Source organism: Netta rufina, assembly GCF_964035555.1.
Source record: "Netta rufina genome assembly, chromosome: 3".
In the NCBI taxonomy this organism is placed as follows: domain Eukaryota; kingdom Metazoa; phylum Chordata; class Aves; order Anseriformes; family Anatidae; genus Netta; species Netta rufina.
The window spans coordinates 13,034,544-13,106,632 of NC_140125.1; the positions used below are offsets into that span (position 1 = coordinate 13,034,544).

The window sequence follows — 72,089 nt, forward strand, 5'->3', positions numbered from 1 at the left end:
CTTTCCAAAAAAGCCAACCTCATCTCCTGCGGCTGTACAGAGAGAAACGGGAATGGCTGGAAACACACCAGGTGCCTCCCCGTATCCCCTGGGTATTTCAGTACAGTGATATCACCAGGACCCAGCCCTGCAGAGGTGGCCCCTGGCTGTTTCTGAGGTGAGCTTTTCACGTGGGCCTTCTCCTCCTGCTGCTGCAGGAAGGCACTTTTTATTATTATTATTATTATTATTATTATCATCATCATCATCATCATCATCATCATTATTATTATTAAGAATATAAGAATTACAGAATTAATAATAATAATAATAATAATAATAATAATAATAATAATAATAATAATAATAATAATAATAATAATAATAATAATAGTTTTTTCCTTAAAAGCCTGAAAAAGTAACATAACCATCTTCACCTGTCTTTAACTTCTCCATATTTCTTTCTCTCTGTATATCTCATATTTCAGTGTTACTTGGTGCACAGCCACCCTATCTCCTCCAAAGTCACAGAATCTCAGAATCACAGAATCACAGAATTTTCTAGGTTGGAAGAGACCTCAAGGTCATCGAGTCCAACCTCTGACCTAACGCTAACAGTCCCCACTAAACCATATCCCTAAGCTCTACATCTAAACGTCTTTTGAAGACTTCCAGGGATGGTGACTCCACAAACTGACAACTCCCTTAATAACATCCTGCAGCTGAGGATTTCAGCTCACTTTGCAAATATCAGCTACCTTTTAGATACCACTCACCCCATGTTATCATCTTGGTTTGGGAAAAGCAGCTGAGGGGCAAAGCCAGGTTATCTGGCTGCTGGTGGAGAGGATGTCTCCTGCAGAGCCAGGAGCAGAACTCACGTCCTGAATTTATAACCTAATCTCAAGTACTATTCACAAAGTGTGTCTGAGGTTTATTCTTCTTGCCCAAGGGAATCTGCACCTCGTGCAGACTTGTCCTTCCTTGGCTGGAGGAAGGTGCCCACCCAGTGTGGACTTGGCACGGGCCTCTGCATGGTGGGAACATGGGGTAACCCACACCTCCCCTCTCCCGCTGAGTGTTTCCTAGCCTCCCTTCCCCCCAGGCTTGTAATTACAGAAGTGGAGGAAGATTTGCCTTTTTATTTTTCTCTTGGTCAAGTGTTTGAATTCTTCAGGCTCATAGATTGAGGGGGAAAAGTCCTCCCAGTGTAACTCCCTCTCTGCTAGCTCCACCTGGAGGCTCCATAAAAATCTTTTTTTTTTTTTTTTTGATTTATTTACCCATTTATTTAGTTTTATGGATTTAAGGCTGCCTTGGTGTTGAAAAACACTACTGCCAAAAAGCTTAATGCCTAACCTTCAGCATACTCAGGTCCTGAGACAAACCAGACAAAAGGAGCAGCCCTGGCCAGAGGGGCTGTGGAACAAGGAGTCGCAACTGACTGACACAACCTCCTGGGATGAGAGTATTTGCTCCAGAAGTCTAGTGTCACTCCAGGGATATGCCATTTGAGCATCCCTGGAAAAGGGGTTGTGTTGGAGGTTTGTTCTCATTACCAAAACAGCGCTGGCGTTTCTGCTCCTTGAATGGTGCAGGCGAGATCTCCTGAATCTTCATGCATAAAAATCATGTTGGTGAGAAGTGTACGTGCATCCAAACAAGCTCCAGAAGCTGTCTCTGCTGCTGTCTGACCCATGAAGCAGAGCCAGAAGCACTATTTCCCATGTAGCTCAAAAATCCATTTCAAAATTGCTGTCCTCGACTCTATCCTGGCATAAATACCAGATTGTTCCATCACAAATTGTTCTTAGAGTAAAATCATATCAGGGATACATACACTGCCCTTTTCCAGAGCAGTCACTGATAATAATGAGTTGAGGAGGGCAGGGACCGTCCATGTCAGACCAGCTGAGAGCAGAAGCAGCCCTTCCACAGTCCTCCTTTCTCCAAGGCTTTCCTGCTTAGAAACCACCTGCACAACCATCCACAGCCTGTGGAGTTGTGCTTCTCACTCTTGCCACCCCAGGAATCTGCAGCTGGTTCCCCACCAGCAGATGTACCAGGAAAAACACTTCAGATGCATTTTGACTGACAGCCAGCGATGATGTGGAGAGAGCACCGGGAAGAGGGGATAAAGAAGGACCTCCTGTCAATAAGGAATGACAATTCTGAATTAGAAAATCACCCCAAAAGCTGGATGCAATGACCCAGCCAGAGCAGCACTGGAGTGATATGTAACAGGCCCAGCGTGCTCCTAAGTCAGCTGCCAAATTTATTTTTTCTCCTCTAGCTGATAACGAATCCATGCTGGAAGCTCGTGCCCAGCCCTGCTGCTCTTGAACTCTGAGTCTGCAAACAGCTGTGCAGTGACAAGTCTGTTAGTTTAGGCTATTTTGGGAAGCAACCTGTGCTTTTTTTAGTCATGAAGCACATGAAAGGCACCACAGCAAAATTTGGATGCAATTTCACATCTTGAAATTGCCTAGACCTGCACTCCTTATCTTTTCCTGTCCTGACGCAATGACACGGTGTAACCAGAAGCAGCACCCCTCTGGAGGCTCCCTGACCCCAAGCTGTCCTCTGCTGACCTCCTGCACATCCCCAGGGGACTCAGGCTGCCAGTGAATGTTCCTGAAGGTTCCTCAAAAAGCTGGGGACCACTCTCCTCATGCTGCAGCTTCCACTTCTTTACAAAGCTGAAGAGCAGCTGTCAGCCCAGAGATGTGCTCCCTTCTCCACAGCCAAAGAGGCGAGGTTTGGCCATCATCATGCGAAGGGAACGCACGATGTGATCGTGGACTAGGTGCTGCACACACCATTTGCCATGCTCCTCTGCAAAGCTGACGCTTCAAAAGGGTCAGAATGTTTTTCAACCAAACTGGGTAGTTAACACAAAATAATTATTTGCATTTTGAGCTGCAAATAGTTATATTTACATAACTTCCACTTTCTTTTCATCTGAGCAGTCATCATACTCCGGGATTTGCTACTTCAAATGTAAAATGCCTTTTTTAAAACAGACAAACCAAATAAAAACATGGGCAGCAAGGGGAAAAAATATTGCTAGCAAACTCTTTTCAGTAGAATTGTCCTAAGTTTTGTTAAATCAGGTACTTTGAGAGCATGCTGCATCTGTTTTACTTGCCAGAGTTCTTTTGCCTTACCTTATGCAATGCGAGATTCAAATCACGTTGATTTACTATGACATGATGCCTTATTTATAAGCCCAAAGTGTGAATCTTTATGGCGAGCATCAGCATAATGTTTAGATTCATTTATATGAAATAGAGTTTCTAGCTTCACCTGCAGTCACTGTGAAAAATAGCAAGAGGAGAAAAAACAACAATGCAAGAAAAACTGAAAATCAATTTTTTTTTGTTCATTGGGGAACAGCTCTATTTCTTCTCTCAAAGAATTCTTGCTGGGAATGGAAAGCTGTCAAGAAAGCACAAGAACATCAGCTTTGCAGAACTGTCTTGATAAGCTTTCAATAGCACAGAGGGAGGATTTGGGATCCGCAGGGTTTTCCAGGTTCTTCTCATGCCAAACATCCAGGGACTCCCCGACAAAGCATGCCAGTCACGCAGAACAGCTTCCTCTCCTCCCTGGGAGCCTTTCTGCTGATGCATGAGCTCAGCCAGCAGCCCTGATGTTCTTAGCTGCTCTATCTAGAAACCTTCCAGGAGTGGGTTTTGCAATTCAAATCTTGATTTCCCCCAGGGTTCGGTTCTCAAGGAAGATTTATGTGTCCTCATCTTGGAGTTGCTGCTTGGAGCCCCAACTTTTGTTCTCTCGGGGAAGTAACCAAGCCAATAAGTGGAACTGAGATTCCTTGTTAGCCAGGAACTCTGTGTTTGCTGAAAGTACCCTCCTTGCTAACTGAAGAATGCCTTTTAACACTCATCCACTTAAAGTTGTTTAGAAGATGGAGGGGGTGTCTAAGGCTCAGTGGCTTTCATAGACTCACTTAGGCCAGAAGCCACCCAGCCCAAACTCCTGCTAAACGCAAGGCCAACCTCTACCTGTCTGCTCAAGGCTACATCCAAGCTTCAACTCCTCTGGTTGCTCCAGTACGTGATCATCCTCAGACTTCATAACTCAGTTTCTGGTGTTCCAACCTGTGTCTGTTGCCTCTTGACCCTCCACTGCATGCTGCTGAGAGATCTGGCTCTGCTTTCTCTGCACCTTCCATTTTAGTAGCTGTTCTCCTGAGCCTTTCCTTCTCCAGGCTGAACGCCCCGTCTCTTCTCATACATCACAACCTCCAGCACATTACTACTCAAAAACATAATAATCCCAGGATAGGAATATCCCAATGAAAAGCAAGATGCAAGTTTCCTTTTGTACTAGAAAGCTGTAACAGCCTCTAAGCTAGAAGGAAAAGGGATGGCTACTACTCCTGGTTTCATGTGCGTATTTCCATATGCCTACCACAACAAGAAGAGCAAAGCTGCCTGCAGAAACACTGCACTGATTGGGGCTTTTGTCACTTTGCACAAGAGGTAGCTAACCATAGAGGGAGGAATCTCCCAGAAATCTAAAACCTAGAGGAAGTAGAACAAATGCAAACAATATCCGCCACTCACTAGTTTGAGAGCTTTGAGGTAGTAGGCTGGTAGTTAAGCATGTGGTCAATAAGAATTAGGAAGACTTCTGGAATTATTTCACAGAAACATGGAAGAAATACAAACAGTGTTCAAAATTTGTAACATGAGATGAATCAATTTAGGTAGCATTAACCTGAGAAGGCATGATCAGATAGTCTGTCAAGTGCTGAGGTCAATTATGCGATTGTTCTGACACGCCAAGTGTTGTAAGCATCACTGGACATGGATATGTTTTCACCTGGAAGGCTGCTTTAAAAAAACCAACCAACCAAAAAAAAAAACCAAAAAAAAAAACCCAACCTGGAAAGCCTTTCTTTTTTTAAAAAAAATGTCTCCCTGCATTGTAATAATTCTATAGGTACGGCACAAAACATACCACAAGATTTATCACCTTATTTATGATTTTCAGGCACGGCTCTGTACTTTTTCCTTTCATTAGCTCATAGCCTTTTCAAGCAGAGTTGTGTGAAGTATAGCTGTCCCTTGTAACATTCGCTGTAAAGCACACTGCTTTAAAACAAGATGCATCACGGTAATTACTGGCATGAACACCTTTGGTCCCTTGGCTCATGTTGAAATTAAATTTCACTGACTCGGTGTGCAGCACCAGAAGGCACTTGTCACATTGGCAGCTTTCCTTACTTCCCTAATTCCTGTAGGAGTTCCCAAATTGTCATGAAAAGAGACATACAAAATTTGCTTCTCAGCTTTGCTCCATTTTCTGAAATGCTTGTTTTTTCCCTTTCAACTGATTATGTTTAGTACTTCTTTGCAACATGTCATCATTTTGTTTAACTACAGTAGCATTACAAGAGCAACTTACTTTAAGGATTAGCTTACCAGTGTTTGCTGATGTATTTTATATTCCAATTAATAAATCCCCAAAGAAACCACTTCTTTTGCTTAGAATACATAAAGGCTTTTAGATCTGGTATTTTTTCCTTCCCTCTCTAAAATGGTTATTTCTTCGATCCTTTGTTTTGGTTTGTTGTCCTTAACTGATGGAAATGAGATGAATCCAGCTGTGGCAGACTCAAGATTTACTTCAGTACAAGACATATATTGGAACAGGGCAGCCAGAAACTTAGCAACAACATTGTTCGAGCAAAAATCCCATTACCATGAGTTTGTACTCTGCAAGCATGGTGGGACGTACCTGGTGCTCAGAAAACAAGTAGAACACAGAGCACGTCTAAGAAATTCCCTGAACAAACCTAGTCCAGATCTTGTAATACATAAGGTGGGCTACTACACTAGATACAGACAAAACAGGAGTCTAGAGGAGTTGCAGAAACATTCACTTGTGTTTGCAAAGGAATAATTACAGTTCAATATGTTTGAAATAGCTTCCTGCAGTGAAGTGGTTGGAGGCTGCAGTAAGAATTCTCAAGCACGTGTATTAACCTTTCTTGCCCTTAACCAAGTGAGGTTCCTGTCTCCTGGGACAAAAGGCTCTGATTGCCTTTGAAGCCACTGAGCTACACTACTAAAACTGCTTTTGAGCTGCAGTGCTGGAGTATAAATCCGCCTTCAGGCTTTCATGTCTAATGTTGATATACAGTAATTTTGCCTGGGAGAGACAAATGGAAGTGTGAATTACCAACAAAGTTCTCAACTTATGCTTGAGAAAAAAATAAAAAAATTAACTTAAAAACTTAAAAAATAAAATTTAATTACTTATGTTCTTAAATAGGTTAAGTTGTACTATTAAATTCTACCTACCTAACTAAAACATGTGTCGTGGTTTAACCCGACCGGCAGCTAAACACCACGCAGCCGTTCGCTCACCCTCCCCCCTCCCTCTCTGGGACGGGGGAGAGAAATGGAAAGTGAAGCCCGTGAGTTGAGATAAAGACAGTTTAATAAGACAGGAAAAGAAAAAAAAATAACAAAAATAATAATAACAATAATAATAATGATGATACAATGGGGATAATACGAAAGTAATAATAGTATGTACAAACAAGTGATGCACAATGCAATTGCTCACCACCCGCTGACCGATGCCCAGCCTAACCCCGAGCAGTCCGGCCCCCTCCCCCCGGCTAGCCACCCCTATATATTGTTTAGCATGACGTCAGATGGTATGGAATACCCCTTTGGCTAGTTTGGGTCACCTGTCCTGGGTCTGTCCCCTCCCAGCTCTTACTGCACCCCCCAGCCTGCCCGTTGGCAGGACAGAGCAAAGGCTGAGATGTCCTTGGCTTGGTATAAGCACTGCTCTGCAACAATTAAAGCATCGGGGTGTTATCAGCACTCTTCTCATTTTAAGCCAAAACACAGCATTCCACCAGCTACTAGGAAGAAAATTAATTCTGTGCTAACTGAAACCAGGACATCTATCCACCCCTTATTCCATACCATTTATGTCATGCTCAGGTTACACTCTTTTCCATACATTCTAATTAGTCACCTATAGTAATCATGGTAGTGATAACATACAGTATAATATACTATTTAACATGGTGCAATTCAGTTCATGGGCTATTCTCACCCAGTATTAAATCTCCTTGAGGTACACACCGGACCTCTCCGTTCTTTTGCATCACCCACCAAGTATATCCAGGTCCCTGAGCGAAAACAATTCCACGAATAGGTTTGCCTTTTCCTGAGGCAGGAGTAGCCCAGACTGTTTTACCCAGCATATTTTTTACATGCACTACAGGAACTTTATCCCCATCTACAGTACGTAACAGGTTTGATTGGGCAGGTCCAGCTCGGTTGGTAGATCCCCTAGTATTGACTAACCAGGTGGCCTTTGCCAAATGCGTATCCCAGTTTTTGAACGTCCCAGCGCCCATTGCTTTCAAGGTAGTCTTTAACAGGCCATTGTATCGTTCAACTTTCCCGGAGGCTGGTGCATGATAGGGGATGTGATACACCCATTCAATACCATGTTCTTTGGCCCAAGTGTCTATAAGGTTGTTTCGGAAGTGAGTCCCATTATCTGATTCTATTCTTTCTGGGGTGCCATGACGCCATAGGACTTGCTTTTCAAGGCCCAGGATGGTGTTCCGGGCGGTAGCATGAGGCACAGGATATGTTTCCAGCCATCCGGTGGTTGCTTCCACCATTGTAAGTACGTGGCGCTTGCCATTGCGAGTTTGAGGGAGTGTGATGTAATCAATCTGCCAGGCCTCTCCATATTTATATTTCAGCCATCGTCCTCCATACCAAAGAGGCTTTGACCGTTTGGCTTGCTTGATTGCAGCACATGTTTCACAGTCATGAATAACCTGTGCTATAGCGTCCATGGTCAAGTCCACCCCTCGATCACGAGCCCATCTGTATGTTGCATCTCTACCTTGATGGCCTGAGGTGTCATGGGCCCATCGGGCTATAAATAATTCACCTTTATGCTGCCAATCCAGGTCCACCTGAGCTACTTCAATCTTAGCAGCCTGATCCACCTGCTGGTTGTTTTGATGTTCTTCAGTAGCCCGATTCTTGGGCACATGAGCATCTACGTGGCGTACTTTCACAGCCAGGTTCTCTACCCGAGCAGCAATATCTTGCCACAATGCAGCAGCCCAGATAGGTTTGCCCCTACGCTGCCAGTTGTTTTGCTTCCATTGCTGTAACCATCCCCACAGGGCATTTGCTACCATCCATGAATCGGTGTAGAGATAGAGAACTGGCCATTTTTCTCGTTCAGCAATGTCTAAAGCCAGCTGAATGGCTTTCACTTCTGCAAACTGACTCGATTCACCTTCTCCCTCAGCAGCTTCTGCAACTCGTCGCGTAGGACTCCATACAGCAGCCTTCCATCTCCGATGCTTCCCCACAATACGACAGGACCCATCAGTGAACAGGGCATATTTCTTTTCATTCTCTGGCAACTGGTTGTACAGTGGGGCTTCTTCAGCACGACCCACCTCCTCCTCTGATGATATCCCAAAGTATTTGCCTTCTGGCCAGTCCATGATCACTTCCAATATTCCTGGGCGACTGGGGTTTCCTATTCGAGCCCGCTGAGTAATCAGTGCAACCCACTTGCTCCATGTAGCATCAGTTGCATGATGCGTAGAGGGGACCCTTCCCTTGAACATCCAGCCTAGTACCGGTAATCGGGGTGCTAGGAGGAGCTGCGCTTCAGTACCGACCACCTCCGAAGCAGATCGAACTCCTTCATATGCTGCCAATATCTCCTTTTCAGCTGGAGTATAGCGGGCCTCAGATCCTCTGTATCCCCGACTCCAAAACCCCAGAGGCCGACCTCGAGTTTCTCCAGGTTCTTTCTGCCAGAGGCTCCAGGTGGGGCCGTTCTCCCCGGCTGCAGTGTAGAGCACATTCTTTACATCTGGTCCTGTTCGAACTGGCCCAAGGGCTACTGCATGGACTATTTCCTGCTTGATTTGTTCAAAGGCTTGTCGTTGTTCAGGGCCCCATTCAAACTCATTCTTCTTGCGAGTTACTTGGTAGAGTGGGTTTACAATCAGACTGTAATTTGGGATGTGCATTCTCCAAAACCCCACAACACCTAGGAAAGTCTGTGTTTCTTTTTTGTTAGTTGGTGGAGACATAGCTGTTATTTTGTTGATCACATCCATTGGGATTTGACGACGTCCATCTTGCCATTTTATTCCTAAAAACTGGATCTCCCGTGCAGGTCCTTTGACTTTATTTTGTTTTATGGCAAAACCGGCTTTCAGAAGGATTTGGACTATTTTCTTCCCTTTCTCGAAAACTTCCTCTGCTGTGTCACCCCACACAATAATGTCATCGATGTACTGCAGGTGTTCAGGAGCTTCCCCCCGCTCTAGTGCAGACTGGATCAGCCCATGGCAAATGGTAGGGCTGTGTTTCCACCCCTGGGGCAGCCTATTCCAAGTATATTGGACTCCCCTCCAAGTGAAGGCAAATTGTGGCCTGCACTCTGCTGCTAGAGGGATGGAGAAAAATGCATTAGCGATATCAATTGTGGCGTACCACTTGGCTGCCTTCGATTCAAGTTCGTACTGAAGTTCCAGCATGTCTGGCACTGCAGCACTCAGTGGTGGCGTGACTTCGTTCAGGCCGCGATAGTCCACTGTTAGTCTCCACTCGCCATTAGACTTTCGCACTGGCCATATGGGACTATTGAAAGGTGAATGAGTCTTGCTGATCACTCCTTGGCTCTCCAATTGACGAATTAGCTTATGGATGGGAATCAGGGAGTCTCGGTTGGTGCGATATTGCCGCCGGTGCACAGTTGTGGTAGCAATTGGCACTTGCTGTTCTTCGACCCTCAGCAACCCCACAACAGAGGGGTCCTCTGAGAGACCAGGCAAGGTAGATAATTGTTTAATGCCCTCTGTCTCTAAGGCAGCAATACCAAAAGCCCACCGGAACCCTTTTGGGTCCTTGCAGTATCCTCTTCTAAGATAGTCTATGCCAAGGATACATGGAGCATCCGGACCAGTCACAATGCGGTGCTTTTCCCACTCATTCCCAGTCAGACTCACTTCAGCCTCCAATACAGTCAACTGCTGAGATCCCCCTGTCACTCCACAAATATAGATGGGCTCTGGTCCTTTATAGCTCGATGGCATTATAGTACATTGTGCACCGGTGTCTACTAAAGCCTTATACTTCTGTGCGCGTGATGTGCCAGGCCATCGAATCCACACAGTCCAATAAACTCGATTGTCCCTTTCCTCCCCCTGGCTGGAGGCAGGGCCCCCCTAATCCTGGTCAGAATCTTCCTCGTTTCTGTGTTTGAAGGACTGTCTGCTGGAAGTTGGAGCAGCAAACTTTTCGGAGAATCCCTTTTTCCTGATTGTTTTCTTTTGCAACTCACGTACCCGTGCCTCTAGGGTCGCGGTAGATTTTCCATCCCACTTTCTCATGTCCTCTCCATGGTCTCGTAAGTAAAACCACAGGGTGGCACGGGGTGAGTACCCACCATATCGTCTTCCTTGTGTGGGTGAACGCCTACCCCTGACAGCTGAGACACTGCTTTGTACAGGTGCGAAGGAGAATAATCTCTCTTCAAGTTGGTGAACCTTTTCAGAAAGTTTCTCCCAAGTGTTCTCCTTTGGTCGGTGGGCACTGGTTGGTTCAGGTGGGGAGGACAATAGATTCTCTTCAAGTTGGTGAACCTTTTCAGAAAGTTTCTCCACAGCTGAGACGCAGGCCTGTAAGGAAGAGGAGAGACTTTCTTCGTACTGTCGGAGTTGTTTAGCCGCTTCACCCACTGTGGGTTCCTCATCCTCTTTCCAGGCCATTATTGCCAATGAGCTGGCATACGATGATGGTGCACTCCGTACAAACTTCCGCCACATGGGTCGTGTACACTTGACTTCATCTGGATCTGTGGATGTTTGTTTGAGGTCTGGATCCTCATAAATCACTTCCCGTACGGCTAATTCCCTCAGGTACTGGATTCCCTTCTCCATAGTGGTCCACTTGCCTGGTAGACATAAAATATCTTCCTTGAAGGGATACCTTTCCCTCACAGCTGAGAGGAGACGCCTCCAGAGGCTGGTGGGTCGTGCTCCATCTGCAATTGCTTTGTCAATGCCGGCGTCTCGAGCAAGGGATCCCAGCCGCTTGGCTTCCCTGCCGTCTAATTCCACACAATTGGCTCCAGAGTCCCAGCACCGGAGCAGCCAGGTGACAAGCTGCTCACCTATACAGCGACCAAAATCTTTTCGCACATCTCGTAGCTCGCGCTCGTTTAGGCTTCGGGTAGTTACTGTTGCTCTTTCGGCATCCTCATCTTCCTCCTCCTGAATCCTTGACGGCCCAGCGTCGTCATCATCTTCGTCATCTCTATACTTAGTTTTGGCAGAAGCCTTACCTGGATTGGCAGAAGACTCTCTGCGTTCTAAACGACTTGAATTTCTGTACCATATTTTCACCTTCTCTACAGGGGCAGCTTGCACTGCTACAGCTCGTTTCTCTGACACGGCCACAGGAGCTGGAGCGGCTACAGGAGCTGGAGCAGTTGCAGGAACCGGAGCTGTAGCGGCTACAGGAGCTGGAGCTGGAGCTGGAGCAGTTGCAGGAGCTGGGACTGGAGCAGCAGTAGGAGCTGGAGCTGGAGCGGCTTCAGGAGCTGGAGCTGGAGCGGCTTCAGAAGCTGGGACTGGAGCAGCTGCAGGAGCTGGGACTGGAGCGGCTGCAGAATCCACCGTAGGGGTCACAGTGGCCGTTGGATCTGTCACAGGGTTTGGAGTGGCCGCAGGGTCTGTCACTAAGTTGACAGCAGTATCAATGGCAGCTCGATAGGCATGAGCCAGGCCCCAGCACGTTACAATGATTTGTGTTACTTTGGAACTGCCAGAATCATTACACCTTTTTTTCAAGCATTCTGCCAGTTTTTGAGGATTTTGCCATTGTTCAGGGGTGAATTTCCAACACACTGGGGGTGCCAACTGCTCTAGATGCCTGCCCATATCCACCCATACTCCCTGCCACCCACAACTATACTGCCTCCGGGCAGATCTCCGGATGAGCTTCATAAGTAGTTGTTTAACTTTAAGCAGAATCTGAAGTGCATTCATGAGGCAGAACAACAAGACTATGGTATTCTGAGTATTCCAGAAATATTCAATATCTCGGAGAGCTATTGTGACAAGCTCAGGGGATAAGAGGGTGGTGAAGGAGAAAGGGAGAGTAAGCAAGTAAGGAAAAATATCCTCCCCTTTCCCCTCCACAGATTGACTCTCTAATGGAGAAAAACAATAGGTATAATTGCTAATAGTTCCCAAGATGCTGTTTCCAAAGTACAGAGTCCACGATGTTACTGAGTATAAATACCAAGTTAGAGTCATGACCAGATATCTTATCGTCTCATAAGCCATTGCTATAACACTTAGTACCATAATGGTCTGAAACCAGGGCCCGGAGAGGAGAAACAACACTACAGAGAGCAAATACGGAAAATAATGTACTATAATACTCAATTTGGAAAACAGGCGCAGCAGAGTTGTGATTAAAGCAATCAGCATCATGACAAGTGACTATTAAGCAGGTCTAATCCTTACACCAATTTTAGTTTAACACACTCTGATCAGATCTGCCGTTATCTCAACCTTTCGGGCCCCACGTTGGGCACCAAAAAGACTGTCGTGGTTTAACCCAACCGGCAGCTAAACACCACGCAGCCGTTCGCTCACCCTCCCCCCTCCCTCTCTGGGACGGGGGAGAGAAATGGAAAGTGAAGCCCGTGAGTTGAGATAAAGACAGTTTAATAAGACAGGAAAAGAAAAAAAAAAATAACAAAAATAATAATAACAATAATAATAATGATGATACAATGGGGATAATACGAAAGTAATAATAGTATGTACAAACAAGTGATGCACAATGCAATTGCTCACCACCCGCTGACCGATGCCCAGCCTAACCCCGAGCAGTCCGGCCCCCTCCCCCCGGCTAGCCACCCCTATATATTGTTTAGCATGACGTCAGATGGTATGGAATACCCCTTTGGCTAGTTTGGGTCACCTGTCCTGGGTCTGTCCCCTCCCAGCTCTTACTGCACCCCCCAGCCTGCCCGTTGGCAGGACAGAGCAAAGGCTGAGATGTCCTTGGCTTGGTATAAGCACTGCTCTGCAACAATTAAAGCATCGGGGTGTTATCAGCACTCTTCTCATTTTAAGCCAAAACACAGCATTCCACCAGCTACTAGGAAGAAAATTAATTCTGTGCTAACTGAAACCAGGACAACATGCAAATAAAGTCCAACAGACTACTCTTAGACATTATTTGATTAAGCGTCTTTTAATACTTTTATTGACAAACATTGTAAGCATGACCAGAGTGAACAGTATATATTTGGAGTCTGTCCAGTGATAGACTTGTCACTGAACTACCAGTTCAAGGAGAACTATTGGCATTTTAATTTCCTTCCCAGTTGAGCCACAGGATGCTGAAGTGATGATAGACCAGGATGTGTTCCGATAGTGCCAGATTCTAATCAAAACTGAAGTTGTGCGTCACTAGCCAAGGCAGAGGCAAACAATTACTCAATTATTTTATCATACACAGAAAGCAACTAGTATTGAACAGACAAAGTTTGGTCAACAAACTAGTTTCACTTATTTAATCTTTTTCGCTAAGAACTCAATAGGCACAATAGTACCAGTGAGCATATGAACCTTAAAATGCACAATTGCCACAGACAGTTGACTTGAATACAGTAATAGTGTTGGTAGCAGACTTAGAGACGGCTTTTAGATTCTGCCACTGTCAAGTGATGTTGTATTTCTGGATCAGCTAGTCATGCACTAGAGAGGAATTCCACAGCAGTCTCCTTCTCTTCAGTTAACTCCTTAGCAGTCAGATCCATCTTCTCACGAGAAAAATCGTTAATAGGAAGACCTTCAACAAACTTCCAGGTCTTGTCCTGTTTGGGGAAAAAGAAGAGTCCTCCTTATGAGAACAAGCTTCACTTAGTGTGCATAAAAGAAACTTTACAGTCTACGAACTACAGAAAACTAAGCGTCACCTTTGAGAAGAGTTTTCAAATTGGCTAATTTAGAACTAGCTTGCTCTTAACGATGTACAACACCAAGTTTGTACCTCAGTAAAGGTGGTAAGCATTGTTCACAGCTATGTGAAAAATCCTATTTCCCTGCTGTTGGATAAAGATCTGAACTTGTAAAAGAATTGAGTAAGACTGGTTTTTCCAAATGTGATCTATGCAGTCAGAAGCAGTTTACAACAAGTAGAAGTGAATTTTGTTTTCAGATAAGGAATACTACCAGCAGTAGCTAGTCATGTCAGATTGCTTTGCTGTACTTATTTGACAACTACTTCCAAAACAGTGAACAGCAGTCCCCTCTGTGAAAGACTGCTAAAACCCTCACGTCCCAGCCACTGCAGTTTCATACCAAAAGCATTGCTGTTAAAGCAGCTCCTACGACAACTTAACTAGAACTTGCAGAAAATGCTTAGATGTAAATACAGACAAGTTACCTTGATCACAACAGGGAATGAGTATAGCAAGTCCTCAGGAACACCATAAGAATTGCCATCAGAAATGACTCCCATAGAAACAAATTCTCCCTGAAGAGAACAAAAAAAAAATTTCACTGCTAAAAGCAAGCAAAATTTTAACTTCCAATATATTGCACCTCCTGACAGACTAGAAGAGAGTTTGATTATTCCTCTCAACACACATAGATGCCTGAGGTCAACAAAAGACACTGGCATGTAATCAAAGCATCAGGCAAACCAGGACTTACTCAAGAGTTACATCTTACCGCTGGAGTGCCAAACCAGATGTCCCTCACATGATCACAGATAGCTTTGGCAGCTGACATTGCACTGGACAGCTTCCTAGCCTTTATAACGGCTGCTCCACGTTGCTGAACAGTCTGCAATTAAGAAAATAAATAAATTATAAGCAGCAGAATCGCAGTTTGGTCTAACTGTTGCTAGTGAACGCCATACGGAAAGTCCGCCTTCCAAGCGTGATTTAATTTCATCAGTCAAGATGCTGTTCTATCAGTAAACGAACATGGCATACAATGCAGAAATATTATTAGAGTTTTGCTAAGACAAGAACATGATGGAATATTTCAAAGGCTTGCTCACTTCTTTATATCTGCTTTAGTGTTAGCAGCCCACTAACTTCTCTTACTAACCAGATCGTTCAAGCTTTTACCATCAGGAGACTTCAAGCATGTCAGTTGTAACAGATTTCTTAGAGCCTCATTGGGAATTTGGGTTTTTAGCTGAATGCTAACATGGACTGCTTGATGGTCTCAATCCTGTGGTACTTAATGCATAAAATTCATGTAGTCCCTGAAGATTCCTTCAGCCCCTCCTTATCTTAGCCAAACTATATTAGCACAGATCAGCATTACAGCGTACCTAGAATGCAACACCACTGTCTCGCTGTACTTTGCTTGGCCAAGACAGGATCAAGGACATGGCAATGAGAAACTCCTGTAACAGGTTTCTGCTTACATTCTGGCTCATGAACTTTGGTTGCCAGCATACAATCATTTTTTCTGTATCAGCAAACATGGAGCGGAATAAGCTGTATCCAAATCAAGATCGGACAGAGCACAGTCATATGACAAAACACACCCCAAGCCGCACACTAAACGCATCTTGGCTAAGAAGTAGAATTTGGCTGTCAACACACCAGTAACACTGCAATACCAACCAATGGACATCCGCTTGGGGTCATGTTGAAAGGCTTTAGTAATTCTCCTCCACTTTATATTGCAGTTAGGTAGACTGTTCTCTGGCTATTACTACCATTATTTTGTTTTAATACCTTCATTTTTTACTAACCCACGTTAAAAGACTTGCACATTTTCCTTCTTTTTTTCCTCCAGATTTGGTAGGTGTTGATGATGAGGCCATAGATTCTGTTTTGAAGGTGGGGAGAGGGAATGGGGTGCACCACACACACAGTAGGGAGGGCTGCTAGCTTTTTTTGGTGGCTGGGTGGGAAGCAGCCTGCTTCATCCACAAAACCACTACAGTGAGCTGCCAATGGTGCTTGTGTGTCAGATCAGTTGCGCCTAAATTATGACCAATTTTTTTTTTTTGGTGAATCATTTGAGCAATCTAAGTGGATTTTTCTAGTAGTGTTTACACAAGTTTCACAATGCCTTGAATTTTCAAGAGCAAATAACTGATTAAGACAAACTATCTGAAGATGATTTACTCTAGATAAACGGATATTCTGAGACAGAAAGAGCTTGGTGGACCAAGTCAGTTAGGTACATAGTTTATAGTTTTGTGTGAAGTTCAGAGAAAGCATTAGCACAGAAGGTTCTTTTTAATAAATAAATAAATAAATAAAGATCTTACCAGGATAAAGTCTCCCTTCAGCCAGCTGTCATCTTTTATCGCTTCATAAACTCCAACTTCCTTCCCTTTCACGTTTACCTTCGCATGGTTAACATCTGGATATTGAGTGGAGGAGTGGTTGCCCCAGATGATGACATTCTTCACATCATTAGAAGTCACACCAAGTTTGAGAGCAATCTAATTGGAAATTAAAGATGTCCACTGCATTAGCTTAAACTTCTCAATTCACAAACTTCTTTGAGAGCACTGCTGTGTTTGTATTTCACAGACACAACAGAAAGCATTCTACTTTGAAAATGTTCTTTTACCTGAGATTTAGCTCTGTTGTGATCCAAGCGAGTCAAGCAGCTGAAGTTCTCCTTTGGTATTGACGGGGCTGACTTCGATGCAATCAGGCAGTTGGTATTTGCTGGATTCCCAACTACCACAACCTTAAAAAAAAAAAAAAAGGGAAGGAGAACTGTAGAATGATGAAGCATCAAAAAATGTACTTAGTCAGAAATACTATTTCTGCAAAATAGCTCCTTCAAGTGAAATACAAAAACACTGTATATAGGGAACTGCTTTGCCTTTGACACAACCATGTCTTGGTCTTCTTCAACAAGATTGTTTTATAAGTGTTGTTCAGTCACTGAGTCTTCTATATGCACACAGGAAAAAAATAGCAGGTATTTCCTTTACAATTTGACAAATGTGAAAGAACATGACTTCCAGAGAGATCTGCACACTGACCCACAGCCTGGATTCAAATTCCATGCTACCGGATTCACAAAAACCACGACATACAGATACTAGTCAGCCAACAGGAAATTCACTATCACCTTAAAAACTGTTCATAGACTGGCTGTCACTGCTTTATATAATTGCTTTATAATTAGAAAGTCAGAACAGTTGCTTATCTCAACGTTCATAGGCAGAAGTAAAATATTGCCTGAACTTAGATCAATTTATTACAATGGGAAAACTGATTTTTATGCACCCTTCATCTACTAATATGCCTCAAATGATTAACGTCCAGCTCCATATAATCTCAATCACACAAGCTAATCCACAAACCTTCCTTTGTATTTCCCCCTTTTGAAAATAAGTTCAGTAAATTTTCCATTACTCTGCAATAGTTATATTGATAGTTTTTATTCCAACTGTATAAAGCAGCAAACAAGTCTTTAGAAGCAGTAGGAAGTTCATCAGCAGAGGAAGTAGACATTAAAAAGTCAGTTACAAAGCACAGTTGGAGTCTGGGTCTGAGATTAAGAGCAGTAGGAGAGCAGCCACATGATCCCATTAACTGTGCTGAAGCGATCTGAGAGAGAACAATTAAAAGCTTCCAATGCTCCAAAGACCAAGTTGCAAACAACTAAAATAAAGCCATTTTTTGTGCAACTGTAATTCCATATTGACACTGGAGTTAAGGGTCATTATGTTAAAGCCACAGACAGATACAAAGTAGGCAGCTGCATGCAGATAATACAGTTCTCCCAGAGCACAAAGAATAATCAGAATACTTTTTTAAAATACAGACTTTTATTTATTCATTTAAGAATTCCTGGTAACCACTCCAGAGTATGTGTGCAATATAGCAATACAGTGTAAGACTTACCTTCTCCACTGAAAGAATTAGGGACTAAACCATTTACCTATTTAACATATCATATCTCAAACCTTGACTGTGGTATATTCTCCACGGCTTAAGAAAAGGAATGCCTGCACTGAGTAGGCTCCAACTTGCACAGTACCATTTCACAATGTGTTTAGACCTCTAAGTAACTAAGTAAAGAGTTAATTTTTAAAATTCAGTTTCTGTATTTACCTTGACAGTCTTTTTGGCATACTTGTCCAAAGCTGCACCCTGAGACTTGAAAATTTTCACATTTGCTTTGAGTAAATCCTTCCTCTCCATGCCCTCTCTCCTTGGCATGGAGCCAACCAAAATTGCTATGTCAAGGTCTTTGAATGCAACTTCCTCCTTGTCTGTTGGAATGACCTCTAAAAAAAGGAAAAGGGAAAACAAGAAGTCTGAGTAAGATAAATACTTATGGCAGAGCATTAATGGGGTTATTCCTTGGTTCATAAATAATATTTAATGCAATCTGAAAACAGCAGCACCTTTCCTTTCCAAAAATACAAATACAGTCATTTAGCCTTAAAGCCAAAGATTAAATACATGCTAGTCAACAGTTTCTATATACAAATATTTAGAACTATAAATTCTAAGCACAGGAGAAAGATGTATATTAAAAGATACCTTTTGTTTCTCTCTAAATACATATGTGTATACATATTTATAAATACATATGTATACACACCTATGTATATACGTTGCTCTTCACTGTTGCCAAAATAATTTACAATGTAAAGTACCAAGTACCAACATAAATGAGGTTTTCCTTTACCTTTAACAACAATTCAAACTGAAGAAGGTTTGATTTGTACAAAAGCTGGAAGGTACATGTTCTTCAAATAAGTACTGCAATAATTACCGTAGCATCTATTGGCTCCCTTTCTTCTGCTTGTTTAGAACAGATGAATTTGCTTATGTGACTTGAGGAGCAATTTCTCAGTTTGTGTCTTTGTAAAGAAGGTATTTCTAAAGAATAGCTTTTTCATTTGGTAGAAGCATGTAGCCATAGCCAAAGATTCAAAAGTTATTTCACCTTTAGGCCAGAATACAATGTAAATGTAGAGGTTACTGACGATTTGTTGTACACGCTAACTACTGAGGTTTAGATTACATAAACCAAAACTCAGATATCTACTTAGTCAATTTATGCACTTTCTAGCATTCTTTCTAGCATGCAGCCTAAGTCAAATGAATTTAACTTCCACAAAATACAAAACCAAGAAAAGCATCGTCCAAATATTTATTCTGGTTATCACCATTTAAAGAAACTTATAAATCCAGTAGCTATGTTAAAACATCTTGTAAGTATAAGAAAATGTAAGAAAAACTTGTTTTGTCCACCTCTCAGCAGCGGCAGGGCGCAGTCTTGCAGCTCCATCACTACACCTTCCAGAACAGTCATCATGGGGGTGATATCCAGCAGCACGAGCACAAGTGGCTGTAAAGGAACAATTGAATATGAATTGGTCAGAGTCAATCTGTTATGAAGATTAAGTTTGTAGCAGATAACAGGACAAATTATCTAGTGCAAGGGGTGTCAACTTCAAATCCATTTACACAAGCTGAAAAACTTCACCACAAACAACTACATAAGCTTGCCTAACAGAGCAGGACTCTTGTTTCCTACAGAATAAACTGCTAACGTATTGGTAAAACAGAGTGCCTACAAAAAAAAAAAAAAAGCCTCTGACAGCTCTGCCTGCAGAACTCTGCAGTTTTGACATTATTCATTAGTGCACAGCAGAGAGAAGCGAAAATTTAGTTGACATTTACCTGTTCTTTGCCAAAGACATCTCCCTTGGCAATACTGTAGAGCAGCGAGTAAGCAATCTGCCCAGCGGCACCAGTCACCAGGACTCTGATAGGTTCACCCTGGAAGAAAGTTGGGAAGACTTAACCACAGCCACACGGTGCAGGCTCACACCACCCCGAGCAGTAAAAATTAAGTTACTACAGAAATAAGGTTAAGATTATTTAACCAAAATCGTGTGCCCAAATGTGGACCAAGGCCAGCTCCTGGAGTCACGCTGGAACCACCAGCAACTTCTCTACTTGCCTTTACAGAACCAAACCACACTTTCAAAAATATCCCCAAGAAGAAATGCTCTTGGAAAAGCTCCTAAAATGCCAGGAATAACAATCTGAAAAACTCTGCATGCCTTTTAACAGTGTTATATTTTTTAGCATAAGGTGTTTGCAACACGTACCCACTCATTAGACTACCCACTTATGCTTTAACCTCATTGCAGAAATTTCATAAGCTGTTGCACTTTGCCAGTTTTCAGATTCTTACAATACTGAGGGTTGATTTTATTAAGCCTTTTGAATGCTTAGTTGCAACCAAAGACTTGCTGAATGCCATAAGCCAAGGGATCTGTTGGACTTAAAACTAACACCTCTGTAAACTGTTACGCAGCAATTAACAAATCCACAGACAAAAGCTACATTATGGACAAATAAAGACCCTAATATACCATGGTATAACCGTCCCTTATTAAAGTAACCAAGAACTCCAAGAACACTGTGCCAACACACTGCTATATTGTAACTAACAAAAAAACACCCAGAAGGCTTACTCAGCAGCAAAAGTCCATTTTGTTAATCAGAACCAGGACGCTGGGAACTCCAGAGGCTAGTTAATACTGAAAAGGCAAAACGTGCCAAAGGCTGTTGTTCATAATCTGATATTCTTTAAGCCTGCTTTTTGCATCTCCCTTCTTCTCTAGAGGCATTACAGCTGGGGTAGGCTGTGCTAAGACGGGAACAAGCAGACTCTGACCAGTCTGCTGGAATTACACACTCAATTTTTTTTTTTTTTTCCAAATAATTAAAAGATGATTGTTTGAGTTACAGGCAAATCACTTTACACATTTAATTATGCCTGAAGTGATTTAGTTGCATGCTGGGTTACATTACAAAGTACAGCTTGCAGACTACAGGCAGTTGTTTCGCTTAGCACTGGGGAAGCTGCAGCTAAAATACCAAATCCAGTTTGGGGGCCCTGAATTTCAGAGGGATGCTGAAAACCAGACAGGGTCCAGGCAAGCGTGACTTGGATGGCTGGAGCCCAGCGCACACGTGCTGTAAGATGATGCTGAGGAAGCTGCACATAGTCTGGAAAGGTAGAGGACACGGGGTGCTCCAACAGCAGCCTAGCATTGCTTCGAGGAGGGTTACAAAAATAACGCTGCCAAATGCTTCTTGGTAATGGCAGGTGGCAGAAAAGGAGGCCACAAATTGCAGCTTGGAAGGTTCAGCATGGACATCAAGAGAAAAATTCTTGGCTGGGGGGGGTACTGCTGCACTGGAACAAGGTACCCTGAGAGCTTGTGCAAACTTCACCTTTGGTGCTTTTCAAGATTCAGATGAAAAAGCCATGCAAGGCCCAATTTAGCAGCAGCAAAAAATCTGCTATCGGGCTGCAGTGGACAACCTCCAGACTCAGAGCAAGGTAGAGGTCAGACCGGATGACCTCTAGACATCCTTCCCAACAGCATTCCTGCTATGAATACTTATAGGGAGATGATTTGGGGATTTGAGTATATAGTCCCTGCAGTGGTTACCAGCCAAGCACAGCTGCATCAAGCTAGCATTAGATAACCACAAAAATGAGGCCACCCAGAAGCCATCCCATTCTACCCCATAATAGATAAAATGAGAGAAGTGATCAAGTTACTACTACCGAACACACAGATGCAGAATGCAATGTGACTTCACCCTTGTCATATATTAAACTCTTCAAATATTTAATTAAATAGCTGCCAGCTATGGTGTTGAACTGCATTGATTTCTTTTGAACCTGCCCTACTGGGAGCCTCAGACCTCGCCAAAATGAGGTAAAGAGAGAGGAAGGAAGAGAAAACCAATTCTTCTCATTTTAAAATCTCAAAATGCATTTCAGTGCACTGCTCTGAAGTAGGTAAGTTACACCCTACAAATGTACTACGTCTGAATGATGATGGGCAGCACAGACTAAGCAGGTTTAGCAGCCAACATATCTAGGTGTTTTTCAGAAGAACCTACATTTTATTTAAGCAAATGGAACAATGAATGCCATTTTAGGGCAGCTAATCATTAGTTTAGAAAATATGTACTGGAAAAATTACTGCGTTGCAAGAACTTGGCCTGGTAAAATCCTGTCTTAGTAGCATATAAAAACAAATCCTGTGTTACACTTGCTATGCCAGAACTCAGGGCAAAACCCGCAGAAGGCATTTTCTTGATGTTACATGGTAGCTTAAATCAACAATGAATTTCCATGAGAATTTCTGCTGAAATAAAAGACTAAGAAGTTAGGCTCTTTCTACTTCGCAAACTGTGAGCCAATCTACACTGGTGTCACAAAAGGTGAACAAATTCAACAAGAGTTTTTTCCACTGTATGCTTTCCACTTTATATGTTAATGGGATTTAAACATAAAAAATTTTAATAAATCCACTAACATTATGCTGCATATTTAGCACAGCAACGGAACAGGAAGATAAAAAATGCCAGAAATAGGTCTATTTTTTCCTGAGACAGACTTAGCATTTAGCCTTGTTAAAAACCCTCAATCTGACGCAGATCCACCCTCTCAAAAAATAATGTTTGCTACCATCCTTCCTGTTGTCCTCCCTCTATTTTGGGCTGGAAGAAATGCGACAGCTAACAAAGTGAGGAGTACTGCCTATTTAGTTTTTTTCTCTCCAAGCCCTCAGTACACTGGATTCACATAGAAGCTCTCCCATCAGTGACTGTGAGTGGTAAGCAAAGAAATGTTCATGCTCTCTCAATTTCAGAAGCTGGATTAGCAACCCAGTGTTTCTTACAAAAGCAAAACAAAGTTAACTCTTCCTAGAAAACTTATGCCACATCACATCTAAGAACTGGTAGCACTGAGCATCTGAAGCTACTTTTGGGGTAGGGAGCTTAGAGAACTATGCAGCTCTCGAGCTGACAGCTTCTCTGCGTGGCAGTTGTAGGTGCCACACATTTGTGTTCAGGCACTTTAATCCGTGACTTGGCTCCTGCGCTGGGCTCTGACAAGAATACTTTCATGCTTTGGTAACCGCAGAGGTGACCTTTATTCGCTCTCAGGTAGACATGAGCTAGAGAAAAAAAATATAACAAATCTAACTGAGCTATTTAATTCCAAGTTTTTTTTCCACTCTGCATAAATCAGACATGTAATTTAGGAGTTTTAAGAAACAAACAGAACAATCATAAAAAGGAAGCAAAAAAGTGTAAATATCACAACCCTAGATGCGTTTGTCCTAATGTTCTAATTCAACAATCATGTAGGATCCCCTCCACCTCCAAATCTTCACAGACAGAAGCGAAGATTCTGTTACCAAATGATTGAACTGTGGGTTTAACACCTCTTCCAATCCGACTTTGGCTTAAAAACTCCATGCCTAAATTATCTTTGTGATTACTGCTGATATCAGCAGACCTAAAATACCAGTGCCATACATGACAATAGCACTACACTGCAAAACTGATCAGCAGGTTACAAAGTTTGGTTAAAGAGCAATATTAAATAGCCCACTATACACCAGGTGTGCGAACGAGAAAAATCCATGGCCTGTTTACACAACTCGTGGACTTTGCATTACTAATTGCAATTACAAAAGAACTGAATAAGCATTATTGCTGCTACACTTGACTGTCTGTAACACGCCATCAACTTAACGTTTTTCCTGTCAATGCTAATGAAGCTCTCCCACCTTGCTTGACAAGAACGCTCCAAGCGTACCAGTGAGCTTAACTAACTGCACTGCCTCAGAAACGTGGGGCCTCCCTTTGTGCCCCCACTGCAGCAGGGAGGCACTCACAATAAATCTGTCTGGAAATGCGGCAGAACGAATCAAGACAGCCGTGTACTTTAGTAACCCAGCAGCGCTGTGGTTCACAGAGAGTTCCAAAGGAATTCTTTCCTCCCCAAGTGACCTTCAGGAAGGTGCCCTTAAAAACATCTTTCCGTTTCATTTAGCTAACAGCAGTCGCATCAATAGACAGGAGATTTTGTTTCAGAGGTTTGGAGCCTCTGCCCAACAGCAGAAGAATAACTAGAACACTGAAAGAACGAAAAGAGCAATATTCTGAAAAGCCTGAGCACCAAAGGAACATCTTCAAGTAGGAGACCTTTTGGAGACCAACAACCTCATGGCAGCCAGAGTTTTGAAAGCTTAAGTGCAAAACAGAACATTTTGACTTGAGGTCACTCCTGACAACCCATATATTGAGTAAAAAAACAAACAACAAACAAACAAACAAAAAGAGTAAAAAGGTAGAACAGACAAAGTTTACAGCCTTATGTAATCTATGTAGCTAGACAGGTTAGCTTTCTAGGACATAGCTAGAAAGGTCACTTAGACATCTTTTTTGTAGATAAGTACCAAAATTAAATGTTTGAACGAGAAGGTATAATAGCTAGGAGAAAAAGCGAAAAGAAACACTCAAGATTATAAAGAAAAGCAAGGTCTCTGCACAAGACGCGTGCACGTACATACAAACCCAAGCACCCCCCTTCATCCATGCACCCTCAGGGCAGAGCCGGAGAAACTCCTTGAGGACTCGCAGAGCCTACACGAACCCCCGGACCTCGGCATTTCCCCTTCAGGAGACCGCCGCAGCGGCCCCGGGGGACGCCCCACAAAACCCGCAGGCTGTGGGAGCGACCGCGGGGCCCGAGACACGGCGAGGGCCTGGAGGGATTCGCCACCACACGGCCACCTCCGCCTGAGGGAGCCAACGGCCCTCAACGGCCCTCAACGGCCCCCAACGGTCCCCAACGGTCCCCAACGGTCCCCAACGGTCCCTCAACCGTCCCCAACGGCCCCTCAACCGTCCCCAACGGCCCCTCAACCGTCCCCTCAGCGGCCCCTCAGCGGCCCCTCAGCGGTCCCCCAACGGTCCCCCGAGGCACCGACCATGGCTGGGAGCGGCGGGCCCAGCAACCTCGAGGTCACCTCTACGACGCGACTGCGACCGCCAGCAGCGCCGCGCTGAGGTACAGCGGCAAGGGGCGGGGCGCGGCGCCCCGCGCGACCGCCTGGGGGATGTAGTCTGGCGCCCCGCCGCCTTCAGCGGGTGGATGCCGGGGAGGAACTACAACTCCCAGCGTGCCTCGCGGCACGCGCGCCAAGCCCCCCGACGCGATTGGCCCGCAGGGCTCGTTCATTGAGGGGACGCTGCTCCGCGGAGGGGGGGCAGCAGGCGGCGGATGCGCATGCGCGCCGGGGAGACGCGGGACAGGGGGTTAGGGCAGCGCGGGCGGAGACGTGCGCGAGGCACGCCGGGAAATGCCCGGCCTGGAAGGAGGGAGGGGCGCGGTCACCGCGCATGCGCAGGCGGCGGGGCTTCGGTGGTTGCTAGGTGACGGGCGCGCGCGCGAGAGCCCCCGGGGCTGCCCCCCCCTCCCCCCCCCCTCCCCCCCCCTCCCCCCCCCCTCAGTCACCTCAGCGCCCCCCCCCCGCCCTTCCCTCACAGCTCTCACCGGGCTGCGGGGCGTTAAAATAATAAAATCCGTAAAAAAAACGGCGTGGTCGTGCTTTGTGTGGGGAGGGGGGCAGGATCCAGCCTGCTGTCCGTGCCCGGCGGTGGCACAAGCGGGTATTTTTCGTCCCCGGGTCTCCCACGGGGCTCCTCAGGGCGCTAATCCCCTAATTCCGTCCAAACTCGCTTTTACCAACGTTTTTCGGCAGGATTAAGCGTTAATCCCAGCCCGGGCTTCCGAGGCGATTCGGGTTTTAATCCTGCAGGCTGGTTTTTTAATCCGGCAGTTCCCCCTCAGGGCGCAGCAAGTCGCTCCTGCAGGGTGGCGGGTGCGAGGCTGAGGTGTTTGTGCTCGCGTGCTGTTTTTTTTAGCACTTCTCGCCGCTAACTGTCCTTGTGCCACAATTCCAGGCTTCCCGGGGCTTGGCCGAGACTTTAGCTGAACCTCTGGCAGCTCCTGGCGTGCAGAAACCCGCCGTGTCAGAGTTGGAAAGGTATAGTTACGCTCAGTTTTGTTTTAAATACCAAACTCCTCAACACTGTTACTGACTCGCACCCGTTATTAACCATACGCTTTTGCCACGAGTTAAATTTGTACCCAAATCCTGTGCTGGGGGTGAATTGCAAAGCTAAATAGCTGCAAGCAAGGCTGGGCTCTGGCTTGCTGTGAAGCACAGACAAGCCTGTTGTGTAGAAGGGCCCCTAGTTTCAAAACGTACTTCCAGAGCATCCTAAGATGCTTTACACTAGTGGCTCTAACCTTTTTTTTTTTTTTGCACCCAGACATTGTACAGATTCAATTATCACCATTTAAGATTATTTAAGATATAAATTTACATAAAAGCTGGTGTGGACCCACTTAAGGTAATTTCCACTTGGTCTAACGAGTTCATTTTAAGTTGATTCCTTATCAATTTTCAGCTAAATCAATGTAAGCATGCTGTAAACTGATTTGCTTGTCAATGTGGCAGATTATATTGGTTTAATGGATTTCAGTTAAGCTAATTGGAATTTCTTCTGTAGGTAAGGCTCTGTTTTCATACTCTGTCCTTTTCTGTCCAAGCTTGTGCTCCTTGGATTATTTGTTAATGAAGATAACATACCTGGTGTTGAAACTTGATTAGTCAGAGATGTGTATATCACTTTATTTTAAATCTGTTACTGTATAATTAGTCCCAGAATGTGCAGTCTTAAGCCAAACTCTGTCTTTTGTGCTGACTTAACTGAAGATATGTTAAAGTTTTGCCTTTTGCGAATGTGGTGTAGTTTTCATAGTTATCAAGATGTAACAATTCTGCAATTTCCTTTTTTTCTTAGCTTAAATTTGTTTTATACTTGTTAGGTTTTTATATCTTCCAAGCAATATCTAACTGCACTAAACTAAATGAGAGAAATGTGAGATGCTTCCTTCTTCTCCATCTGTTTTAACACCTTTTTTTTTTTTTTTTTTTTTCCCTGATATTTATTAGTTCTTAAAATCCTCTGCTTTTGGATAGAAACCTTTCTGGCGTTCTTGCCAGGAAATGTTGGTTCTTGGTTGCATTCCTATTGCACTTAGCTCATGTCATCATCTTCAGATTGTTGTCACTGCAGGAATCTATGAACATACAGAGTTTGAGTTTCTGCATCCCATTCTTCCAAATCTGTGTGTTCTTTATCTTCAAGAGCTGCGATGTATTTGATTTCTTTTTGTTAATTTATTAGTCTTAACACCTTTTCAATGTTTTGGATATTTTCACTCAAAATTTGACACCGTTTTTCCTGATCAATTTTGTTAGAGTATGCGGATTTCCTCCCTTACTGTCTCATAGTTTTCTTCCCACTGTTTCATCTTCTATTTTTTTGAGATGGAGAGATGTTCGTGTAATTCTTTAAAAATTCTTTAATGCATCCCCCATGTTTTATTAACATATATCACTTATGTAGTGCTTTCAGATGAAGAGCTGTGTAAATGGAAAAAAAAAAAAAAAGTGCAAAGAAGTAATGGAACTTGAGTATGCACAGATTGGACTCCAAGCTGACTCTTGAAATATATTTTACAGTTTTTGCACTCAGTGGTATTTATTTATGTGGAAATTGGTGTAATTAAACAATGCAATTAATAGTCAAAATGTTTCGATCTTCATCTTGTGATTATTAAGTATTATTTTTCAACGTAACCACTAGTTTTGAAGGATACTCTTCCAGAATTCAATCTGTTTTATTTATATAAATCCACATTTATATATTTCAATATTTTAAAAATAAATTATTCTCTGTTAACAGACGGCTGTGTTCTTTATATTTTGGATCAGATTTTCTTTTTCTTCATTGCCATCTGTAGAAATTATTGAATTATTTTGGGTAAGTTTTTACATTCATTTCCAATAATTTGTGAAGTTATCTATTTATTGTCTCCATGTGTCATACAGTTTTTCTTTTGCCTAATGCACTTGCTTACAATTTTTATACAGAAATGTGTCTCAGGTAGCTAAACCTATGTGATATAAGTAATTCTTCAAGTGTTTAAGACTAAGTAAAAAAAAGTTAACTATATATTTGCTGCTTTCGATCCCAGATATAATAGTAGAATTTGAACAATTTTGGAAGCCTACTCTCCATTATGATCCAAGGGAATAATAAGGGATTTTTCAGAAATAAAGCGTTAAAAAAATACTGGAATGAGATTAAGAGGTTCAGTACCTATTTTTTTAAAATAATGAGAAATCCGTAAGAGTTTTAAAAACGATAAACTTGTAGATATAGGCAAGAACAATAAAGATCTTAGCTTAGAAAATGAAAATAGATACATTTGCATTAAGAACTGATATTTTTATACAAGATTTTTTATTTTGTATTCCCAACTTGAATGTCCAAATCTTCCTTTTTTACTGTTCATTTCTAACCTTCACTTAAGTGATACAGCACAGGTATTAAATGGTGCGAAGAAAGTCAAATATCTAGACGTTCTTCTAATAATGTTGAGTTTATTTTATATATTTTTGCTGTGGTTCAGAAAACTTTCTTTAAAAAAGAAGCTTTGCTTTCTATCTACGGAACCAGTTTGTTTCATCCCGTAGCTTCAATTTTACTTAATAGTTTAGGTGTGCTTTAATGTAATTAGAGGTAATCGAACATTCATTAAGTTATTTATAAAGCTTCCAGTATGTTTTTGGTGGGTGGATAGGATCTCATATAACATTCTCTGTTCATGTGTCTAGTGTGAAGAGACGAATGATGTATAGCGCACTTGTAGAGTCTATTAGTAATCTTTTTGAACTATCTATGTTTTAAATCTTAATACAAATTGAGACCAGAATGTTCTTTTTTGTTGCTTATTTCTGTGTAGTTTACCAGTACAAACACCTGCTACACATTTAACAAATAGTCTTCCTGGTTTCACTCCTTTTACTTAGCAGAAAGTAAACAATTTTTACCAAGAAAAACGTATTTTTCTTGGTTATGCAGAGACTATGTGACAGCAGCACGGATTTTCTGCTCACTAAGGCTGACATGTGGAGGTCGACTGTGCTTTGTAACTTGGGTGAATTAGGTACTTCTCCCCATAGTAGGTGAGCTGTGGTGGTAGACGTTTTTGCAAGCCATCAGGAGATGGGAAATGGAAGGAGGAGAAGCGTAAGAGCATCCTTTGCAAGCGGGAGAACGGCATGAGTATGGCAGAAGGTGTTCTTTTGTATTTGCTGCTCCGTCAAGCAGTTTTCCAGACCACAGAAGCTAACTGTACGTTAGTGACAAAAACTGCAAGTCCATAATTGGGACATCATGGATTCTATTAGCTATTTGAAATGCTTGCAGTAAAGCATTTTTTTTTTCTGTGCAGATTTATGAGCATAATAAAGCAACTTCATCTGGAAATGTGACTTCCCAATTAAAATCTAACGAGAAGAATGTCAGATTAGGGATTCACGTGAAAAAGAAAAAAGAAAAAACAAACAAACAAACAAACAAAAAACCTTAGGCATTTATCACAATAAGTGGTACGTTTCCTTGTGTCATTTTGTTTTTTGAGTGTTATGAAATTATTGTGTTTATGTAGAGGGTTTCCAAGGCATATCCGCAGCATCGACATTTTTGAGACATCTGAATGAAGATTATTACACCAGCCTGTTTTAATACGTTGTTGTTCAGTAAAACTAACAGGTTAACTTGCTAGCTGAAAGCATATGAGTACTTGTAAATCTGTTGCTGTTGTTTTTATATAAACATTGGAAAACTGTTGCTATTATACAACAGCTTTTTCATTCCCTCTCCTCTAGTTTTATAAAACATAGTAAAACTGTTGATGTGTTTTAAACCCGATCAGAAGAGGTAGGTTGGCTTTCCATGGAATAAATTATCTGTGTGACAATTGAAGTTGTGCAAAATCAAACACAGTACTCTTAAATTAATTTATTACAACAGTTTTAAAAACAAACAAAAAAATCCCACATTTAACCTAGACATTAAGCTGGTGTCCATGTAGGTTTTTTTTCCAAACAACATAAACAGTTAATCAAATGGTAAAACAGGTTCTACTGAAAATCAGCGCTTACTTTTTCTCATAGTGACTTTCTTTGGCATTTGTTCATGATAACCTGATAATCAAAGAATAACTTTAGATACAAAAAGTTACTAGCCATAGCGGTTAACTTCCATTTTTTAGATTCAATGCAGGTGGGTGAATCCATTGGCTTTGTTTATCCATCCAGTCCAAATGACTGATGGATGCTCTTCTATGTTGAACTGGTCTCATTAAGATTATTTCTGTGGATTATGAACACAGAGTTTATTTAAAATATTTCAGCTTGTTATACAATATCCCTTTGTGTTTGCTTCTGTATTTGCACAGAATTAAGTTGTTAACAGCTATCATTCTGCAGATTGAATTTCTCTCTTTTAAGAATTATTTTAAATAAAATTTCAAAAGAAGTATCTGGGAAGTGAAAATGAAGGCTTATGATACTGACTTTTTAAAGTTAAATTAAAAAAAAAAAAAAAAAAAAACACAACGCTTTACAGAAAGGAAATAGCAATAAATGTTAAAGGAAATAACCATAGTCAATATTTTTATCTGAATTTCATTTTTTATGTGTCAAACATAACTTTAAAAACAAGACTTGAACAGTAAGAAGCTGAAGAGCAAGTTAAAACTCCTTGTTTCCTGTACGGATGTTTTTTCTGCTGCTTCACACATCCATTTTACTATCTGGCCTGCTTTTGGAACCTTACCAAATTGATTTGTAAACAGCAGCAGAGCCTATGGATGGCTGTAGTGTTGCTCCTAGTAGTGTCCTTATTCAGTGGTTTTAATGATGTGTGAAGAAAGAAAGAAGAAATTGTATTTATTCATTCTGCTCACGTAAACCCAAGTACTCAGTTTCGGCACATGCTTGCCTGCCATCAGTTGCATGCTACAAGGCTGAACTGCCTCCATCTCTTGATAAAAGCGTAAAGCCCTTGGATCCAGCACCTAGTAGCTATACCCATGCTGCATAACTTCAAGTTTCCCATGGCTCTGAAACATGCAACATATATTGTTGGTGGTGGTGGTGTTGTTTTCCAGTTCAGAGTGTCAAAAGAGGCTATGCTGGACCCCATAAGAGTGGATTTCTTATAGCATGAGGCCGAGGATCAATGTTACTAACTTCTGAGCATATCACAAAGGCAATTAGAATTGCTTTCTCTTGCAGGGATGCTGTTGAGGAATCATTTCACATGAACTCGTGGTAGTCATACTTTCTGAAGCAGTGTTGTGAACCATTTTGAGGGGAATTAAAAACCTTGCTATAGGAGAGCCAAGGAGTGAGTCAGTGTGTGCCCACTATGAATGATAAGGGATCCGTGGCCCTGGAACAAAATCAAGAGCATCCTGCACATCATAGTGTGGACACAAATGATGGAAAAGAAAATAACCTCATCTTTGGGTAAAGAAAGCTTCCCCATGAAGTAATCAAGCAAAGGGAATCATGATTCTAGTTAATTTTTTTCTAGTTTGTTTCTAGAGTGATACAGCTACATTTTTTTCTTAGCCTTAATTTGCAGCCTACCCTTAGCTCCTGAGCAGCCCTGGTAATTCACTAACGTGTGGTGAAAAAGTTGTAACTTAACTGGATAAAAGCCTTTTGAATGTTTTTAGTCCTATTGGAAAGATGTTACTCTTTCAGTATCTACTTCTATATACTTTTAATATAGGCAAAGCCATGTACATTTATTTCATGGCAGGTAATCCCATTTATTTACAATAATGGGCCGGCTACTGTTTCAGTTGCGTTCTGCCTGACTTAAAAGAATATAAAGTGTTGCTATGCAATGGCCTTTTCCTTTTATAGCTGTCTGACATCCAGGGTCTAGCCTCAGTGTATTAGGCAAGGGAGCTAGAAATACACTACAGTTAAATTATGGGTTTGAATCTCCAGGTGGTGCTTGAATTCAGGGTTGAAGACTGTAGAAATTAATTTTGCAAAAGCAAGAAACAACAGGACATTAAGCTACTATGCCAGCTTTAGATGTACGCTTCAAAAATTTTTTGCTGCTCAGCATTATTCAGTAATCTTTAACTCAAATTGCAGGAAATATTTGAAATTCCATTCTAACAATATCCAACAGAGAATATTAAAGAAGCATTAAATTTCAAATGCCTGAGGGAAAATGTTCTCTTGCAACACCATGGGCATTTGGATCTCACTAGTATATGCAGTATTATAGTCTAATATTATGCTTTGCTGGTATAAAATGAAAGCCCAATTTTAATTCTATCTCCAAAAGCTTGGCATACTGCAGTGAAAAATAATTTATTTGAATGTTGTTTTTTAATACATTGCAACCAACTTTAAAGCTTCCTTATATAAGACTCCCGCTATGGCTTTTTGTAATCTAACTCTTTCATTAAAACTTCAAATATACTCCCAAAGACTTATCTCAATGCTTTCCTTGTTAATTTAGAAGTTGTGAGATCCCAAAGTTACTGCAGAAGTTTTCCCTCGTTGTATGCAATTTTTCTCTTAAGACAAAAGTTTAGTATTTTATAGTATCCATGTAAGTATATAAAATTCCCAAACAGAAGATGAATACGCTCCTAAGAGACAGGTAATATGCAAATTCAAAACGTAGCTTAACGATGCATCTACACAGTTCTGGGCAGGTTAATTCGTCAAACCTGTTTGTGAACTTAACTAAAAAGTCGCTGATTAAACCTTTAGGTTTTTATAGTCCATGTATGCCATGTTTGATTGCAAAGGTCTTTCAGCAATGAGTTCCCAGCTTACAAATTCTTTGGGAGAGAGCAGAAAACCTTTACAGAATCTCTAGCACAAATATATTTCTTATCCTGTGTTTTAAGTATCTCAGTACTTGGCAGAGTAAGAAAATGTTTAGTGGAAATTTAAGATCTATGCTCTTGGGAGAAATTGTTTGTTTGTTTGTTTGTTTGTTTTACCTGTAGGTGACTTTTTTCCTATTAGTACTTTTGACTGATGTACACATGAGCAGTGTCCAGCACAATGCCAATATTGTGATATTTCACACCTGCTCAGAGTTTCATGATAAACAGCTTTTTTAAACAATAGTGGACGAGTTGCTTGTGGAGGTGTAGCGTTACGCCTTGCCTAATAAACCAGATGGGAGGAGAGGGGAACTTGCTTGAAAGACTTAGAGACTGCCGAGAGAATCTGAAAGAACAGTGTCCTCCAGGTGGTTTAAGATGCACGATAAATGCAGTTTAATAAACTTGCCTTTCATCATGTGGATGCTGTGGCTGTGAGTACAGGTGTACGTGTCTATCATGTATACATAATGTGTTTGTACAATGAAGCTATGCGGGACATGAATTAGTGGAACTTCATTCATGTTGCCGTTAGGCTAACTGGAATACTAGACGGCACTCTTGTCAAATTAATTGTGCTTTTTTTTTTTGTAACGAAAGCTACTGGAATATTGCGGCCCTGCTGCGAGATCTGCTCTCACTGCTGGGGGCTCTGTGACAATACTGGTGGACACGGTGTGCCTGCTGAGCTCCTGTTCCTGGGCTCTGAACAACCACGTACATTTTCGTGGCAGCTGAGGCCTGCTGGAGAATAATGGACTCTTTTTCCATCATAGATGGTCTCAGGTAGTTGTACCCAAACTTATGTGCCAGTAGAGTGAGACCCTGTCTTGCAGATGCAGTTCCATTGTATGAAATCTTAGAGAGAATTACCTGCTTGAATTCACCTCCTAGAAGGCAAGAACATCCACCTCAGGGTGATGAAACCTGAGAGCTCTCTAGCTTTTCACAGAAGTGACCAAACAATTAAGAAATACACTTTTAGAGAATATTCAGCTGTTTTGGAGGAAAGCTAGATGGTTCTTTAAGTGTTGACCATGTCTTCCCTGACAAATGGAAGGCTTGTAAAATGCAGTAGGAATTATGTTGAAAGAGTAAGTCTATGTGGACTTCAAGATCGGTCATATTACATGGTTTTATTTCCAATTTTATTGCCTTTTTTTTTTTTTGGTGATTGTATTTCTTTGCCAATGGTTAAATGAAGCGACTGCTCTTTAAATAATAGCATAAAAACAGAAGCAAATGTGAAGCTTAATGTGTGCACAAAGCTATTTCAATACTTTTCTACCTGAGCTGCATATTTGAGTGGGTGCTTACCAATTCATTGTTCTGCCTTAGCTCTGATGGCTTGGCCAGCTCATCCCATGAAGCAGAATGGTGAATGGACAGTCTGTAACATCATGACATGTGAAGAAGCTGGCATGTTATTTTGTTCCTTTGTAAATAGCATTAATACATTCAAATTGAAACAAAATTCTTTGTGATGCAATGGCAGTGAACGAGGTACAGCTTGAGACAGAATTTATGTGAAAGCCCAGGTTGTTTGTTAGCGCTGTGCTGGCAAAGCTCCATACCTGTTGGGAGTCCTGTTAACTTCACTACACCTTCAGGTGGCTCCAAAGGTCTCTTCATGTGGAATTCAGTGTAAGATTAGTACTGGAAAATTCATAACACAATGCCATTCATGTGGTAAAACACAAAATTCAGACTGATAATGAAACAGTGGCGTCAGTGGCAGCTTCCCTCGAAAAATACTTAAGTAGTAAGTGGAACATATTCCTCAGGGGATTATTTGATTTCAGAATAACTTGATTACTTGACATTTCATCAAAGGGAAAATTGAATATTTAAATTCCATAAAGAACTAGCTGGACTAGCTTCTTTGGCATCCATCAGTGATGTTGTTTGACTGTATCACCTTTCTTTTGCTATTTTTTTTTTTTAATATATATATATATATATATATGTGGTAATAGAAATACCCAAAGTGCTTTTTTTTTGGTCTCTCTGCTTTGCAGTATATCAAGGTGTATCCCTTTTCAGTGCGTGACTTAGCAAATTATCTGCACTGCTGTCATGCTTGTTTTCTGAATCTGATTGGCAAATCTGTGCAGTGTGTTCACTTCTGGTGCACAGCTGAAATTCGCTGTGGTGATCTTGAAATTCTGCAAAATAGGCAAGTGGTTGAACATTCTTTAAAAAGCAGCCTAGAAAATACACCACCTGTAATGTCAGTGAATAAATGGCAACTTTGGCCTGAATTTTCTTTTAAAGTATGGGCTGTGCTGAGGTTACAGGTCAATCTGAATTCAAGGTGATGAGAGCACCAGCACTGCATAGAGCTGCAGGAGTGGCATACCTGTGAAGGTGCTGCTGCTTGATTTGCAGAAGATGGCATGCTGTGAATTGTAAAGCTCCCCAGTCATGGTTGAACTGCAGTCAATGCCATTTTGTAATTGAGGCCATGTAAGTTAGTTATTTTACTTTTATTACTAACTTCATTTAATAATAATAATAATAAAAAAAAAAACTTAAAAATTCTTTGCTGGGATCAAAGAAATGCAATTATCATGAAAGGATACATACAATATTTGGTGAATGGGACAAGGAAGCAGAAGAATGAAAACTCTGCATCTTTTTCTCATGGATGTAGTAATCATCATCTGTTTCATGGATTAGTATGGAGGTTATGATGTTGGCCTCCTTTTGAGGAAAGGAATAGCGACAATGGTGAAAATACTGCTGCCTCTCTTAACCTGTGAAGGTGGGTGAAAAGGAAGCATCATCACATAGAGGTGTAGCAACAGACACACTTTTGAGCGAGCCCAACTCAGACAAAGATTTTGGGTAAAGAAATCCACAGGTAGAAGTGAGAAGGCCCCTAATGCTCTATCAGTCATAAAAGATTTTTCTAAAATAAAGACTTATATATAAATACAGAGTTCACTTAGCTCTGCTTCCCACAGGTGAAGCCATTTAATGGTTTGGTTTTGCACTGACAGTACCGTGGAAGATTAAACTTGTATGTATGAGTTAATTTAATCATTTATTTTACAGGTATAGAAATAGAAAGAAATGTTGCAGCTAAATAGGCAGGTCATTTAGGGCTCTCATTTGAGAGAAAAATCATTCCAAATTAATCGGAATTCCAGAATTAACGCATTTTTAACAATGTCCTTAATAAGTTATAATGATTCTATGATTCTAAGTCTTTGAACTGCTTAAAAATGACAATTGTTATCTTTTGTCGTGAAAAAATCATACTCCAAAAACTACAAATGATAAAAAAAATCTTGGGAATATATGGATTTACAGAATTACAAGGCCAAAGACTTGAGAGTTGATACAGTTTTTATTTTTGTTTTATTTTTCTCTTTTCTCTTTTTTTTTTTTTCCTTTGGAAACTCTGCAAGATCAAGAATTTTGCGGGTGGTTGGCTGATCCTGTAAAGGCATCCCTACACAGCTAGCTGCAGAAATACTATCACTTAACAGGTGGTGTTTCCATTGTCTTGACACTTACCTTTGTTGTAAGTTGGAGTCAAATGAAAAAAGGGTTGGCAGGGAGAGTGGACAGAACTGTGAAATGGTTGGGAATTAAAGTATATGCACAATGCAGAAAGCAAACTTGGAAGCCATGAACACACCACTTGCACTTTCAAAAATTCTGTCCGATTCCCTTCACTTCAGTTTTCCTTTTTGCGTGATGCTAAGGTAAAAAGTCGAGCTGCTTTGAAAGCTCAGGTACTGTCTTCAGGGAAGGGAAGAGAAAGAGCATGTACCATTTTGATGGTTGTTGATAATTTGGGGCTGCCAAACCAATGCTATTCACACTGACATCCTGTCTTTTCAGACAATTAAGTAATATATTGGGGTAATTAAAGACAATTGGTTGTAATAACAGAAAATTGCTATAATTGTTTTGTTTTCTAGATAACAAAGCAGATTTATAATTTCTGTGACTGCATCCAGAGTTTTACTCCTAGAATTCACAGAGAAACCATAAACAGTCATTGTTTTGTTATAGTTTATGTCAGTGATAAGAATTTAACTCTATTTTATTTACAAGTCAGCCAGGCCAGGTTTCATCCTTACGTCAAACTGGTCGTATGTATCAATCATAGGAGAATCTTTCTAACAAATGTGCCTTATTTGAAGTGAGTGTATTATTTCAAGTGGACTGGAGAGGTCTGTAATGGTCTAATGGTCTGATTCCTCTCAGCCCTTGTTTTTTCATGTTTTTTTTTTTTTTTTCCCCATGTTTTTTCACATTTGCTGATTGCAAATCATTACTTATACTCATTATTTATAATTTTATATTACTTATAAAATTAAAAACAACTTTTCCACTATTTCTTTTGAAATCTGGACAGGGTGTGATGCAACCAAGAGGCACATTGGATTGTTAGTAACTGCGGGACTTCTAACAAAATGTGCAACTTTGCCTCTACCATTGGATTGCCGTTCCTTTAGGCTTCCTTTTTCACTGGAAAGATTCATCAGTGTAAATAGCGGTCATTCTTACAGAGGAGATTCATATCTGTGTTTGCTGATCTTTGATGCTTTTATGGGTTTAGAGATCACACATAGGGAAGTTATATACACCCTTGATGGAGAATTACTAGCGATAATCCTGATATTGTTCATTCTAATTGTACCATGGCCAGTTTCCTTGTTACGTTAGGACTTGTTCTTTTCCTCTGGACTGTTGCAAGCTTTGTCAGTGTCACTTTTGGGTTTGTATTTATTATTTTTAAAACATTTCAGTCATTGCTTTAAAAACATAAATATTTTACATTACATAACAATTTGTTTAATTGCAGCTTTTTATTTAAAGCATTTTAACCATCTCCAGTTCTGCCTGTTAGCAAGGTCTTTTTTATCTGAAGAAACTGAAAGTGAAAGACAAGTAAATGGCTCAAGATTAGATGAATAATGATGTTAATGGTCAGGAAATGGAACCTGAGGAATCTAAAATTTGTGATGCGGGGGAATCAAGATTGTTTTCTAAACGCTGAAGCTTGAGATTGGCTTGGATAGGATGTGCAGCATTGTGACTAGTGAGATTTACAGCCTTGGGATTTCATTCTCCGACTTAAGCAGAAGCTGAACATATTTTGAGGGTCAAAATATGAAGAAGTTGTTTACTATTGCCCACATAGGCCTGATGTGTATGCGTATACAAGTCTTTGTAGTCTTGATCTCCAGGGACAGTGCAGATCTCTGTCTGTAAAGGACCCGTGTTTGAATTTTTCAGATGTTCTCATTCCTGAGCTTCTGCCCCTGGGGAGAAAGCTGCTTCTCCAAACTCATCTCTCAGGTTTGTGGTGGGCTCTTGGGGCAGGTTTTGTGGTGTGTAAGCAGAAGGCACCATTCATGGGGCTCAGTACTTGAGTTTGGGTCGTGACAGTAAGCAACTGCACAACTGGTGTGGACATCTCTCAGCCTGTCTTTCTTTGAAGTTATACCAGCACGTACAGAGCCCACTTGTAAAAGGCACATGGACAAAGTGGGTGCTCTTGCACAACTTTATTGGTAGAGGAAACACATCACACAAAAGCACCAGAAATGTATATCACAGGCATGTACTGCATTAACATCAAGATGCACTAGAGGGCCCAGCCTGCATGTAACCATTTCCCAAGAATTTAAATAGATAGTAAACTGAAGGAACTTCTGAGAATTTACTGCAAAATTAGGAGACAGGAGAACTAACAGAAGCCAACAGGGCTCAAAACAGGACTGAACGCAGGGAAAGGTGATAGACTGACAAATGCATTCAACCTGAAAATGTAATCAGACAAGCATGTTCCCCTGCTGGAGAAGGGATTTAGCAACTTTGAACTTGAAATCTTGTGATTTCTTCCTCCTCCTGGCTAGATTAAAAAGGGGAGTGATGTTTTTAATATTATATCATGCTTAACAAACTATTGCATGCTGTGTCAAGTTCATTTTCACTATCAGCCCTGGCTAAAAACCATTGCTATCTGTAGTCTAGCCTGAAGGTGACAAGAGATTTGAATCATTGTAATTAGACACTCATCATACTGCAAAAAGATACAGCTATCTTGATGAATCAGTACGGAGAAAAAAAAAGTGTTTCTTGTTGTTGTTTGTTTGTTTGTTTGGTGGCTTGGTTTTTTGTTTGTTTTGATTTGTTTGTTTTTTTTTTGGTTTGGTTTGGTTTGGTTTTAACTGTAGTTGCTGCCTGGGAATGTGAAAGTGGAAATGAGCTCAGCAAGAACTGAGGCAGCTTCCTCAACATGACAACTATTGTCCATTTCTCCAGAAAAAATTCATGGGTTTTGCCCCTCCAAGTCTTGTTGACACCTTCAAGTGTTCTTGGGCTTTGCCCAGGTTTTACTTAACACACATTTTCACAAGTTGTACTTCTTTCTGATTTTGAGAAGTACATGAGAATTCACTGTCCACACTCGAGGAAGAGGTATGAAATGAGTTTTTGTTTGCCTTTCAGAACTGTAGCTCCAGGGCACGCTTTTGTATGAAGTACAAGTGATGAAAAAGTGGATCTGCCCTGCAAAGTCAGGATTGTGGTTGGATATGCCAGAAACTGGGTATAAGGAACTTTATCCCTCTGGGGAAAAGCATTTCCGTGCACCCCAAAATGTATTTTTTCATGACCCCTATTACAGCTGCATTGTATTAATAATTAGGGCTTGTTTTCATTTTTTCCCCACATTTTAGAAAAAGTGCAGAAAACATTCCTGAAATCCATTTGGCTGTCACCAGGTAGAGGTGCTTTGCAATTTTTACCTTTTCTTTCAGAGAAGAATGAGTTATTCTTCATGCTTTTTCTCTGAAGATACATTACTTTGTCTTATCACTCATCCATGCATCTTTCCTCGGAGCTTGGCTAACATTCCTTTTGATTATTAAGACGTTAAATTGTTCAAAACTGAATCGGAGAATGGCATTTATTGCCCAGTTGCATGTTTGCTCTGCAGTGGAGGCTTGTCATAACCACAGAGTGCTTGAATTCAGGGACCTAATGCCAATTTATCAGTGCTCTAGATTTCAGAAGTGAGCTGCAAGTCCGGATTTACATATTTACATTGAGCAGTGGCAGGTGAAATGTGGTAATGTACTTTGGGAGGGGGGCAGTGAGCGACTTAACTTACAACGATCACCGAGCTTTTAAGGAAGGATGGTTTTAATGGGTTTGTTGTATAGTTTCATAAACGTATTTTAAAACTGCAGTTTTCATAGTTAGTGTCAATGGTGAACAAATTGGGATAGATTTCAAGCTGTAAAAAATAACTTTTCTGGAAGTCTTTTTCTGGAATGAGTAAATACTAGTTCTGTAGGTATCGGAAACTTTGTCTCTATTGAGATTAGGGTTTAAATCAGTTAATCTGCTATGCTGAAGCATTAAAATGTGTTTGGGCATCACAACAGTATTTAACAATAAGCATGAGAATTTTCCTGTCTTCAAATTATGACTTAGAAGTAGAGTTAATGCTTAGCTCAACGTAGCAGCTGTAATTTCCAGGTAGACAACAGAGGCAGGTATATTCGGAACAGCGTTTTTTCCCCTTTTTTAATTGTTTGACTACTGTGAGCAAAAACTGCTGAGCAAAGGGACAGCATTTTTCTTTGGTTACCTAAAGAGAGACAGTCTGCTTTTCTTTTCCCTCACATTTATTTTTGGAGCTTGTTGGCCCATTCCAGTGACAGACGAAGTAGAGGTCTGAAAAGCTCCATATACATGTATTTTGTGAAAATCCAAGGACATCCAAATTAGAGTTGACTCCTCAATAAAGGCCTGCAACCTGGGCTCAAAGATTTCTTCTGTTTGGCTTCCGAGATCAATATTAAAACACGTATGTACTGATCGCTGAGGAGTTCTGTAGGTCTGGGCCAGCTGCAGCCTGCTGCTTTCGTGCTTGGTTGCGTCAAGTGGCAGAGGAGGGGATGGAAAAAGGAATTGAAGTGCACGGCCAGGAAGAAGTGAACGAGCTGAAAACAACGTGGAAAGAATTTGGGAAACTTGAAGGAAATGCGAGGAGCCTAATGTGGAGGTTTGGGAGATAAATTTGACATCATATTGACACTGCAGCTCACGAATCTATAGAAAATTGGGCAAGTTACAGTGTCGCTCATTGTATGTCTTTTAAATTGCAACCTGTACGTATTGAGGCATACAAGCACATGGAAAATAAAATTTGAAGTACAGTGTAATACATGCTGCCTTCTTTTTTTTTAAGGTTTGATCGCTTACTCATCACAGGCAATGTTTTCCGTGTTTTCTGCTGACAGAAAAATGCTTCCCTGTTCTTACATGTTGATATATTGCTTCGTTTAAGGGAAAATGTTGGTGTTGCCGTTAGCACAAATGATGTATGCATTTGCATTTCTGGCACGTGCTCAGAGTTTCCCATTTACTTTTATCTTCTCCACAGAATGAGAATCTGTTCTCTAGTTTATCTTTTCTGAAGATCAGCATAGATTGTTGATTAAATACTGTAATAAATTAACTTGCCGACTTATGCCACATTTCATGTATAATATATCTGAATAACGTTGAAGATTTATAGAAGACTTTAGAAATTAATCCAGGACACACGTTTGAGAACAAAAGCTTTTTTTTTTTTTATCTGACTTATTTCTAAAAATCTGCTATGTAAGACCTCTTTCCAAAACCAGCTTTGTATTTTAATTTTTCAAGTTTGTTTTTTTTTTTTGTTTTTTTGTTTTTTTTCAGTGATTTACCACGTATCTGATTTTGTGCGGAAGTGAAAGTAAATCTTTGTGAAACTAGAAGCTGTAGTCATCTTTACTTGCCAAAAACAGATTAATAAAAAAGAGAGGGAGAATTTGAAAATGCAGAGGTTATTAAGTTTAAAATTGCAGGTTTTGTTGTGTTGTGTTACTTAGTCTGCTTGTTTAAAAAAAAAAAAAAAAATCAAATTGCTGTCTTGCAAAGTAGACTCAAAACTTTTCTGTAGCCGTAACTGAATTCTAGATTAATTTGTTAGCTGAATTTGTAAATTGTGCTTTTTCAACAGAATTGGCTGGATGACTCAACCCTCTCTCCTACTTGTGGGTAGCGCACTGTTTTGTTTTCCTGTTACAATAAATAGGAACAGTTTAGTTCTTACCTCTCGTCTATTTTGGTATCTTAACCAGAACTAACACTGTGGACGTGCCAGTATTTTCAGCTGGAAATATTACCCTAACTAAACATTTTACATAAGCAAACCCTCAAGTTTGCCTCTTAACATAGTACTTGCTGTGTTCTTGTGGGCTTAAAGTGTACAAGCCAGAAGGTAATGGAAATGGGCCAAGTGCTTGCACAAGAAGAAAATACCCATTTTTCATTGTCAGTGACGGTCCTTCAGTGTTATCCAGGCAGCGCTGGCCTGCTCAGAAGGCATCTGCTGTTTGTCAGCTCTGGACTGAGAGAAAACACATGATAAATGCAAGAAATTTTGTTTCTTTGGGCTTGCTAAAAATTTTTGACCGTTGCATTGATGTTTTTCTTCTGCCTATTGAAGTAGTTCCGGATAGACTGAGGATCACACAGGGTATCGTATCTCCAAAGCATAAATCTGTCATCACATTTACATTTGTGTTGGGATGCATGTAATGCATAACACGCACAACATGTCTGCGCAATAAAGAGCAGATCATTCCTCCACAAAAAACATGTAAGCATCTTATTTGTTTGTGCCTGTGAGGCGGTTACATTATTCACACATCATATCTCTGTTGCTCCTGCAGACTGCTGGATGATGCAATGCCCGGGGCTGCTCGGTCTGCAGCCGACTGCCATCTTCGGGCTTTTCCAGGCTGCTTTTACACGCTTCGTGTGAAGGGAATCAGTCCAACCACTACCATGAACTTTCTGCAAAGCAGTCTTTTCTGGTGGTTGGCTTGATATTTTGTAAAAAAATATCAAAAACACTGGAAAAACACTGGGAAAAAAAAAATACCAAATTGTTCTTTAAGTGTTGATAAAAGCAGCTGTATTCAGTAGCAGCTGCTTAGCATCTTAAATAAGACTAACTTCTCAGAAAACATACTTCATGCCTTCTTCAGAGAGGTTGGTTTGTAGAGATACCTTAGGATAAATGCATTGATTTTTGTCTGCAGTGGACTGTCAGAAGCGGGATCCTGACTTTCTGTACGTTATGTAAGTGACAATTACGTGCCGTACAAAGTTTGAGATGATGAGAACATCTAAAAACAGCTGTGCAAATAATCATTGCACATGTTATTGTGTTCGTTTCTCCATTTCGGTACAGCAGACGGTTGGGAAGGATGTTTCTCTCCTAATCACTCTGACCCCTTGCCAAAACTAGCAGGGCAGAGAGAGACTTGGCCTCCTGCGCAGGTCTTTGTGTCTGTTTTTTCTGAGGGGACATTGCAACATTTCTTTATGCGGCTGCTTTTCTGATGCCTGGTATCGTGGGGTTTTGGTGGGCTCCCAGGAATTTGTATCTAGTGCCTGAACTGCCTTCCTTGCAGAGCACTCTGAATTTGGGTATATCCAAATATATCCTGAATTTGCAGTGCTCAAGGCACTCTGTATTAAGGAAGAATATATTGGAGATACTGATATTTAGCCAAATAGGGCTTTGTCTAAAATTTATGATGTTTTTTAATGTAGAAGTCTTCGTCATGACAATAGAGGAGCAAAACAATTTTGTTTACTTTTGAAACAGGCTTTAGATTTAAAATAAGCAGGAGCGTTAGATCATACATGTACATCATGGCAGTGTGGAAACAAACTGCCGAAGTCCTTCTCTAAGACTAGCTAGGTAATTTATCTTCTATTTAATTATAACATATGAATGCCAAGTATTTCCACAGGTTTTTTGGAGTGAACTCCGAGATTCCACAAAAAGAAAAGTAGGCCAACTTCTTTCAGCAGGTAAATTTTGTTTCTCCTAAGCAATAAACCAATTCCAGTCAAGCCACCTGTTTTCCTCTTTTGTAAGGTCTTGGTCTGAAGGCTCAGAGAAAAAAAAAAAAAAAAATCCACGGAAATGTTTTCAGGGTTCAAAGGAGCACAAAATGACTAAAGAAACAAACAAAAAAAAAAGGCTTGGAATTCCTATGTCCTTCCCCCCCCCCCCCCTATCGGTTTGTTATACCTACAATTTCACTGATGCACTTTCAGATTTTAGTAGATTCCAAGATAATTTGTTCTTGGTCTCTGCTGAGGACATGCAGAACCTCTACCAAAACTCAGACACCATGGCAATGTGGGTGACTTTGGAACGATTTTATGAGAGGAAAGGTAAGGTCCCTTCTTCTGTTCCTCACCTGCCCCACTGCCTTCCCCTTCCACAAACATTACCTTTCTTTTGACCTTGAGCAATTTTTTCCCCATTCATTTACCCTATAAGCTTGATAATAAGTCACTGGATGCAATTTAAGGGATCCCTAGACAAAAAATAGGGCAGGCCTAGAAAAGGAAGAGGATTACTGCTCCTTGAGAATAAGTTTGGAAGTTTGCCTATATATATTCAAGGTATTTTTTATCTTTTTTTTTTTTTTTTTTTTTTTTTTTTTTTCTGTGTGTAGTTTTTTCCATTTGTCCTGGAGTGTTCACCCCTAAGTGTCTCATAAGTTTCTTTGTTGAAATCCAAAGAGCTCTTCTGGTTGCACTTTCTCTGCCAGTGGTGGCTCTTTCCATGTGACTCCTTGTTTTGTAGAAGCTGTCTTGAACTCAGACAGTCTTACAGATATAAATAAATACCTCTTTTGTATGTTTTTTTTTGGGGGGGGGGTTGATGTACTGTAAACTATACTTGAGTTTAGTGTGTGTTAATGATGTAAAGTGAAAATTCAGTCTGTCTGGGTTTGGAGCTGTGGCTTTTGAGAAATGTGACAGGGAGATGGGGAAGCATGGTCTCGAGCAGAGGAAAATTTCCACAGCTTGTTTTACCGTAAGGTAAGATCAGACTCTTCGATTTGTTTCATGTCTAAAGGCTCATTTAAAACCGATCAAAATTAGTTTTGTGCCATCGCTGTCAGTCTAGCAGCTGCCTTTAATGTAAGCGATGTCCTAGCAGAGACTGAAGAGCACCGTGTGTAAGTGGTTTGTGGCACTCTGCTTACCACCTGCAGAGCCGCTCTCGAGGTGACAAGCTGACAGTCCCGCAATCAATACAGCCCCTCCAAAAGAGCAGGGGGGAGCGTGCTGTTGTTGAAGAGACACGTATCAGAACAGCTTAATTACTTCTCTTCTGATACCAAATGGCTGCTTCATCAAAGGCTCAAAGAGGGCTTTCATACTAGTTTGTGTTTCAAGAGATAGTGGTTATTGTCGATGTTTTACCAGTTGCACAGCCCAAGTTAAACTTAGAATGAGTGACATCTTTTCAGGCTGCATTGCCAGCACAGGAACTATTTCGTGTTGTGACAAATAAATTCCCCTTTTTATCATACAGTGACATCCAGATTGTGTTTTATGGTTACCAGTGGGTGGGTGATTTCTGAGCCTGGAAGCAGAACAAGGAGCTTGTTCTGTCTTGGGCTCTGCATCATTTTTGTCAGTGGTGGAAGCATCCAAACTCGCTATTACTTGGTGACCTGTAAGAAATGAACGTGGTGGTCTTGGTATGGTTTCTAGTTTGAATGTATTAAACAGAGCAAGCAAGGAAATGAACAAAACCCACTCGAATATTAACAAACAAAAATGTTTCGCATTATGGGCCTCCTCAGTAAACTGTGCACTGTGGAAGCACACGTGCATGAGAATTCTCAATGCATTGAAGAATTGGTGCGTGCATTGCATGTTAAGAATGGAAAAGCCATAGGAAGTGTCACAAGTTTCCAAAAGAGTGGTAGAAGTACCAATATATGTATATATATATGTATTAATGTCATGTGGCAACTCAGGTTGATCAATAACAAGGACTTGGAGGAGAAAGTTGCGCATTCCTTAACAAGGTAATGGACATTTTTTCTATTTTTCAACATACAAATTCTAAATGTTCTTAAATCTTTTTAGGATTATCTTGAGAACAAATAAGCTAGGTTATTCCTGATGGCTTTTGTTTTATTTTGTTTTATTTTATTTTATTTTATTTTATTTTATTTTATTTTATTTTATTTTATTTTATTTTATTTTATTTTATTTTATTTTATTTTATTTTATTTTCAGTATTGTATTCTTGTACTTCATGTAGCTCCTCTGTAATTATTGTGAAAGAGCATCCATGATCAGTTTTAGCGAAGTTTATAAAATTGTGGGGTGGGGTGGCGTGGGGGTGTAGATCCCACTGTCCTTGAGGTGAGAGTCACTCTTTATTGTAGGTCCATCAATTGCAGCATCCTCTTTGGGACATTGCTTACCAAGTGCAGTCTTAACTCTTTGTCCTTAGCATGACAAACCATTCATGAGAAGCCTTCGCAAAGGTAGTGCTCTCTCTTTTCCACCAAAGTCGGTTTTGAGGGGCTTTCCCCCCCTCTGCTGATCTTCATCGTGTTTTCTCCCTATTCCATGCATACTCAGTAAGCAAAAGGAGAAGTTGAGAGCATTATGAAGAAGGAATAATGTTGAACTTCCTGGAAGTAAGAATAGACATTTACATTTACAATGTGTGTTTTCTGGCTTGGGACAACATCCTGGAAGCTCCCTGTATCCATGTATTTGCTGGCATATGTAGCAATTTAGCTTAAAAATAGTAATAAAATAAAACTTCCTTATGAATCTCCTTGCACTTAAAGTAAGCTTCAGTGATATTGGTATTCTTGCTCTTGTGTTCATGGCAACAATATTAATATTAATGTCATTAATATAAATGGCTGAGGAATATTGATTGTATTGGGATACATTTCAAAGTCATCTTCATGTTGTGAAAAATTATATTTAAAATACATAAAAGTTATTCTTATGCTTAATTGTAACTTGAAGACAGAAAAAAAAAATAATCGAGACAGCCTTGAAAGAACGGTCTGTTGAGGGCCAAGTAAATCAGTTTGTGATTAGATGCATTGTCATGAGTTTATTAGTAGGACCATTAAAAACAGTATTGCCGTAGCAATACTAAATTTAATCTTTTCTTTCTCTGTTCTTATTGGGCAAATAATTATCTTAGACGATTTGAAAATGGGAACTTCACCACTCAACTTTGTTTTATGTAAATGTGAAGGCACACGTGTATTTGAAGGCGAGAGAATTGGTACCGCTTGGTCTCCGTATAAACTCTGGTTTATGAGAGATGTATCAAGAACGGAGCTGTATAAACGGGTGCTGTGAGGCTTAAACTGAAACCAAGCAAAAATGTGCAGCCTGCCTCTTTTGCCTATAATAGGGTCAACGTTGGGATCCGTGATTCCTTTGATCTTTACATAAAACAGATGAAAATGCATAAATTGCTTCTAATCAGAGGTGAATTAAAGGAAAATAGCCTCCTGGAGGACAAAGCACCCCAGGCACCCATCAACAGCCTTACCAAATGACAGATCTGGAGGAGACTTCAAAGCTGGAAACACAACTGCCAGTGAAATCCACCAAGAATCTATATGCTATTTAAAAAAAAAATAAATTATATATATATATTTTCACAGTTTACAAGTGCCCAGAACTCTCTCTTTAAGAAAAAGTGACAGAAACACACTACAAGGACTTACTTTTTAAGCTGCTAAATATTCTTTTTCTTTTAGTAGAGTTGATAAGGCAAGACATGCTTGTTTAATGCAGTCGAAAAATGTGTTTAGGCATGACAAGCATTGGTAATTTTTGTGTCAGGTAGGGTTTACTCAATTTGAGTGGCACGGCGTTTTGAAGCTGAAGTCTGTGTTTTTAGTGGAGGCAGATCAGACATTTATTGTAATTGCTTCCTTGGTTGTCATCGTGTTTGTCACTGTGAACACAAACACAGTAAACGTTCCTCAAGCTGCAGAAGAAGAACAAAATGTAATGAAATACCACGCTTGATTTTGGAGGTGAAGGGAGATTTGAAGCCAAAAAAATTATTATGAAGCGTTTTTTTCTTTGTGGAAAAAAAGTTTACTTTTATCCCAAGTTAAACCAGGTTTCAGATACTTTTCTAGCTCATGTAACTTATTTTAATACCATGTAGGTATTAATACCAGTATGGTTAAATTAACTTCCAAGGGAAAATAACCTAAACACGAACATTTTGCTTTTTTTGTCAGTATTCTCCTAGTGAAAAGATACCAAAACTGCATTTAGCATTTTTAAAGGTAGAGAACAAACACACTTTAATGGAATACTAAAATACAGCTCTTAATAGACTATTGCAGCCCCTGTGAAATAAATGCTCTATTAGGAAGGATTTCACCTGCTGCCAACTGCAGACTTTGCCTGGGTTTTGTTTACAGCATAACATTTATTTCCAAGCCCACATAAATTTGAGAATCGCTTAGGCACACATAAGCAACAAATGACATGCCCAAATGCATAACTATATATGAAATTGTTCAGTGGACTGAATGATTTGCTGTAGGTGAGGTCAGAAAGGTTGCCTAATTCTTTGTTGTAAGAACTCACTTTCAGTTGCTTCTGACTTTAATTGCTGTAACTGCAGTGAATGTTATGAGGCTGTCTTGGGCTCTTGTTGTTTTGGAAGAAGAAAGCAAAAAGATTTTGCCGGTCTCAGGGAGGAGCTACAAAAAATTGCTGAGCGCTTTCTCTTCAAAATTTATAATGTTTTCCCTACATCCTGAAGTCACTGATACCTCTGCTCTGTGGAGCAGAAATTGGACATTTTGAGAAAATGGAGTTTGCCTTGCATCTTATCAGACCTTCGAGTTCAACAGTTGGCTTTCCGAAGCTCATGTTCACTAAACGTGCTTGCCTCACTTTTGGGCCACTGGCCAGGCTGCACACGAACTGCGCGGAGATTCACGGACCCAAGGGACACAGCTGGACCTTCTCCATAAAGCCAGATCCTGGCTAATCCTGTCAATAGCTGGATTGATACGGCATTAGGCTCTCAGGCAGAGCAGGGAGTCTGTCTTATTCTGTCAGGTGGGATGAGAGGTGGAGGGAGAAGAAAATGAAGTTTGAAACTGAAGAAAAATAAAATGTTTTGAATAAAACTCAACGGCCCATGACAGTGCAGAGCAACAGACTCTGATTATGGACATCCTCATAGCATTTAAAAAAAAAGGTCTTTGCCACAATGTGCACAGAAAATCATCGCCGTAGCTTTTGCGCTAACACTGTTTTTCTCCCTAAGAGCCAAACTTTCCCTAATACTGACTCATACTTCAGCAGCATACAAAGCCTAAAACCAAAGTCAGCTCCTCTGCCTTTCTCTGAGTGCCTGGAAAATCGTTGCAGATGCCATGTTTCAGCACGGTCGTTTGGTTTTCCTCTCCTGCAGTTTTAATCACAGCGGATTCTCTGAATTAGGCTGGGCCTCATGTTGTTGGGACTTCCATGAGTATCACTCCCTTGTCTAAGAGACATCTGGAGGCCTAATGTCTTCGTTCTATACGACAGCGAGTAACACAGCTGCAAATTGCTTGCTACTAGGCAACACAACAGCTTTACATGTGTTTTGTTTTAAGAAGTAAAGGAGCTCATTTTCTCCAATCCTCTTTCTGGATGCAAGGAAATTTTGGCTATCCACTTCATAATTGCTACGTAAGTCTACTTGGAAAAGGAAGATGATGCATGGCCATCTGCTTTAAGCAATCAGCATGATAGACTCATCAAGCTCTCAGTGATTTCTCCAGGCTTTTCTTGAGGTGGGAGTATGCATTAATCAACCAGACAGCGCCAAGTGCTGCTGCTCCTAAACGAGGTCTCACAGGGGCACGAGGTGCCTCGGGGTTCTGATTCACAATCCGGGATGGTTTACTTTGGGATGAGTGTTCGGGTTAGCGCTCTGCCTCTGCTTCAGGGACAATTCGGTTGCTTATGTAGCAGCTCCTGCGCTGCCACAAATTACAGGTTGGCAAACGAAGGAAAATTGAAATTGGTGCCAGTGTGCCATTGCAACCGAGCTGTGCCTTGCATCAGTTCAGAACTGTGAAACACGCGTTTCACAAGGAGCTGAGCCACCCTGCAGCAGGGCGAGCACCCCTTGCCCCCAAGAAAAAGAGGAGTAGGTGGGCAGCAGAAAGGAGAGCTGCTGCATCTGTCCTCTGATAATCTGCCCCATTCAAGTATTGGAGCCCCGAACTCCACAGCGATCATGTCCTTTGTCTTCTCTTTCAGGGTCCAATCCCTCAAAAGCAAAGTGGGTAAGGGAAAAACAATTTCATCCTGGTGTGATGTCATGAGATCTTACTTAGCCAGTCAGAGATGTCAAGTTCACCACCTAGACGTTCTCCAGCAACAAAAATGCTTTTAAAAGCATTATTTTTTATGTTTTATGTTTTATTTTTTATTTTTTAAATTAAGATTTTTTTACAGTGTTCCTCTACTTGCATGGAAATCAGTGTTTGTGCAATCAGAGGATGTTTCTGCTTGTGAAGGACCCAAGCAAGGACGTGCAGTTCTCAGAAACTTTTGAACGTCTTCAGATGTTGTTAGGTTATTTGTGTTGGATGGGACTCATTGCTCTGACACGTATGCAAATGCAGGTGTGTTTTGCATGCAATGACAGTTCTCCCCAGTTACAAAATTTGATCAGGAATGTGTATTTGGTCATTCTGCTGTTTCATGTTTAGTCTGGGAATTGAATAGTGGCAGTCTCATGTGAAAGGCCTTCATCCCTTTGGGGATTTCAGCATAGTCCCTGCCATGCTTCCAAGTTTCACTGTGCAAGCCCAAGCTTGAACAGCCTTCAGTATGTCCTCTTTTCAGAATACCATTCTCTGTCATTGTCTTCATCATCTCTGTAAGGTATCTGTCACCTTTACGGCCCTTCAGATGGCCCAGAGATGGAGTTATAATGTGGCCTTATGTTCATTTGTGCCTAAATTTGCCTTTGTTTTATCTATCACAGTATACCTCATTTTCCTAGGCTGTGACCAACCAGGACAATGAAATTAAATTTTGAATTTGCATATAATTCTGTTTTATTTAGAAAGAACAAAAAGCATTTGTCACGGTCTGCATTTTGTTTGTGCCAAACAAACATCAGCAGCTGAGCCGATAGCCTTCCTTGCTCTGCCTCTAGCTTCCTTTTCTTCAGAAAGGGGAAAAAAGGAGAAAAAACTTCTGTTTACATGTCTGTAACTCAATATGGGATATTTGAGGCTTGCTAATGTGCCACTGCATTTCTCATTTTTATCCCTTTCTTATCCTGTAATCTGGTCCATTTACCCTTCAGAAAAAACAGGTTATTTGCCCTCCCAGAGGAAGTGGCATGCAGAAAAGGTTGCTTTTCCCCCTCCTGCCATATGGAGAAGAGAGAATCTGAGAATAACGCGTATAAGTACGGCTCAGCTTTTGAAGAAACATCTCTCTGTGAGATGGCTGTAGTTGTTCCAGCTTACACTGCTTATAAAAACAAGTCGAATTCTCCCAGATTAGTCCACTACGCTCATGTAAACTGTGACTGATATTGGTTTCTCGTCGCATGCCAGGCTGTAGGCTGTGGTTGCTCAGAAGCTCTTACGCAATGCCTGTGGGTATTGCAGCGCAGGGGAATGAGCAGCGGGTGAAAAGAACGAGGACAGATGTCTTGGGGTAAATCATTTCTGCCCAGTCAAAGCTTTCAGATAATAAATACAAGATAGGCTTGCTTGGTGACACTGCCCATCCTCAACTTCTGCTGATCTGCTGGGAAGCAAAAGCAGAGCTGTTGCTGTCACCTTCAAGGTATCCTCTCCTTCTGGAGCTATTATGTCCAGCTGTCTCCAGCTGAAAACACCTTGTAGATGTCAGCAGTTCACATTATCTCTCTCCTGAGAATGCAGTCTCAAGAGGCATCTTTTTGGCAGCCCTGCCAGCTGACACAGCTCTTGTTTTGCTCTTGCATCACTGCCATAATTGTGCTGGTAAATTATTTGTAGGGATGCCTGATGAGCTGGTTTAGGGAATTGAACTGGTTTTAAATCAAACATTTTCCTTGTATGGCCTTACAAATGGTTGTAGGAGCACAGCTGAGGCAGGATCAGCAGTTCTCTGTGTCTTTCTTTACAAGCTCCTTTCTCAGGCCTGGCTCTGCTGGGGATCTGAGGGTAGCAGCACAGTTGCTGGTGGATTAGTTCTGTGCTTTCCCATACCGAACAAGGTAATGTTATTCTTAAAGTTGAGAAGGTTTTCCAATTTAAAGAACATGTTGGGCTACAGTGTATCCCAACCTCTGTCCATTGAAGAGCCTTTATTAGGAATCTATTCGGGAATTTTGGAGATGCCCGTAATGGACCCCATTCCTACCCAGCATCACCTTTTAAAAGTAAAATCAGCAATGACTTTGTGCCCTCCTATGTATGCAACGCATCCCGATTCCCACATTGCTCTGCCTCCTGAAGCTCCCATGAGGCTGTAATGCTAAAATAACGTTGGAAAAATTTTTGCAAAGACTTTATTTTGATAAAATTTGCCTTCATAGATTTTGCCTTTATTTATATTGAGCAAATGTAACTTGAGTATAGCTGGTAATTTAAAAGGAAACTGTATTGGAAAATAAACAACACGAATGCTTTGCAGGAGGTAAAGAAGAGATTAGGAACAGTAGAACAGAGAGGGACTGAGGCTGAAGCCAGGGTTAGAAGCCCCTGTGCAAGGAAGAACACAGGGGATGGAGTAGGGATGTTAAGCATTTAGATTGAGGAAATTAGGTGGGATTGATAGGATGGGAATATTTCTGCAGTGCAAAGCCTTCCGTATTACAAGAAGGACAGAGCGTTTCTGAGCTGTATGTTAGATTGGGGTGTTTTAATGTGGCTCAGGTTTTTTAATGTGGTTCAGGTTGCTGTAACCACCAAGTAATTACCTAAAAACTCATGGATAGAGACCGTATCTGTGCTTTCTTTCAGTAGCACTAAGCATTTCAAAACACACCTGCCACCTAAAACATGGTACCTGAGGAGTGTGCTTGGGATCAGCTGTGCCAGTAATGGAGTGAAAGGAGCTGTTGGGGCTTAGGGATGCTCGGTTGGGTCCTTGTTCTGCCTCTGGCTTCTAGAGCAGTCTCAGCCTCAAGCAAAATGGGAAGGTTACCCTGAATCCCTGCATCTCCAGTGTGTGTTGGACTCAGCCCATATGGAAATAAATTTGTGTTTTTATTTGAAATGCAGGACTTTGAGAAGTGTGGTGCATAGTCCTTAGCCAGCACTAAGAACTGGGAGACTGGAGCATCCCAAGCATCCCATTTTGGACCTCACTTGCTAAAATCGATTTTTTTTTTACTGAGCTGTTGTGAACAACATGGTGTTTTTTTCCACTGAAGGTCAGAGATATTTTTTTTAAGGTCCAGCAGAGGTATGGTGTGAGTTATATCTCTAAGATAAAGTGCATTGCTGCCAAATTTGAAGTTGCTTTAAAGAAAAAGGCAGCAGAATTTTAAGGAACCAAGCTGCTTTTGCTGAAATGTTACCTCACCGACCACCTGCAGAAAAGGAAAGTCGTCAGCCTGGTGAAGAGATACGTGAGTACTTCAGCTCACACCGATGAAGATTTGCAAAGTTATTGAAAACTTTAAGTAAACTTGTAAAAGTAGTAACATGATTTGACACTTGTAAATAGCAAGGCTGCCAGCTTGCCCATAACAATAAAAGACAAGTTTGGGCACTGAACGATGCATTTTTCTGATCTTTAAAGGCACCTGCCTTTAATCTTTTAAGTAAACATTTTTTCAAGATGTAAATTTTTATGCGATATTTACTTTCTTCAAAAATGATTTGAAATAAATCGAGGTATAGTTTTATTTCCGCTTAACCGACCAGTTTAAATCTACCTTAGAGACAATTATATTGACTTTAATCCCAAAACAGGTCTTCCCCCAGTACATGAATGTTTCTTTTAAACAAAAACCGAGTAGAAATGAAAATAGGAATATGCTCGCTGAGGTTGCATTGTGGGCATTTCAGATAGAAAAGCACAAATGGAAACTGGAAGCAAGACAGGTAGGTCTCGTTTGAAGAGGAGACGTGCTCTCTGATTTAGAAGTTGCTTTTTTCATCAAATGTGAGTGAAAGCAAAGCAGTTGAGGTCAGTGTAAAGATTGAAAATGGGTGTTTTAACACTAGGTGGTGCCATTGTGTCAAGTTGCCTTTCCTGACGACAGCGAAGGTGGAAACGACGTTATGAAAATTGAGGAGTAAGAAAGCGTGCAGAGAAGTTGGCAGTTTCAAATGAGAGGTTTGTGGCACAGGACGAGTGGTTTTGTAATATGCAGATGGAGAACGAATAGCCTGGGAGAGGGAGCTGTGTGATAAGTTTGGTTATGTTAACCTTAGGTCTGCTTGAAAGTATTTGCCTTTTTTTATGATTATTATTTCACATGGAAATAGAGAACTTAACTCACATCTAGGGGCCATCTCCTAGCAGCTTTATATAGTGAGTATATCAAAACAAGCTTCCCTTGTGTTACTTCAAATACACCCTAAAATGCCTTAGGATTAAAGCAATCATCTGTAATACAATATCTGTGGCTCGTTGTTGATTGGCTCAAAACATGAAATACAGCTTTTTTTTTTTTTCTTTTCTTGGAAGAGCCTATGTGCTTCCTTCATTGTCTGCTTCACCAAAATTCTGCATTCCTTGTCTAATCCTGAGATATTAAAATAATTGAGTGGGATAGTCACAGTTTCACTTAATGAAGCATAATTGGGGTTTGGGATACTTTGATATTAAAATTAAAAAGAAAACACCAAAAAAATGTCTTCGCTGAGCACACGTAGCTTTATTTCTATTTATTGCTACCTGTTTAAGCAGCAAACGGGGAGCTTGCTTGCCTAAGGACAGTTGGACTGTCCTGCTAACAACTCTTTTAGCGTGCTAATCCTTATCACAGGACGTGTGCAACCCTGTTTTATTGGACCCGTGAGAAGAGTGAGCTCTGACCAAAGTAATCATTATAATTGTAAGATGTGAAAATTTGATTACATCAATGTTTATTCTTTTAGGTAAAGTGGTTAAAAGAAAATCAAGCTTTTGCAATCGCCATTCAGATACAGTTGCTATATGGAAATGAAATATTATTAATTAACTTGTTGGGAGAAATGTGTTTAACTTTATGCAGCAAATGGTATAGAATGATTGTTCTTATTGAGTCAGATAAAATACGATTTCACGTGCTTTGTTATTTAAATATATACGGTTCTAATAACAATTTATGTGACCTAGAAAACACCAAGGAGTTGGCATCAATTTTTAAATTACTTCTTTCTTTCCAACCAAGAACCCTGTTCTGTAATAATATCTTACACACAGGGTTGCTTTATTATAGATGTTGCATGTACTTTAACTGCTGTGCAAAGCACCTCTCCCATGTAATTACACAAACATATTCTTAATTAATATGACTCGTGTTAGCGTGATCGAGCAATGGAATATTTTTTAGGTGTGTTTTGCAACTCTGAAAGAAGGCTGACAAATGAGGAATGTGGTTACTAAATATCGCACATCTCATGAAGAAATCCTTGGAAAGGACAAGGCCAGGACAGCTATACTGACTTGATTGTGATGCATTGCCTCAAAAAGCCCTAGAACATGTGTTGGTGCAGGAATTGCAGTATCCTGGGCTCTTCCTGATCCTTAAGGATCCGTATAGAAAAGTGTTGTCAGATACAAAGAGCGCTTGGGGCAACTGGAATCTTTTATTTCAATGTTGAAAAGCTTGAATATATCAAACTGAGACCCCTCAGTATGCTAAAGCAACAGTTTTTATGTTCCCTATGTCTGTGATTTAACCACTGGGTACCCTGGTGATAGGACCTGTAGCGTGCTATTACACTGCTCAGCTCCATGCTTCGGATCAGTTGCTTTTTAATATGTTCATGCATTATTCCATCCGCTGATGCCTGGAATACATACAGGAATTTTAGGACTGGGAATGAAGCTAAGAGATGGATATGGCTCCTCTCCCTATGTCCAGTACTTTTGCCACTCGATTTGGAACTGCTGTAAGACAGCAGAGAGGATATATCACGATCGTGATAATCATTAATGCAAATAAGATTGTGCACGTGCGTGTGTAGTCATGTAGAGCGATGGTTTTGGCGCTGTGATTTCATAAAGCTTTTGAAGTTGTGGCCATAGAGCTAATGAAGGAGGAGGAGTGGGTAGATTAAAAATAGAGTAGTTACTTCCCCGGGACATTTAGCTGAAGCAGCTTGATTTGGTAGAGTGCCACTTGAGGGGTAGATCAGCTAGCTGCGTGTAGGGAAGCAGGGTAGTGATGTGCAACTTGCACCACCAGTTCTGGGAGCAAAAATGAAGTGAGGCATAGGCCACTGTCCATCTCCAAACTCCCTCCACAATATATAGGCAGGGAAGTTCGTGGCAGTGCCAGCAGGCATTTTGCCATACCTTCTGGAAGCTCGTTACGCTCGCTTGATGCCAGTCAGTTGCAAACTAGCTGAACGTTGAGAAATCTGTTGGGACTGTTGTGGAAATTTCCAATGATTTTAGGGAGGAGAATGAAGCAGTTTCATGAATAGTGCCCATCTTGTCTCCCCTTCCCCATTACCCAATGTGAATGAAAACATTGGTGGGAAAGAATTCTTTTTAGGACGCCACAAGCAGTGTCACACGTGGACAAGTGGACTCAAGCCCACCAAGCTCCTACTGCCAAGCGTATCAATCGGAGAGCAGGCAAGAGAACAGATGCCAGCAATTTGGCCACTACAAGTAAAAACCCTGTAAGGTGTCTTGATGCTGGAGTATGTTATCCTGAGGCAGGTTTGGAAAACCATTGGACACACCAAGAGGAGATGGCAGTGCTGCTGGTTACCAGGATGCCATCTCTGCCTGGGGATGTGGTGGTGGAAAGGGAACTCTTAACCCACAAACTGTTCAGAAGGACGTGCTAAATCAGGCAGCAGGCATGCCAAAGTCATGCCTTGTCTTCACCTTTATTCTCTCATGATGTGAGGATGACATGGCTGCTGCAATGGCTGTGTTTCTCACCCTACTGAAAAGAGACATTTCTGGTCACCTTTCAGGGCTTTAAAGAGAGAGGTTTCAGCTAGTCAAGACAGTCCTGGAGCTATGGAGGGCACACAGGTATGGAGACAAGACCTGCTCAGATGTGAAGCAGTGCAGTGAGGGATGAAAAGTGACAGAAAGCCTGACGAATAGGTAGGGATGTTTCTGTGTAAAGCCAGGAAACCAACAAACACTCTCTATAAAATTCTTCCCTTGCCAATAAAGATTATTTAAGATGACATAAAACATCAAAAATTCAGCTCAATTAGAGCCTGAGGACATCACTTTGGGGAGGTCAGCTTAACTGCCCTATCTGCTTGAATGTCTTTTTTTAGACAAGCCCTGTGTTCTGGTGATTGCCCTTCCTCCTCGATGTATGGCTCCACTAGAGCCACACTCATTTGACTGACTTTTCCCATGACTGCTCAATAATAGTGCAGAGGGAAACCCACAGAGAATTAATCCAGTCATGGTTGTGCTAATTTCCAAAGAAGCAAGTGAAAATAAGGGGAGTTTGTAATAAATGCAATATAAAACCTGTTTACATGACCGATTCTTATCCCCACCCCCAGCAGCCTGGCCTTACCTCATTCCAGATTCCTGATTCTAGCTGAAAGCATTTCTGTGCTTTCCTGTACCACGAAAATTCCCTTTTTTATCTTGGCTATGAAAGACTTGTATGAAAGACCCTTCAGTGGAAAGAGGGAATCAGTCTAAATGTGTTGCTATTGAAAGAGGATGGGTATATGGTCACGTAGTTTGGTGTTCTTAAGAGGACTATACATTTAATCTTTGATCTGGAAATGGTTTTAAGAGTCTGCACATAAGCTAAAAGAAGTCCTATCTAAATGAGCCATCTTCAGCTCCAAGCATAACTGGAAGGATTGGGGTCTTTTCTGAGTGAATTTTCCCAAATATGATTTAATTACATAATTTCAGGGAGCTTCCTCTCTCTTCATTTAGCTGGTATATCATTTTCAGATAAAACAACTTGATTTTTGAGTTCTGTATTCAGGGCCAAAATAGATCGTCCTCTTTAAGGTTATAGTGTCTGTTTAGTTATTTCTAGGGATGATGCGGACAGTTGGGCATTCAGACTTCTTCCAGTCTAATCTGTGGAAATAGTAATTTTCAGAAAGGCAAGGTAAATCTTTGCATATGAAAAGGGTGTTACTGAAGAGGTATTTCCCAAATTTTAGAAAATGAATATGGTTTGAAGCAGTTCTCTGACTGAAGGGATTGAGTCACTTCTGAAATGCATTGGAAACCTGAAAAAATCTCGGTATATTAAAAGGTCAGCATCATTTTATGTCTTTATGGGCAGTAGCAGACCTCAGATAAATAAAGCGTTTAAGCATGTTTAGTACCAGTGAAGCCAAAAATTTATAAGCATGAGTTTTAGAAGAATGAAACATTTCGAGCAAAGAGGTAATTTTGGCACTTTTTAAAAAACCCAACATTGACCTTGAAATGATGTACTAATCTAGGCAAGTGGGCATCTAAATTGAAACCTGAAAAACAGCAAGGGCATATTCTTGCAGGTGAGAGTTGAAGAGATGACAGAAACAATTCCCCATTATCTCCTTATCCCCCTCACACTTTTCAAAAATAGAGGGCAGTTTCAGTCTGTGGTCCTGGAAGCACTTCCCAGCTTCGTTTTTTTCCTGGTTAGTGTAACAAGCATCCTCCATCATCATCAAACAGTGCCTCTGCCACTGCTTGCAGAGGCTTATATTACCCTACTTGTGTTTTGCCTTTCTATAGGGATATAAAGTTCCCATATATGTAAGAATCCAGTATATATTCCAATTCTGTCAGACTAGTGAGTTTCCTAAGTACCAGCTTTTCATCAGAAATGTACCTACAAATACATGCTGTTCTTGCAACAGGGAGTCCTGTTCAACCTGGGCATTGTGTGTTTAACTAGGGGAGAAGTCTGACCCAATATATGTATTATTTTTGTAAAACAGACAATTAACTAAACTCAGTCCTTGTGCAGTAAACATGTACTTTGGATAATCTTTTCAAAGAGAATAATGCAGACATTACACCAGTTCTGATATGTGGAAGATGATCCATAGGGGAAAAAGATACATGTGCACGAGTCAATTATTTGAGAATAGAGCCCTTAATTTCTTCAGGCTCTATAAAAAGAATTTGGGCATCTGCACGTATTTATTTTAGAGATATAGGGGTAAATCTTCAGCACAGAGCATAGGGAGTTAACCATGGAACATTCATTAACGTTAATGGGATTTCTATGGCTAATTCCCCACACACTGGCTGAAAATTTAGCCCAAAGAGATTTGAAAAAGTGATGTTGAGAAGCAAGTTGGTCGGCTAGCCTGATTACTTTCATGTTATTAACTGCTCTATCTGCCACTGGCTTTGCATGAGCACTGAGATATACTTAAGAGTTACTAATAAAGGACTTTATGCTAGATACAGATTCTCATATGGAGGTACAGTAATGTAGTTAGATGAGCAAATTTTAGAATACTCCTTTGGGGTATTTTCGGAAACAAACAAACAAACACCAACAACCAAATGCAGCAAAGCCACAGAATAAAAAGAAATGTATATATATATATATTAAGGCATGTTTTTAGACAGCAGAACTGGTTTATATTTCTGGTATCTTTGGTATAGCTTTAGCATAAATAGAAAGTATAATGTAAAAAAGTAAAATGAATGCTGCATTATTAGGATCTAAATTCAGAGTTGACCAACTCTGAGCAGGGAGTTGGACCAAAAGACTTCCAAGTTCCTTCTAACCTAAATTATTTTGTGATTTAGACTTAATGTAGCACTTTTCTTAACACCTTTTTGGACTGGTTTTCTTTAGTAGAAGATAAGACAGGAAACTCATTTTCTGTTTATTGTAAAATTTTGAAGAATGGTTGAAAGCTAGGCAAACAAAATATTTCATGTACTAAATTAAGAATATTGTTTTAAAAGGAAATGCAGACTTATTATAAAGGTTTATCAGATTTCTGTTCCTGTTTTTTGCTGTGTTAAGAACATGCAACAGAGATTGGGTGTGAAATGTGAATGTGTGCATGCATTCATGTTCGTATTTATATTTCTCTTGTGTGTTAGCACAGGGGAGCTATTACATTCCTTTTGCAGCTATTATTTAGAGCAGTCACTAGTCAGCCATTAGAGGGTGCTTCTGCACCAAGGAGCACACTCTTCTTAAAACCTTATTCGCTAAACTTTAAGTGAAGAGTCATTTCATGTATCCCAGAATTACCCCATTTCTTCTTCAATATCGCCTGGTGCCATTCTTGGAATTCAGAGGATTAAAATGGGGATAACTACAGGTGATTCAGAGAGGGTGAAATGACTCAGAGCAGTTAATTACTACATTTTGTAATTGTTTATGTAAAAACAAAAAAAAAATAATATAGACCCCATGCAACTGAAAAACGATAAAGATGAACATCTGTACTGTATAGCACTTGCTTACAATATTACTGTCCCTTTTAGAAATGGGCTCATTCATTGTAACTCCACTGAATACAGTTGCAGGAGGGATAGTAAAATAGGTATAATTCACAAGTTTTTGCTCTTGCTAGAAAAGTTAAAACACTCAGGAGGATAAATGGGTTTTCTGTCTTGAATTCTCATGACCCCACATTGGATAGCAAACTTGAAGATGACACGTCTGTGCTAGAAGACAGCAGAACTGGGACCTGGTTTTGTAACCGTTTGTCCCAGGAATACCATTTTAAAGTTGGCACTTCTGAACCTTTGGACATTGGTGCAAAGTGAGTGAAGGAAAATGGAGGTAGGAAAATTTCTAAAAGAAAATTCTGCCATTGTAGAGTCGGTGCCCAAGACTGAATAAAAGTCGCTATGTTTCAAAAGTGGTCCATAGAACGAAGCAGCACCTCTCAGTTATATGCCCAGTAGTGTTTAGATGATGAGTGCTCAGCAAAGAAATCTACGACCTGCAAATCTTTGTGAAAGCCAATCTCTAGAGTTGGTGACTGAAAATACTCCTCTCAGAGAACGTGGCACTCCAGGAGGCATCTTTGCACAAATTTCCAGATAGCATAGCTAAGCATTTCTGATATCCAACCGCTTTTGAAAGCTGACAAAACTTCCGAAGACCTTGTCTAGTAAAAAGTTGAGGTGGAAGTGGCCCTGAGCTCAGAAGGTGGGTAGAAACAGAAGTCTTTTTTCAAGAGCTTCTTAAGAAGCCATATGTTCTCCTAAGACTTAAACATAAAGGGTAGCAAAATGTCCCTTCAGGCATAAGCATCCAGGTTTTTGTTCTGTGTCTATTGGTGTGGTCATGGTACCATTTCTGTGTCAAAGACTGTGGGTCTTGCTGTCTCCAGTTTTTGGAGGCTTTGTTCGATCTGTAAACATTTCTTATATTAGCAAGAGCTGTTTCATAATACTTCTTTCATCAAGTAGCGTAAATCCATCAGTTAATGATGGGAGTAGAGCTACTAAGCTTAGTTATGAAAAGCAGGAACAGATGATAAAATATATTGGATATCTTAACTCATGAGCAAAAACACAAGGATGCACATATTTTGATTATGTCAATCTCATCTCCTTTAAATCTGTCCACTAGGAAAACAAAGCAAACTGTGTATTACAGCTGGAAAAGTAAGGCAGTAAGCCCGAAGCCAGATAGCACATCACCAACATCATCTAAAAAAGTAGATTGTCATTTCTATGGAGAACTAATTTACACTCCTCTCTGTAATTCAAGTACACATGGGGAAGATGCTGCAAGGTAGTTGGTTGTTTTTGAAGTATCAGGAGTTGACAAAAGTCCATTTTATATTTAACAAAGGTAACAAAAAAATATATAAATGCCACAAATGCATGTTCTTACAGAAATCAAGGAGAACTACTAGCCTACAGAGTCATATGCGTTCTTTCAAGGCATGAAACTGGGGCTGGTGAAAGAAATTACCTGTATGTCAGTATTAACATCTAGCACATGAAATAAAGATACTGTAATTCTCAGCTTTTTGAGGTGGGTGAAGCTGGTCATGATGAGATCTACCAGTTTTTATCCAGGGGTCCTTATATTACTAGACAGAGGAAAGTCTTCCATAGGAAGCGTTGGATGATATCCTGGAACTCAATTCGTTTTTACTATAAATACTCAAATTTATATTTGGGATGGTTTGGATTGTTACTAAATCTATTGTCATTTTGTTGTACAACAGGTTTGAGAGTGCAGCTGTGGTAATTAGGCAAAGGCAGCTCCGGGTATCTTATTAACAGCTTGTCTTACTCTGCTCCCATAATAGGTAGAATGAAATTGGACTGAGCTTTTGGCCTTGAACTACTTGTATTAATGTAGTTACTATGGATCTTCTGCATAGTCAATGGGAAGAGGTTGATGCAGCCCATCATTTTTTTCTGTTATGCATGTGTTCCTGGACAACGCTTAACACTGATAGCCAAACACCGTCATGTGTCCGTCCATCTTACATAGAGCAGTCCGTAAGGGAAGCTCACACGGTGAGAAAACTGGTGAATAAACCAAGCATCTCTGGTTCATTCTGTTTGGCAGGAAATGTTTCTTTTGGTTTTGGTAACTGGATTCCTTAAATCATCATTTGTTTTCAAAAACGCACGGCTTGCCTTGGTCTTTCTCTTCTCTCCGTTTTTCCCTTCTGCCCCATCTTGCTTTTTGTGTCTCATACCATGCACTTGACCTGTTTTGTTTGTGTTTGTTTGTTTGTTTTTTTTTAATAAGGTAAATTTCTGAAACTGGCTGTACCTATGAAACAAGTATTTTATGGTTCAATTTCCTCTCTCCTAAAAGTAATAGAGTAGTTCCTAGTTCAATATTAAAATCTGTACCTTTTGTTTTGTACATGACCTCACTGCTCAATGGTTTCAAATGTGATTATGAAAATGTTTAAACAAATGCATTTTCTCTTCAAAGTTATTTTCTCTAATGCATATCTGTGTAATTAAAACATAACATAAACTATACTGTAGCATTACAATCAGAAATTAATTATTCTAACATGAAATTTTCATTTTTTGTCTTACTGCAAAGGTGAGTATGGCTTAAAATTGAAAAATATTAGTCCTTTTCATAGAAACCTGTTTGAAGATCATAAGGGAGTACAAAAGAAGAAAAGCTTTTTGTTTGTGTTTGCAATCAAATCTTTCTTAAAAGGAAGTCTGACACATAGGCATTGTAGTGTTGTTTTTTTTTAATATTACATTGAAGAAAGCAAGATACAAGTCTCACTGGATTAGCTGGAATTCAAGTATAGCAGAAAAGCCATTTTTAAAAATAAATGCATTGAGCAAACAAGAATCTCAATGAGCCTCACAAATGGCTATTCAAAGGTAATTTTCAAATATTAGCAAAGCTTACTTTATTGCTTGCAACAAACAAAAACAGAAGAAAATTTCAACATAAAGAAGCTACTGTAAATTATTTAATTGGCAAAACATTCTGAAAAAGAATACCAAAAACATATGTAAGTAGACTGTCGATCTAAATATAATCAATGTTTGTTCTAGTAAATTTATTCAACTCATACAACGTACTTAGAAATTATATTTCTATTTTATTCAAGATAGCTTGCAAATTTTCATGGTTTGTGTATCAAATCAATGTGTTTGCCAATGTTCTTTTGAAAAATTCTTGAAATAAATACTCATTATGCACATTACAAAATGTTAAAGGCACAAGCTGTACAGGTCAGTGAGAAAATTGTTGGTACATCACATAATTAAAGGGAAAACTAAATAGATGTTCATGCTACATATTCATTGCTGCAGTTATAAAATTTGAATGACACCCTCACAGATCTAGTTAGTAGTTTGATAGCTAAATCTGAAGTACTGCATAAAAGTAGTTAAGAACCTTATTTGTTTAGACGTAATTACAGTTAGAATTCAGATTGCACTGTGGTTAACTCATTGCTTTGGACTTAACTATTGCTCTGATCTTTGTTGTTGATAGTAGCAGCCCATGCTGCATGACCAGCTGATGAGCTAAAATAGTTGTTACTAATTTCTAATTTGAACAGATGTGCACATTTTAAAGACCCACTGTTATAAATCTCCTTCCTTCCTTCTATATAGGAGTTGCAACAATGGCAGGGGAATGGAGCAAGGACTTTGCCTGTACTTGGATAATGTGCAGGTCCTTTCACGTATTGATACTCATTTCTGCTTAGCTTAAAAAAGAGATTTTATTATCTTTTCTTTCAGTTTGCAGTAAGAAATCACTACCGTGAAATTTTGTGACCTACTGACCTTTAGTCCTGAAAAAAATGGTTTATTTACAACAACAATCACTATCTTAAAGAATAGTGTAAAACAGTTTGACATTTAATACTTCTGTAATTACCTTATGTCATGTGTCAGCCCTGGATATCTGTGGTTTGGATCACTTATCTACTATCTAGTTTATATAAAGGCCTTCAGGGTCTTTATCAAAATGTGTATATGAACTTTTCACTCTATGAAGTAAAAACCTGGGTCAATTATATCTATTTTCTGTGACCTTCTTAACTTTTCACACCCACTCTGTCAGAGTTGTTATAGATTGCAATACTTGCCTGCAGTATCAATTGGAGAATGATTGCTAGCTTCATTAATGCTGTCAGAGGTGTGGCTGATACATAAACTAAATATCTTCTTGACAAATGGCATTACCTCCCTCAAATTCATTCTGCTTGGCTGTTGTTAATCTTATCTATTCACTTAGTCAATAGCTGTCTTTGCAAAGAGAGTACCAATAATATATATTGGAAGTGCGTTCCTGAAGGGAGGAGAGACATTAGAGTGGTTTGGGCAGTAGGCTAGAATTTACCAAATAAGAATTTAATTTCTGTTCCCGTCATCATCATCTCAGGTGGCAACTCAGCAAAAATTGTGCCTAGGTTTTAACACAGGAGCAAGCAATTAGAGGGAACGAGTTACCCCCATATGGATTTCCTGTAGTGTTTCTGCACATGTCCTTGAACTTCCACACCCTCTATCTAGTAAGTACAAAACATTTCTTTAGTTTCCAGCTTGGAGAATGCACAGGACAGCTGTCTCTCATCCAACAATTCACATCTTGAGCAATGGCTTGCATGGCTTTTTGGCCATGTATTTGAAACAGATTAGTTGTACATAGTAAGCACAAGTCTTTCAGATATTAAGTCTGGCTACATTTTTTTATGGTAACTGTGGACATGGTCCTCCTATGAGTTTTGCTGAGGTGGCAAACACAGAACCAGTTGCAAGATCAGGGCCTCAACGCTTTGAATGCAATTAAAACAGATGAGTATGTGTTAAGCCCAACATAATTGTGTTAAAAGTAATCATTACTGGTAACAACTGGAAATGAAATGTTTGTTTTGTTTTCCAGCATTTACAGAATTTCAGTGCGTTAGCTCCTTAAGAACATTAAGACTATTGGACATATGCTATGCGGATATCTTGAAGGATGGAAACTCTGTAAATGTAACTAATTGTCATTGCAAAAAAGGATTATTTTCAGACTCGTAAAACAGTAGAAAAGACCTCATAAAAAAGTAATTCAGTGGAGCATGCTACAACTTCACAGCCTATGGGAATAAGTTTATGATGTATAATTTTCGTGCCAGAATTCTTGAGTTATCAGATAATGTATTTCCTTTCAATCATTATTCTGTAAGCCGTATTTAGGCCTTTCTTACAATAGGAGCCTCACTGTGTGCCTCAATACAGAATATTCCGTGTGTTGTTCACAAAACAGTTTTCTTATTTAGATTGGGGAAGTTAGAATAAGGAAAAAAAAATGCTTCATTCGTGTGTTTGGAATAAACATTCTCAGTCATCAAAGTATGCTGCGTTAGAGAGAAAGGAAGTACCAACAGTAAATATTTGCGTTGAACTTAAGATTTATGATAACTGAACAACCTGTTATTTGTATAAGCTAAAAATATTCTTAAACCAATATTGTAATATGAATTATTAGGCACTGAGAAGATTTATAAGAGCATGTCTGTATTTCTACTTAAAATCAGAGGTTGGGTTTATGAGCAGAGGACCTGATTTTCATTTATACTACAAAATCTGCACTTCTTTTCTCAGTGGAAAAGGGATTTGAAGGAGAAGTAAATAAACATAAGAATAAAGCCCATTATGCTGCTAAAGAGAGCGAAGAACTCATGCAAGGAGTTTCAGTGCCCGGTTCTGGAGATAGCAGTGGTGAGGAGGGGTTGGCCCAGACTCAGAAAAAGGGCAAGGAAGTGTCAGAGTTCAACACGCACCTGAGAAAGAGAAAAGAAAAAGGTGACCCAGGTCTGCTTCCAAAGGGGAATTTGAAATACTGAACTTAGGATCTGTAAGTGAAGAATTTGGGGAGCAGAGAGGGGTGGCTGAGGTACCAGTGGGCCAGCTGCAAGAGGCCTGATCATGGGTGTCAACACGGCGGAAAGGATGGAGACTACCAAAGGCAGCTTGACGCCATTAGAGAAGAATTGGTAACCCATTTGATCCAGATTTTATCAGGTGCAAGCATTTGTTTTGTGTAGCCATGGCGTTTTTGGTCTGGTCTTGAATGAGCAGCGTTCAATGTTGTGGTTAACCACAATCTTACTGTAAACGGGCCTCTGACCCTGACCATTGTTTATTCCACACTGCAAGGCTCCTGTTTACAATACACACATCTCAGGCTTTGCCAGTGCAAAGTGAAAAATAAAGGCTAGAATACCTGCTTGTCAGAAAATAAAGTTAAATTTTCACAGTGAAACGAAAGAAACATTCAAGAACAAAACGAGAACAGCTTGTTTTCTGCACAGGTATAATTTCTGACCCATGAAATCCAAAGGCAGGCTTGCACCGGGTGAAGACATGTCAGAAGGCCATCTTTGCACGCGTTGAACTTCCAGCCAAACTAACTCTGCCATTCTGTGCTGTTTCTACAATGTCTTAAACCCAAACTTTCGTGAAATTTAAAAGTGGCGTGGCTAAAACTTCTGTGCTGATCTTACCAAAGGACCCATGGAGCCAGGGCCTTAAACCCTCACCGGATTCCTCCCGACATCACTGGATTCCTTTTACAGGGACAAGAAACCAATGACACTTACCTATTTGCACCATCTGCTCTGAATGTTTGGGCCAGTGTCACAGATGAGAAGAACCTGAATTAGTTCTGCTTAATGCCAGAATACAAAATGAAGGCTTACAAATTCTGACTTCATTTCTGAATGTGTTTGTTATCAAACAGGCTTCAGTTTCATATAACTGGAAAAAGCAGAAATCTATCTTGTAAGACTGGAAGGCTGTTTTGCAGTCATCATCAATGGGAACTTGACTGAGCAAGAAGCTTTTAGTGGTTTATTTTTAAAGGAATAATCACTGTAAATTTTAATATAGCTAAAAATGTGAAAGTTTAGCGTGTTCAAAATTTTATTTTACATGCTTTACACAAAGAAATTGTATCTGCTCTAAGTGTACAGCAAGTAGCTACTCATTTAATGTACATTTTTGGGGAAAAAAAAGACCCCACAACATAAAAGGAAGCTGGAGTAGGACAAAGATTGGATGTGGTGCTTGGGGACATGGTTTAGTGGGTGACATTGGTAGTAGGGTGATGGTTGGACCAGATGGTCTTGGAGGTCTTTTCCAACTTTAATGATTCTATGAAAAGAAAAGGGTGTCCTATAATGACTCTTACAAAAATACTAATATAGCTTTATATAGTTGCCTTTTTTTTTTTTTTCTAAAAAAGAAAGAAAAAAGAAAGTCTGTGGAAATGGATTTATTAGCATGTTCTTTTATTTGGGAATTTTGTCCTGTAACATCTGCCCAAGCACATCTGCCCATCCCGTAGCCTGGCTGTGCAGCATTTACTCTTAGAGGGGGGCTTGGGATGCTGAGCCATGCCTCCAGCACATAAATGACAAAGTTCAGGTAGCCTGTTGTCATCAGCATTTCCTATTCTCTGGGTCACTCCTCACAAGTTTTTGGAGGCCCATGTTCTTGGGATGCACTCGCCTTGGGAGCTGGGCATTGCCTTTTGCAGGCACCCCACTGTGCCAGGTAAACCTACAGGAGGGAGAAATACAGTAGCAGTGCTCTGAATCTCTCACACAGGGCAGAGTTCCTAATTATTTGGCACAACAGCAGTTAAATCGAAGGTGTCAGAGCAGACCCTAGATACCAATTTCAGCATTTGTTGATGCCACAAAGTGGCCAAATAGTTATTTTCTGTATCAGCGGTTAAACAAAGATTTACTAAACTGAGCATTTTTCTTTTTTAAACAAAGCACTGTGAGCGCAGATGCTGAAGCAGGCTAACCACTGCAGAACATCTCCATTTGTCAGTAAGCTTTCTGCAGTCACCAAAATATCCCTGCCTATTGTTTGTGGAGATACTGTGAAGGCAGACAGCCAGTGTTGTGTGAGCCAGAGAAAGAACCAGCTATTAAATTGAATTCCAGTGTTACCTTAACAATAAAGTTATTTTAACCTATTTTTCCCAAATTCTACTCAATTTTAAAGAAGGGACATGGATTCCTTAAAGCTTTTAGATGCTTTCATGCTGAACTTTTTGCAGTAGCAAACAACTCACATGGCTAAAGGAAGATTGTGAATTCTAAGAGGCACTTTTTGAAGACAGATCCCTCTCTTGTTTTCCATGTTCCCATTGTGCAGGGATATAGGGATGTGATAAATGGTGAGATGTGATTGCATAACTCTGAAAGTTGGCCGGTATTCCTTCAAATGGAATTACTAAAAAAAATAATCTGAACAGAGTATTTAGACTTTAAAATGCCATATTTTGTTCCAGAACAAATTATTTGTAGACTATAACCAAAAAGAATATTTTGGAGGCAGATGGCTATTGTCACTGGCACAACAGCAACCAGCATTGAAACAATGAGCAGATTTGGGGATGCTCAGAGAAAGCGGGAAGCAAAAAGCTAAACTCAAAGGTAGATTATTTGACAAAGTCTCTTCTACCTCATTAGAGATGCAGAGAATTTTGCTTCATCTGGGTTGTTCAGTACAGAACTGAAATACAGTTTTTAGGAGTCTTTTTTTTTTTTTTTTTTTTTTTTTTTTTTTTACATTTACATACAAAACTGTCTTTTTAATTTTTGATTGCTTTTTTTTTTTTTTTTTTTTTTAAGTGTGTTTCTGGGAAGAATGAGTATGTAGTGCCTATTTGAAAACTTCCCTCTCTTTTTGGAAGGTTCGCCCTGTATCTTTGACATTCAGTGAGGGAAATAGGACTTGAAGATTTTCTGGAGAACACAATTGAAAAAGCCTGTGGTGACTACATATGACAGCTTTGCAGGCATTTTGGGAAGTTATGTTTGGTTATTTGTCATGCTAAAGTCTCCTAGTCTTTTTACCTTGCCTTCTGGAAAGATATGCCTTCTCTCCAGCTGAACAGATCGACTGCCAATCAAAGGGGTTTTTTTTCTATTTTTTTAGTCAAACCATGATAGGATTTTGAGAAGTTCACTCAATTCAGTGACTTCCTATTAGCGAGAGATCTAATCTAGGATCTCTGGGCCTTGGGGAATGCAAGTTTTGTTTCACTTGCTAAAGTAAGAAAGGAAAGAAAGTGAAATCAAATAAGAAAATTATAATATACAATCTCCTTTTATGGTAGTCCACATGGAAAATGAGGGTCTGCCCTCATCCATATTTATACCAAAAGTGGTTCCCATGTTCAACAGACCACCATACTACTAATCTCTTTGCATTTTTTTTTCCAAACCTCATTCTCACCCAAGGTGAGAGTATATTCCATTTACTAGATGTGCATTGTGAGCTTTTTTTCCTTTTTTTTCTTTATTTCTCTCTCTCTTTTTTTTTTTTTTTTTTTTTTTTGGAGGACTGTGGGATTTAGTAAGTCAACAAGACTTCTTGTACGTTTGGGGATCAGTGTGAAGAAAATGCTATTTCCACTTGGTGCTATTTCAGTGGATTAGGCGGTACATCAAAACAAACATATTAGCTTCGGTGATAATACCTCGAGGTCTCGTAGATTTGCTGGGACTATGATGGATTCCTTGATGCTACCTGGGACTCTTGCACGTATTTCTCATCATAGCACTCTTGCCATAAACATCTGATAGTCTTTATGTGATAGGAATTCTGCTGTTGTATTCTAATTGGTTCATCCCCTCAACAACTGGGCATTATCTAGGTTGCACTAATGGAAAGGGAATGAAAAGTCCATTTACAAAAATAAAGTTTGAGTGCAGTGCCATACCAGTAGTGGCTCTGAAGTGTGTTATATCTCTGTAAAGTCCTCGTCAGAGTCCAGCTTTCCTGGGCTTAGCAAAGGAAACCAAAGTAAATGGTCTAGTGGCCCACTTACAACTCTAGCCCTACAGGAAACTAAGCAGGCAAGTCTCTTGGTTATTGTGTCTCAGAAGATTTGAAATGTTCCTTTGAAATACCACACATCCTCTAGTGGGAACGTTCAGGTGGGTTATTCAAAAAAGCAGAGCAAACAGTTTATAATTGTAGTCTATACACATAATATTTCAATTCATCTATTTTGCTTCACATCTGCCTTTTTGTCAGTGTTAATTGATGCAATATGCTGTGTTTTTATTTAGAAAGGCATCTTTTTTTATATGTAGCGTTATAACTAAAGTCTGCAAATATCATGTGTTCAATACTGTTTCGTGACTATATTGACATTTTCCAATGTACAGAGTTTAAAAAATTAGTCTTGAAATTCAAATTTTCATATCTAAGCCAGATCTTTAAGTAGAGGCTAAACTTTTGCGTGTGTCCAGGTAAATAACTACAGTGAAAATAGCTTATAATATGTATATGAGAAGCATCACTCATGAAGTTGTTCACTGTGGTAAGAGCAGCTCTAAATTCAAGCTTCAATTCAACATTTGTTGATTTCTCTCTATATACACTGGATATGTAGAGATATATCCTTTTCTTATTCTATTATTTCCCATGCATCGTTCATTTTGTTGCAGTTGAAAACTACAACTTAACTACAACAAAATAGCACCAGTGGTAGGTTCTTTCACGCTAAGTTTCCAAAATACTTGCAGTTTCACTGGTGATAGAGGGTAATTAATTTGTTCATGCAGTTTCTTTCCTTCTTTTGATAGTGCTAAGGCTCCCATCTGCCATCAGATGACTTTCTGCCTGACTGAGATGCACCTGTGGTCTTTGAAGACTACCTTACATATCAGAGGTGAGCTGTTACCTGTTAATAAAAGAAAACAGCAAAACCTGTTGATGAATATTAAATTGATATGAAATTCTGCATAACGAAATTAAGTGTTTTTTGTACTTATGAGAAAGAAAATTGGAAGCATGATGATGTTTGAACTTGGTCAGCCTCTTTGCTTATCTCATCATAGAACTGGAGTATCCTTTCAACTCAGAAATGTTGAGATTGTATTTAATTGGATGCATTTTCCCTTTTAGGAAGCTATGCTTCACTTGGCTGTAAGCTTCACTGTAATGACCAGTTTGGGTGACTGGAGATCAATAGTCTTCTTGATTTGTAAAGGCATTATGATTTGTACTTAGTACGAAATTTTTAAAAATGTTGCATGTTCTGGGTATTTTGCATGATTACTTGAAATTTTATATGTGCAAAGACATATTTATCTTATTAATTGATCATTCCAGGAGACAAATGACTAATTACCAGCAATTCCTTCATCTTGCCTTGCTACTACTGAAGTAAAATATGAAAAAAAATAACAAAAAACACTGATCAAACACAAAAACTCAAACCACTGGTTTATAAATGGATCATAAAAAAAATATTGTTTATGACGTTTCATGTCAATTGCAGTATATTGTACTTTTGTTGAAAACAATGCTAGTTTATTATTATTATTCAAATATTGACTCAGTATGCCATAGCAACCTGTGTGTGAGAACTGTTCCGTTCAGTAACAACAATATTAAGAACAACAATAATATTAAAAAAAAAAAAAGCTGTATTTCATCAAAAAATGTGATGGATTAAGTAAACACATAGCTGTGGTTTGTTGTAATTAAAGGTGTACTGTGCTTATTTTCTACCTTTCACCTTCTTTCTTCCTCTCTGTCCATTTATGCATGGTCCACAAACCTCATTATACAATCCTGAGGCAGAAGGGAGGACTGCTGTCTTACTTTAAAAGCTACCTGCCATTGCATTGCCTTCCTACATTTCTCCAAATGAACTTCTCCCTGTAATATCTTTGTAATATATGAGTTTAGAATGAGACACGTGCAGTGTCAAACTAAGTATTTTGAAACAGTGCAACCTTAAGTCAGACTTAGATCTGCTTGGTGGAGCTTGCCATGGTCCACCTAAGTATTTGCCAGTCAGCCACGCCAGGAACTGGCTCACAGTCCCACTGTAGCCCAAGCATCCAAA

At 40.2% G+C, this 72,089-nt stretch overlaps 2 protein-coding genes across 2 annotated transcripts in view; one reads left to right on the forward strand and one right to left on the reverse strand.

Moving 5' to 3' along the window:
• Positions 1–13,279: 13,279 nt before the first annotated feature.
• Positions 13,280–24,974, reverse strand: MDH1 (malate dehydrogenase 1). The gene is made up of 9 exons (XM_084284645.1): positions 24,882–24,974; positions 19,744–19,842; positions 19,312–19,408; positions 18,160–18,335; positions 16,658–16,780; positions 16,350–16,526; positions 14,783–14,896; positions 14,496–14,585; positions 13,280–13,923 (listed from the first exon to the last, which is right to left on the reverse strand). Exons 1-9 carry the CDS (start codon positions 24,882–24,884, stop codon positions 13,798–13,800), a joined length of 1,005 nt encoding a protein of 334 aa, XP_084140771.1. The 5' UTR covers positions 24,885–24,974; the 3' UTR covers positions 13,280–13,797.
• A 45,869-nt stretch (positions 24,975–70,843) lies between these two features.
• Positions 70,844–72,089, forward strand: part of WDPCP (WD repeat containing planar cell polarity effector) — a gene marked incomplete at both ends in the record, with an annotated part of 99,227 nt that continues 97,981 nt past the window's right edge. The window contains one exon of the mRNA XM_084283393.1: positions 70,844–70,904. Within this exon, the coding sequence (XP_084139519.1) occupies positions 70,844–70,904 (61 nt within the window). The remainder of the gene's footprint in view (positions 70,905–72,089) is intronic.

Coding starts and splice junctions, on each gene's coding strand:
- MDH1 (XM_084284645.1), bottom strand. Junction 18,336..19,311: donor CGCCCTGCCGCTGCTGAGAG/GTGGACAAAACA, acceptor TCCTTTTTTTAG/AGGTCATTCCAACAGACAAG. Junction 14,897..16,349: donor TGAAGGGAGACTTTATCCTG/GTAAGATCTTTA, acceptor TCTTAATTGCAG/ACTGTTCAGCAACGTGGAGC.